Source organism: Citrus clementina, unplaced genomic scaffold (assembly GCF_000493195.1).
Source record: "Citrus clementina cultivar Clemenules unplaced genomic scaffold, Citrus_clementina_v1.0 scaffold_5, whole genome shotgun sequence".
NCBI lineage: Eukaryota > Viridiplantae > Streptophyta > Magnoliopsida > Sapindales > Rutaceae > Citrus > Citrus x clementina.
In genome coordinates, this window is record NW_006262201.1 from 14929268 (window position 1) to 14992108 (window position 62841).

A 62841-nucleotide genomic window follows, 5' to 3' on the forward strand; every position below is an offset into this window, starting at 1 on the left:
ACTAATATTCACTTTCCCTTAAAGTAGGTAGTTAAATTTTTCTAATTGACCAATAGGATTTTACCTTATTATTTATTTTATTATTTAAATTCTAAATTATTACTAATTCAATAACATGACATGTGGGCCACTATAAAATATTTCAACACTATATTTAAGTATGTATAACCCAGGATGGAGGGATTACCTTAATTTTAGCTATGGGAATCCACAAGTAAATCAACCCGTAGCTCAAAGCTGATAAAATTTCTAGTAATTCAAGTAGTCGTACCCTTTACGTAACAGTCAAGCCAAACTTTTAATTCTGGTATGTACTTCGAAGATATTCTTAAGTCTCTTGCCATTAATACTTTACAATTTCAACAAGAGATCAAATAATTCCAATAAAAAGCAAGGGCCAGTACCCAAAGTTTAGTCAATCAGATGGGCCAAATGGCAATCATAATAAGTCAGCTAAAGGCACAAAATTTTGGAAAATTACCTTCTTAAATGATAGTAAATCCAAGAGAAAATGCAAGTGCAATCATTTTGAGAAGTGGTAAAGAGGTTGAGACACCAATAAAAGGCCCCCTTGAATCATCAAAGTAAGAAAAAGAGAAAAATATCGTTGCAAACAGGAACACTTTGAATGATAATGATACTTCTAAGCGTAAGTTTGAACCTCTTTTTTATTATAAACTAGTACGTCATTTTCCTCATGCTTTAGCTGAATCTGGAAAAGATGAGCAAAATAAAGATTTGTACGAGACTTTTCGTAGATGCAAGGTAAATATTCCACTTTTAGATGTTATTAAACAAGTACTTTGTTATATTACAATTTTAAAGGAATTTTTCACTATTAAGAGGAAACAAAAACTTAAAGGATGTCAGAAAGTAAAGTAGGGGAGAATGTTTTTGTAGTTATTGAAAGAAAATTCTCTACGAAGTGCAAAGACCCAGGTATGTTTACTATCCCTTGTACAATAGGTAACAATATAATTGAAAAGGACATGTTAGATTTAGGAGCTTCTATCAATGTCATGCTATATTCTGTATATATTTTCTTTAAAAAATTGACTTTTGAATAAAACTAGTTTCGTAATTCAATTAGTTGGTAGATCTAATGCCTATCTTAAAGGTGTAATTGAGGATATTCTGGTACAATTTAATGAATTGTTTTTCCTTGCCAATTTCAATATACTTGATATAGAAAATGGTGATCAAACTACTCATATCTTGTTAGGAAGACCATTCTTAAAGACATCTAAGACTAAGATAGGTGTTCATAACGGTACACTTACCATAGAATTTGATGGTGAAATTGTTAAGTTTAATATTTATGATGTTATGAATTATCCTGGTGATGATGATCTTGTTTATTCTGATGGTATGATTGACTCCTGAGCATAAAAAGCTTTTGAACTTGATGGAAAAAATGAATTGGAGGTAACGATCAGCAAGCATCTTAAAAAAGAGAATAAAGAGTTAACCTTGAATACTAATTTACGAGCAATCAGGTAGCATTCCTTATATTACATTACTAGTTTCTAATAAGAAAACTTTACCCTTTATTTTACAAGCGCGTATTCCAGATTTAAAGCCCATTCTAGTCACCTAAAGTATGTGTTCCTTGGAGACAGTGACAGATTACCAATGATCATCTCTATTAAACTTAGTGCATCACAAGAAGAAAAGCTTATATAGGTCCTTAAGGAGCATAAGACGACTATCGGTTGGATAATTGCAGATATTAAAGAAATTAGCCCATCTATATGCATGCATCATATCTTTCCTGAAGAAGAAGCAAAACATCCACGTTAACTGCAAATAAGGTTAAACTTGTCCATGATAGATGCAGTGAAGAAGGAGATCCTCAAACTTCTTGAAGTTAGAGTGATTTATCCCATTTTGGACAGCAATTAAGTTAGCCCACTCAAGTGGTTTCTAAAAAGACTGGAATGACTATTGTCAAAAATCAAAATAATAAATTAAATGCTACTCGTACTCCAAGCGAGTCGCGAATTTGTATAGATTATAAAAAAGTAAATGTTGTAACCCACAGGGACCACTTTCATTTACCTTTTAATTGATCAAATGCTTGAAAGGTTCATTGGTCACACTTACTATTGTTTCCTTGATGGTTATTCAAGTTATTTTTATATTGCAATTACTTCGAAGGATCAAGACAAGACAACATTTACGTGCCCATTCGAGACTTTTGCATATGGTCACATGCCCTTTAGTTTTTGCAATGCCCCAACCACTTTCTAAATATGTATGGTTAGCATATTTTAATATTATATTGAGCATTTTATCAAAGTGTTTATGGATGATTTTACAGTTTATGGAGACTTATTTGATAATTGTTTGCATAAATTTACACTTATTCTTCAAAATTACATAGAAACTATCCTTGTGTTAAATTCTAAAAAATGTCATTTTATGGTTGAGCGAGGTACAGTTTTAGGTTATATTGTCTCATCTAGGGGAATTGAGGTAGATAAAGCTAAAGTTGATGTTATTCAATCTTTATCTTACTCTTCTACTGTGCGGGGAGTTCGTTCTTTTCTTGGACATGCAAGTTTTTATTAAAGATTAATCAAAGACTTCTCCAAAATAACATTACCCTTATGCAAATTACTATAAAAAGATGTGGCTTTTGAGTTCGATGAGGCTGTAAAAAAACGTTTGATAAGTTGAAGGAATTATTGACTTCCACACTAGTTATCCAACCCCCTAACTGGAACATTCCTTTTGAGATAAGCAAGTGATTATATAGTAATACTGTTTTGGCTTAAAGAATTAGAAAAACTTCTCATGCCATTTATTATGCTTTGAAGACTTTGAATGATGCCCAAAGAAATTATTCGCTATTGAAAAAAAAACTTTTCGCTATTGTTTTTGCTTTAAAAAAATTTGGATCTTATTTGCTAGGTACTAAAGTCATTATTACTTAGATTATGCAACTCTTCGTTATTTGATGACAAAAAAAAAAAGCAAAACTAAGACAAATAAGATTAATACTTCTTTTAAGTGAATTTGATTTGGAGATCAAAGACAAAAGAGGGATAAAAAATCATGTTGTAGATCATTTGAGTCATTTAGTTCATGTGGATGATGTACTCCTCTTGAGAGAAACCTTCCCTAACCAGCAATTGTTCTTCGCGAGTGCAATATTACCTTGCTATGCAAATATTGTAAATTATTTAGTTACTAATCTATTACCTCCTATTTTGTCTAAGGCTTAAAGAGATAAGATCAAGGGTGATGCTAAATACTATGTATAGGATGACATATACTTATGGAAATATTATGTGGATCAAGTGAACGAAGGCGCATTCTTGAAAAAAAAATTATTTATATTCTCATATGTTTCATTCTTATACATGCAAAGGTCACTTTGGAGCTAAGCGTACAATAAGAAAAGTGCTAGAATGCGGTCTATATTGGCCGTCTTTATTCCAAGATTCATTTCTTTTTTTTTGTAAATCATGTGATCATTGTCAAAGATAGGTAATATATCCTAATGGAATGAGATGCCACAAACCCCCCATACAATTTTGTGAATTTTTTTATGTTTGGGGCATCAATTTCATAAGACCGTTCCTTGTATCTTCCAATTATGTTTATATTTTGCTTGTTGTTGATTATATATCAAAATCAATGGAGCTAAAGCCACTAGGACTAGTGATTTTAAAGTTATTTAAGATTTTAACAGGTCTAAAATCTTCTCCAAGTTTGGAATTCCAAGAGCTCTAATAAGTGATTGTTGTGCAAATTTTATTGTAATCGCAAGCGCACAAATCTATTGTAGAATAAATTTTATGGTGACAAATGTCAATCTCACAAGGAGGTAGATATAATTATGTATAGGGTTAATTTTCTAAGTGTACATGTAAGTTGGTTGGAAGTGATTTTTTTCATCTTAAGATATAAAATAAAATGACAACAATGAATTAAAGATGAAAACAATGTAAATGAAACGTTTGAGTCTCTGGATTCACACTCAACATTCACCATGGGCTTAATATTTTTTTTTTTATTTCTGATTAATTCATGAGGGGGGTATTTCCTCTTCGCATAATCATCACTCTAATAAATATGGTTTTAAACGCTCAGTGTGCCAGAGGTAATGATCTTCCACTAAGTGTGGTGTCAAGGACACGTTATATCAGACGATAATAATCCTTCTGTCAACAATGTGGCAAGACCATCCACTAAATAGCTTAGATAGACTCTCTGTCGAAACTGAGTCAAGACGACCCACAAAATACTAGAGGGGAATATCTCTCTAATAAATATGGTATTAAGTGCTCATTGTGTCGGACAGTAACAATCTTTCATAAGAGAATCGATATACCGTGCAAAATCTAGCCATGATACACTGTCTATCAACAATGAGTTAAAACAACCACATAAATTAGAGAGAAAAAGAAAATAAACTTACTTAATTAATCCCATGGATCATGTTGAGATTTTATCTTCAACCCAAGCTTGAAACTAAACTAACCACTCATAATTGAACTAGGGGTAAAATGATAATTTTATTAAAATACGTAAGAAAAAATACAAGACAGAAAATGGAGCTCAAAAATGAATTTAGAGGTGTCAAATTAGGGGGAGCCCCCTATTTATAGATAAATCATAGCCATCGAATGAAAACAATTCGGACGCTTAGGATTGCGCCACGTGACAAGTTTTGATTAGTTGGAACACATCATCAGTCAACACCACATCAGCATTTCAGTCCAATAGAATGCTACCACGTCATCAATCAATGCTACATCAGTATTTTAGTCCAATAGCAAATATCATCGGTCAATGCCACATTATCAAGAAGGCCACATCATTAGTCCAATAAGATGCTGCCATGTCATTAGTTAATGTCATATTATCATACCGTATATGTAAAGAGTGTCGTACTTATAAATAGTGTCATATATGTGAACAATACCATATACGTGAATAGTACCAAATATCCTTTTATGCTACTCCTAAAGTTTTCAATTGTTCCAAGTTAAAAAATGTCATTTGTTTCGCTATCTAACTTTTCTTTAGTCCTGACATGGCCAAAATATCCCTGAAATACATAAAATACCTAAGTTATAATAAAACACACGTAATAAAAGTTTAGAGGATTTAAAGACGTAAAAGTGAAAATATTAGTAAGACTTGGAGCATAAAATAACAATTTTACCCTGTATAAATATGCATTCTCCAGTACTCAACAGTGATCAAAGCACTCACTTTTGCAATCGCACTATAGAAACTTTACTTAAAAAGTACCATGTGACCTACAAGGTGGCCACTACCTATCATCCGTAAACTAGTTGACAAGTGGAAGTGTCAAATCAAGAGATTAAATTTATCATTGGAAAGATAGTCAAAGTAGAAACGATTGGAGTTTATGTCTGGATTACTTCTTGTAGACATATAGGACAGCATATAAGACACCTATTGGTATGTCTTTATCGATTTGGTGTTTAGGAAACCTTGCCACCTTTCAGTTGAATTAGAAAACAAAGCTTATTGGGCCATTAAGAGTTTCAATATAAATATAAATGCAAGTGGAGAACATAGGAAGTTGCAACTACAAGACTTAGAGGAAATTCGCAATGACGCTTATGATAGTGCAAGAATTTACAAGGAAAGGACAAAGGCTTTTCAAGACAAGATGATCACTAGGAAGGAGTTTAAAGTTGGTCAGAAAGTTCTCTACCATTCACAGCTTCGTCTGTTTCTGGGTAAGTTGCATTCTCGTTAGATTGGACATTTTGTTGTTACTAATGTTTTTCCTCATTGTGTAGTTGAAATTTAAAGCTTAGAGATTTTCAAATGTTCAAGGTAAATGGCCATAGACTTAAACCTTTCTATAAAGGTTTCCAAGTAAGAATGTGGCACAATTGGCCCTTCAGGATTTAATTTATATTGATTGAAAAAGGGGAGCATTGAGTCAAGCTAACGACACTAAACAAAGGTGCTGCTTGGGAAGGAACCCAAGGAAAGTTTTATTTTTTCTTCTTGCTTGTGCATTTATATTTTTGCCTTTTCCTTGCATTTCACCTTCCATTTGGGACAATATAAGTTTTAAGTAAGGGGAGAAGTGATTTAAGTTGTGTCTTAAAAACACAAGTTGTGTTTTGAAAAAAAAAAAAAAGGCATTTTGCATTTTGTTTTTGTGGTTTTCAACGATTTTGGTTATGTGTGTCCTGAGCAAGATTTAATAAAGCTTACAAATTTTAAACATTCCTGAATAAGTGATATTCCAACTAAGAGTTAACTAGTCTAGCTATTTTCCTTGAGAATGATGCGGACTAAACTTAGTAGGCAAAAGCTGGTGAGATTTTGAGCCTTTTGACTAACACATCCATTTCAGTCTTACTAATTTCTTTCATATGAGATATTCTTCCATGGATTTGTTTCTCTAGAACTTGCCTTGATTCTCTTTAAGGGTTATATTGGCACATGCATGCATGAACTTGATTAAGGCCCTCTTCGTTATGAACTACATAAACCAAATAGCCTACTTAGTAATTAATTATTTCCTCTATTTAAACCCTTTTGAGCTTTATTGGCTTTTATCATTTGATTGTAAACCCATGTTACAAACTTTAAACTTGAAAAATAATGTCTTTAGCTAAGTCATGGAGCTTGTGGAATATTGTTCACCATTATAATATGCATAGGAGTGCAAAAAATAAGTGTGGGGGTGCATGGATTTGTAGTATAGCTATGATTGGTGAAAGGGAACATGTTTTCATTCTCAATTCGTAAGATCTATTGTTGATGTATTTTTAAGTTAGAAAAAGAAGAAGAAGAAGAAGAAGAAGAAGGAAATAAATAATGGACGAAATTGCTTTCCATGTTTATAATTCCTCCTAAAATTCTAAGAAAGGGGTTTGTTTATACATGATATATATATAAGGTGGAAGTTGCTGAAAAAGAATTGATCCTTAATGCAAACAAAAAGTGTTCCTCTAAAAGATCTCTTTTTTAGTGCAGGACTTTTACATGGTTTAAATGCTTTTAAGCCAAATTGAAGAAGTTGTTAAATGGAACGATTGGTTTAAATTTCTTGTACATTTGAGCTTGAATTGATTCACTTTTACTCTATGAGTTTGATGGCTTTTGAGCTATATTCCTAAATATTACACACCTTAATTCTAAGTCCCGTTACAGCCATTGGAAAGCCCTTATGATTCATGTTATGCATGTGATCCCAACGATGGAGAATGAGAAGATATGTAAAGCTTATGGTAGATCGTTTCCATGAAGAATGAATTTGGGCGAAACACATGAGAGTAGAGTATTTATTTTCGTAAGGGTCTGCATATTTAGTTTATTCCATTTTCAAATGAAAATGCTTACTAAATAATTATAAGTTGTTTATGAATGTTTATTCATGATGTGTTACGAGTTCTGAAGAGCATTGTTGTTCTTTGTGATGATATGGCAACCTTGGTGTTATTAAGAAAACGAATTTGAGTTTTGCCCGAGGATGAGCAAAAGTTAAGTACGGGGGAATTTGATGAGAATACAAAAAGTCGTATTTTTCTCCTTTAATGCTTAGTCATTAATATTGATTTGGTGCCTAAATGTACTCATTATTCTTATATTTTGGTGTAGATGCAAATAGAGGCATTAAGTGCGAAATTAAGCTAATTGGGCAATTCTGGAGCCTTAATATCACTTCGTAAATTGGGTATAATTCTCTCATCCGAGCTCCAATTGAGATGATTCAAGATGCTATGGAAAGACATGAAAAAGATCTATAACTTTATGTTTTGAGTTTTGAGAGATATTGGTTTCATCAAGGTCGAAATCGAGCTTAAAATTAACTTACTTGCACTATTAATATTTTGGAACATTCTTTATCCTACACTTTAAATATACGGTTTTGATGTGATTTATTTTGGAAGATTCAAGATATGATACATGAAAAAGATCCAACTGAAATCACTATTTTTCTATTTATATTAAGGTTTTTTTTTAATTAACTAGTTAGGTTTGGATATTATTATTTTAGGATAATATTTAGGATACCTTTATTTAGGAGATTTTGTAGGCTAGGGAAATTAACGTGTGTAAAGAGGAGAGAAATCATTAGATTTGGCTCTCATTCTCTCTTTCGACTCTCTTCTCCAGCTTTTCCCTTGAGTTTTTAGCATGACCCTGCGTGGCTAAACTTTTATAATTGGTCAAAGGAAACGGAAGCCTCAGAATTAATAAAATTGCAAGATCTAGTTTGTTTTTATCGTTTAATTTATGCTTTGAGTAGTGAATATTCTTATGCACTTATTTTCATGATTAATGCGTTTAATTATTAGGAGACCTACTAATTTATCATTAGTTGCAATCTATTGCTAGGTTAGATATCAAATATGTAATTGTTTGATTATTCTGACTTATAAAGTGGTTAAGATCTAATGATTTGTTGTGTCAGAATTTATTAGATCTTAAGAAAAATAGTCGGCCAATTTAAATGCAACCGCTTGTGCTTGTGTTGTCTAATGATGAAGGTGAACGTGGAAAGATTAGGGATAGCTGAAACAAAAGTTTTTTAATAATGAAGTTGAATGAATTATGTCTGAGATAACAGAAGTAGGTTTTTAGCCCTTTTATATAATAACTTTGAATATCGCAAATTTATTAAAATAAATAAATTCAAAATATTATTTTATAAAAAAATTCTCCTATTTGAAAATAAAAAGTTTAAACGAACAACACCTAAATTCAATTTCTACAGAAAAAGATAAAAATTCTAAAATAAATAAGAAAAATAAGAAAATATCTTAAAACTGAAAAATGACCAACAAATAAATGAACTTTAAGGCTTGAGCTCGAATCAGAATGGTGCAAGCGGTTTTGAATTTGATTCATTTCATTGCAAGTTTTGCCCTTCAGAAGGTACCCTGCTTGTGACACGCACTCATTCTACATCAATCCCCCTCACTTAGAAAAGAACTCATCCTCGAGTTTGGATCATACAACACCTCATCATTTGGATGATATTTGAACATAATAGCCACATTAAATGTGTGAGAGATATTCCAGTTATCTGGTAGCGGGAGCACATAAGCATTATCATTAATCTTCCGTGCTACTTGAAATGGTTCATATTGCACTTCTCCATAGATGCGCCATCACTGAAACTCCCTCCTAAAAGACCTTCTTGCGTCGATGCTTGTCTGCCTAAGCCTTGTATTCTACACTGGCAGCCTCTAAATGAGCTCATACCTCGGCTTGAAACTACAATGCTTTTCTACCACATTATCTGCTGCTTTAATCCCTCCTATTGCCGTGGGCACGATAGCCAAGTTACTAACCTAACGTAGGGAACAAGTGTAAACAATCTCAAAACGGTCTTGCCAATAGATCGATTCACCATGCTGTTGTAAGCAAACTCAACTTAAGCCAAGGCAGATTCCCAGTTTTGTTGCTTGTCACCACAAACACAGTTTCAACATGTTGCCCAAAATATGATTGACCACCTCCGTTTGGCCATCTGTCCATAGATGAAAGACACAACTAAATTGCAATTGTGTGCCAAACTCGTCCCAAAGATGTTGACATAAATTCAGTATTTTTTTCTTTTTAGTTCCTACATTTCTATTAATTTTTTTTGCATTTTTAACTGATTTAAACACAGATAGTAGGTATTCAACTGCATAAGACATGCCACAATTTAACCTCGAGAATAAGAAAATTTGAAATTAAAATTATCCTTAACATAGGCCTTGGGTCAAACAAAATCTTAAGCAATGGCAATTGCTGGAAAAGTAGTCAGGAAGCAGGCTCAACCTGGTAACACTATATCATATTGATTTTTAGGGCTTAGGATATCTACTTCACAACAATTGCTTCTTGTTTGATCCGCCATGTCTTTTCTACACCTTCTGCCTCCAAATAGTCTCCCTCACTAGGCAAAAGCCACTGGAAGAAAGGAGCAAAATTAATTAATTAAATCACCAATTATCTTTATCTGCTCAACTAAAAAAGAATTATGACCTTAAAAACATGCAAATTTGGTACAATGGACTAACACAAAATTACAGCACCTTAAAAAGAAGAAATTTATATCAACTACCCCATTCAATATGTTCTCTTTATCTAAGAAGCAAGTTCAATATGATTCTTTAACAAAAATGTATATTCTGAAAATACAATCCTGTAAATTTTCACCTTATCTTCTTAAAATAGAATTCAAAAAAAGTTTATGCAGACGAAAAGTTAAATAGGAAACCAAATTACTTTCTCAACTTTGGCTGCAGCTTTTGTAGATTTTCCATATAATTCTTCTTTGAGAACAAGTTGACCTTCAATTTTTTGTCTTTTAAAATCTGCAGAAATGAAGAGTTTACAACTGAATAAATATCATAAATGATCATCTCTGACTAGAAATCTGATAAGCGAAGAAAGTCTCAACGTGTGCCCATCAAGAATTGCAAGTTCACTGTCTAAAAGGAATGAGTCAAGAATGCATGGAGCCGTTGAGGATTTAGTGGATTTAGTGGAGTGGTCACCTTAGTCACGTGCAAGTTAAGGCTTACTCAAGTTCTGTTAGCAAGTATTTTGTTATTTTAATGGGTGCCGGCTTTATCTGGATTCAGGTACTGATTTTCAGTAGTTGTGGCATTATTTTAGGAGGAGTCTGTTAGTCCTTTATGTTGGGAAAATATGCACTTTAAAAGCATATGTGTTTATTTAATTGTAATAAATAATTTTTCTGATTAATAAAATAAATGAGGTATTTTATTCAAATATCTTAATTGCATTAATATTTGTATTAAAGTCCATTTAATCATATTATATGTATTTATGTGATCACCATGTGGATTCACAGAAGACATAAATACAAGTTATCTTATGATTAAGTAAATTTAGTTCGCAGTTGATAAATAAAATTGGGCACTTTATTTAGGTATAGACTATAATAAATTCATTGAATGATTTGTCTTAATCATGTATGAATTTATTGATGTAGTGCGTCTACATTGAACAGAATCACATATGAGATTTAATTAACTTTGTAATAACTGTCAAACTTATTAAATCTCATAGGCGTTGATTTTACTGTAATCTTAATCTTGAGTTAATTATGATTTCATGATTGTAATTGTTATTCCATTTGAGTTACCAATGGGCACGACACATCCTTGTGGTCAAGATTACCCGGTATCTTGGTGGGAGCAATTATGAGTATTGGAGTTATGGATTAACAATATAGAATTTGTACAACACATCTCTTGATGGGTTTTCGGCACTTGATCATAGAATTCTCTGGCCAGAGTGTGTCAACATATTTAGTATGTTGAAAATGATCATTAGAGAAAACCAGTAAGGATCAAGGAATAAGATGTCATTAAATTGATTGGACAGTTGAGATATCAATTTAATTAACGATGTGGTACAAAGGATTGTACAGTAAAGAAATTAATGTGGCTTGGGACGAATTATTATTCGAGCATACAATTATGGAAGTCAGTTCCAATCTTTTAGTGGAGTAGATTTGGAATTAAATAATTGGGCTAGTTTAATTACAGGCCTAATTATTGTAGCCACTATTGTATGTTCCCAAATGATCCCCGGGTTAGCTCATTTAATTGACTGCACCACTACTGGACTAATAAGTAAGATAACTAGCTATTTTGGTCAAAAGCCTAAATATATCATTTAGTGGGAGGCTCCATTTAATTAGCTTTTGTATAAGGGGCCTTATGTTATTTTACAAGGTGGGTCCCCTATTGAAAAAGAAAATAACGTGAAGTTTTATTTAAGGCATTCTTGGAGCCTAGGGTTTTCACTAAAGGGAGATATATAAGGCTTATTTTCTCAAAAGAAAAAGGGGAAGCCACTTTATACAGATCAGAGAAAAAGATTTTTTTCTCCATTGTTGAGAGAAAAATTTTCTCGTGCTAGTTGCTTTGGTAGTGATAAAGGCGCCCACACGTCAAGTGCAGATCGAACCCGAGTCATAACCAGGAAGATCATTGGAGACAGTTCGTGATCTAACAAGCATGGTGGTGACAGATCGTAATCTAACAGTAGTGGTGGTGGCGGATCGTGATCTAGGAGCCTAAATCACTTCAGCGGAAAAAGCCAACTCGGATTTTCAAGGTACGATTTCTGGATTACGTATTCCTATATATTATATGAGAACGGTCCTTAAAAGGTTTTATAAAATTTTAAAAACCTGATTTTTCCCAACACTTTATGTATTTAAACTCAAGTATTATGCAGAATAAAGGGAGAGTGAATTCAATAACAAATTCTTGTGGCTGATTCTCGCCCTAAGTAGAATCCTATTTACATACCAAATACAACAGCTCTGACTGGGACCTATCAAAATCTCAATCAGCAATACCATACTCCAAATTAGCACCCTCTCCTCTTGGATATTTCTTCACCTTTGTATCTAAGGGCCTGTTTGGTATTGTTTTTGAATCTGTATTTTCAGAGAATAAAAACGAAAATGAAAATGGTGTTTTACAGTTGTTGTATTTCGAATTTAAATATGCGTCTGGTATCATTTTCTGTATCCTATATTTTAAAACTGAAAACAGTAATATGCGTTTGGTAGACACAGTTGAAAATGATAAAAACAGAGAATATGTGTTTGGTAATGCTTTTTTCAAAAACAGTTTTTACTAATCATTTACATTATATTTATAGTCATAAAATAATTATTTAGCTAATACACACAAATACAACAAAATAATTTAACCAAATTTAATATAAAAAAATTACATGATAATAAAGTTTAAGAATTAACATTAATTAAAAAAAAATTGACATTGTCATTGTTTTTACACCATATAATTAAGATATATATTACAACACATGATTTAAACAAAATAATTGTAAAAAAACTACATGATACACATTATGCATTACATATGTAATCATGCCACATAAAAGCTGAAATTACATCTCTTGTAGCATTCATCTCTGCGACACTTGCTGGAGATAAATCAATATTAGTAAGTGGCCTACTAGTGTCTCCTTCATCGTTGGTAACCAAATCTTGCACATCAAAGTCCCCAAATAACCTATCACTTGCATTTTCTCGTCGAATAAAATTATGCAAAGTGCAACATGCAATTGGAATTAGACGTTGCTTACGTAAACTATAATTATGCATGTCCCTTAAAATTGAAAATCGCACTTTTAAAACACCATATAATCAGCATAAAGGTTGCATTGCTATGACTTTTTGCATTAATATTGATAACTAAAAGCCTTAACTTGCTTTTTGAACTTGGTTATTTGTTACTCAATGCAGACAGCTTACAACTTGAAGATTTGGGAATCATTTACCACGGAAATACCCACCCAGGTATTTGGTATGCTAGTGTAGTGTTTTTGGGAACAATTTAGTCATCAAGATGTTTGGTTATGGTGTAGCTAATACCAAAATTTGTAGAAGTATCTAAATAAAAACAAATTGTGCGCTTTATTTTGCTAATATTTTTTGTTCTAGTAATTTCATAGAATTTATATTGGTACAGAGATAGCTATGTCTCAAGCCTATAGTAATTGCGATTTTCTAAATGGCTCAGCGTCTTTCCTTGGTCTGAGGAACAAACATAGGGATGAAACAAAAATCTGGCATCAGAATCCATATGCTGGCAATTTTTAACATTGCTTTTTTGGGTTTTAGCTATCATAGTTTAGAGTACTTTTGCACGCTTAATTAAGTCAATAACAGTGGAAACTTTTCCAATCAGCATAAAGGAATTCCCACAAGAAATTGTTTGTTTTAATAAATTTAATCTCTAAAATAAATGAGGAAAAATTTCAGCTCATAAATAAACAATTTGTCACTACATATGAACAACCTCAGAAATTTCCAAAATTAAAAATCACTCAAATCATACCGGCAAGTGACAGATCCGGGAGAGCAACAATGGTTGGGCAAGTGCAGATCCGAGTGAGCAACAACGAAGTAGCAGTAGATGAAGATTCGAGAGAGCAAGTGCAGATCCGAGAGAGCAAAGACGAAGTAGCAGCAGCAGTTACGGCGGAGAAAGAGCAGCGTCAGTGGCTAGCACACCAAGAGCGACCAAGAGAGAGATTTGCTGCAACTGGATTGAGAAAATTAAGGGGAAAGAGGGAGCTGCAGTGAACTGGATTGAGAGTGAGGGCTGCAGTGAAGAGAAAAGTGAGGGCTGCAGTGAAGAGAAAAGTGAGGGCTGCAGAGGGTCACGATTTTTTGTTGTTTTTTAATTCATTTTTAGGTTTAGTTTGTAATATTTGGAGAACATATTTAACTTGTTTTCAGTTGTATAGTTATAATAATAAATTCAGATTTTGTGTTTTGTAATTTGTTTTGTGAAACAAATCCACCAAACATGTTTTATGTGTGTATTATAAAAATGAAAACGAAAACGAAAACATAGCTTGCAAAACGGTACCAAACGGGGCCTAACTCATCTGAGATCTCCTGAAGATTAAACATATATCACGTCACTTTCTAACTTTTAAATAGAAATTTGGAAAAATATATTCGGAAAGTATTTAAACCAATTGTTGAAACATGTTCAATAGGAGGCCAAATATCTCCACCTTCGCCGTTCTCTTCTTTTGCACCCATCCCAGATGTGCAATCACTAGAATTTTGAAAAAAAAAATTCCAATTTAACGTAATACAACAATACTAACATTTCATTTCCTTAAAAAGCACGCAGATAAACAATCATAATATTATCAATTAGCACATTAGAAAAGGGCTAACAATAAAATATACCGCTATTGGCACATTAATAAACAGACACAAGTTTTATAACCTAAAATTAAAATTTCAAAACACATTGAAAAATGCAAAAGTAATTAATTAATGGAATTTGCAGTCAATCAAATGGTTAATTTAGGACACAACAGAAAAAATTATGAATTAAAAAATTTTTTAACTTTAATAGATGCCACGTCAACAACACCAACACCAATCACCAATCAATAAGCACCGCTTAGAGAGTTAACGGCAACGCAGCGCAGTCGTGCAGTGGAGGCAAGGCGAGCTTCGTGCGGGCGTGCGGTGAGGATCTTACTGCAGCGAGCAACAACAAAGTGGTGAGGCCTAGCTTCCAGCCGCAGCGAGCTTCAAACAGCAGTGACGACGATGAGTTCAAAATTTTAGAGAGACGAAGAAGAAGAGTGCCGAGCTTTAAGGGCTGTTTTCCCTAACTGAACTGAAAGGGTTTTAGTTTTGAAGGAGGGGCGATCTGTAAATTGCAATTTGTTGACTTGTTGTGGATCTATGTAGAATGTGTTCTAATATTTGTATATAATCGTAAATAGGAACAAAATGGGGCGATTTCAATGTTAATTACCGAATTTACAATTTCGGAACTTGCTTCATACAAATTAACAAATTAAATGTTTATTTTCAAACTTATTAAAGTTCAGGGATCTATATCCGATCTAAAATGTCGTATTTTTATTTCTACTTTTAAGTTAAGTTTAACAATATTGATATTTAATTCGAAATTCTATCTATCATTATTATTGAAAGTAAAATTTTCTAGAAATCAAACCAAAATTAGGCAGCCAGATAGAAAAATATTTGGTAAATTTGGTTTAACGAAATTTCGGATTAAATATCATTTTTCTAAATTTAAAATTATAGTGTATTTATTATAAGAATATACAATAAAAAGAAAATAACGGTACAACACTTCACAAAGTGGAGAATTGGAGATGCACAAATTACATAACATCCAAAGTGATATGAACAGTTGGCACACATAACCCGAGTTCGAATCAATTGGGTCTGCCCGCTGGCGGTCGGAGGTTTCAAACGATGGAAGCGGTTGCGGAGGGGCTATGGGGGCTAGCGGATTACCACGAGAACAAAGGAGAAATTGGAAAGGCCGTGAAATGCCTCGAAGCCATTTGCCAGAGCCATGTCTCCTTCTTACCCATCATTGAGGTCAAGACTCGTCTTCGCATATCCACTCTTCTCCTTAAACATACCCACAACGTGAATCACGCTAAGTCCCATCTCGAGCGTTCCCAGTTGCTCCTCAAGGCCATCCCATCTTGCTTTGAGTTGAAGTGCAGAACTTTCAGCTTGCTCAGCCAGTGTTACCATCTTGTGGGTGCCATTCCTCCGCAAAAGCTCATTCTTTACAAGGCTCTTGACCTCACTTCTTCAGCTTCACAAGAGTATGATTCATTAACAACTCATTTCTTTCTTTTTTTAAATTCCTTTTTAGTTTAATATGTCTAATTTCTTTTCAGTGTTGCTGTCAAGTTATGGTCTTGCAACTTCAACTCCCAGTTAGCAAATGCTTTTATTATTGAAGGAGACTATCAGAGTTCTATCTCTGCTTTACAATCCGGTTATGTTTGTGCCACTGAAATTTCTTATCCCGACTTGCAGGTTTCTTTCTGGTAAAAACTTAATTTGTACAAACAAAATTTGATCGTCTTATCTCTCTAGTAATTGATTGCTTTCGCTTATCAGATGTTCTTTGCCACTGCCATTCTTCATGTGCACCTTATGCAATGGGATGATGAGAATTCAGTTTTGAGATCTATTAATCAATGTGACAGGGTCTGGGAGTCTATTGATCCAAATCGAGTAAGTCAGCAGTTCATTGCCCCATGCTTAAGCATAGTCATGGATTGATTACCTTATTACTGTATACTTGAACTTATAACATCTGCAGAGAGGACAATGCCTTGGTTTGCTGTTTTACAATGAGCTGTTGCACATATTCTACCGACTTCGCATCTGTGATTACAAGAATGCAGCGCATCATGTTGATAATTTGGATGCTGCTATGAAGGCTGACAAGCAGAAAATGCAGGAAATTCAGCAGTTGTCAAGTGAACTTGATGCCTTGAATCAGAGTCTTTCCCGCCCTGACCTCCCTTCCAGGGAGAGGTCAGCCCTCGCTGGAAGACAGGCAAAGCTTCAACAGCGGCTTAGAAGTCTGGAAGATTCAAGCTTAACTGGAAAAGAATTTCTTGAGCCTTCGTATTTTGGAAATGCTAGACAGGCGTGGGGTGATAAACTTGTGCTGGCACCATCTCCTATGGATGGGGAATGGCTGCCAAAAAGTGCTGTATATGCGCTGGTGGACCTTATGGTAGTCATACTTGGGCGCCCAAAAGGACTTTTTAAGGAATGTATGCAGCGGATTCAATCTGGAATGCAGACTATCCAAGGTTAATTTTTTGGACTAAGATTGTTCCTTTTCTATCTTTCCCCTTTCAGGTTACCATAGGTTGATGCTGGTTGCATCACCGTAGTTTCCTTAAATTTTAGTATCTTCCCTGACTCAGCTATTTAACTTGCATAGATACTTAGGCTGCATTTGAGATTGAGGTACTGTAGCTTTTAAGCTGCAGTTACTGTAGAAAAAAAGTTGTAACTATGAAACAAAAGTTAATAATATATAGTAAATGTAAATTTTAAATAATAATTTTGACAAACTTATTAAAGATATAATAGATTTTCCATTATATAAGTGAAAAATCATATCAACATATTTTTCAAGCTACAACTGTTAGTGTTTACCAAACACTTTACTGCTATAGCATAGTTACAGCTGTCCAACCTCAATCCCAAACTCACCCTCAGTGATTTGGTAATAGTTTTGGATATGAAAAGTTTCAACTCCTTGCTTGGGATACATCAAACTATAGCTTTGTCAATTTTCTAATATAGCAGATGATATGTCTTTGTTTAGCCTGCATCTCCTTAATCATCTTGATGTATTAGGAGTTTCCTACTGTAAATAAGTTAGCATTCGCAGTTTAGAATTAGTTGAATTCTCTGCCAAGGTCCCTGATTGGTTATGCTTGTTGCAGATGCGCTTTTGAAGCTTGGAATTACTGATGGTGTTAGAGGTATTAGACTTGCTTTTTGATGATGCGTTAATGATATTGCATCGATCTTTCTTTTACTTTCTAAGATCATTTCTTTTTGAAAGTTTTCTGGAATTTTTGTTGAGCAGAAGTAGATTTGCAACACTCAGCTATCTGGATGGCTGGTGTGTATTTAATGCTACTGATGCAGTTCCTTGAGAACAAAGTGGCTGTGGAGCTCACACGGTCGGGATTTGTTGAAGCACAAGAGGTAGTTTGTGTGGCACAATCATCGCCACACTCAATCTTGTGTCGTTGTTTCTCTTTCTTTTGGGATGACTTGCACCTCCTTAATTATTATTATTATTTTTGTGGATAACCTTTACGTAGACTTCTTGTTCTTGATCCAATCTTCATTATCCATAGTAGTCAAGTAAAATCATCTATATGCTGGGGACCAAATGGACGGAAGCTGGAGATGTAAAACACATTTATGCATTCTGGAAACTTCCCTCTGTCAAACAGTTGATGATTTCATATCTTCTGACTACTATGGTCTTCTGTTGTAGGACCAATATCTACTCCTAGGAAGGAACTTAAATCCCACCCAAATTTGATAACTCAACTTAGGAAAACGAATACTAACTCAAACATTTATAAGTTACTAAGTTATCAAATTCCTCCCTAAGGAACCAATAGACAAAAGATTTGGAAACAAAGGAAAAATTCAGATAGAACGAGGAGAAAAATCAGAAGAATATATGAGAAAGTCAATATCTTCATTCAATATTTCACTAATTCATTACTCAAAGTCTTATTGAAAAGTGAAAGGCACTATTATTGGTTCCCATAATCCCAAACAGAATAGGAAAAGAAGTCTACAAGCAATATGAAAATGGAAATCTCACTTGAACACAAATAAGTAAAACCAAATCTGCTCAAGTAAATAACCTATACAGACAAAATAAATGACAACTGAAATAAGGGAAAATAAAAAGAAGTCCTATGTAAGCATTGCTAATCCTATATAATTCCTGTATTAATATACTGCACAAATTAATAAGAAAATTGAGTTCTTTATTCTGCCACATCTAGTCTATGAAGATCCTCTGTAATATTTAATCCTTCATTAGATCCAAACTCGCTTTTCAGTACTTTTTCTTATGTCATAGACTTATCTCTACGTTTTCCATCTGACATCCTTTCTGTTTGATTACTAATGCTATTGGTTTAAATAGATTTTTCCCCATTGTTGGTTCCTTCATCTTCTTGCACACCCATCTTATCTATTGTCTATTCAAAAATTTGAAGTTACTAATTAGTATTTCTGTGTTTGCAGGCATTGGTGCAGATGAAAAATTGGTTCATTCGATTTCCAACTATTTTGCAGGCGTGTGAGAGCATGATTGAGATGCTAAGGGGACAGTATGCTCATTCTGTTGGCTGTTATAGTGAAGCGGCTTTTCATTATGTTGAAGCAGCAAAGGTTAATTGTTTAATCTGTGACTCTTAGCTTGGAAAATATTCTATATTACTTGTAAGTTCTGTTTAGTATTTTACTTGAAAAATAGGTTTGCACAGAATTAATCATTCTGTCATTGAGATTGTTCTTTTATAGAGATTTACAGCACACATAAAATCATTAAATCAGGAAACTAAATCACTGATTTAAGGAAAGAATAATTTCTAGGTAGATTTTCCTAAAATACATAGATTTGCACCTAAATAGCTACGTTACAGCTAATGACTAATTTACAGCTAATATATAATTACAGCACATATTTTTTCTAATTATCTAACACTCCCCCTCAAGCTGGTTTGAAGATATCCTCCATAGCCAGCTTGCCAACTAGAAAATTGAACTGTTTTGTGTGTAGTCCTTTGGTAAAGACATCAGCCACTTGTTCTCCAGTAGGAATGTGCTCCATATGAACCAATCCATTATCTATCTTCTCCTTGATGAAATGCTTGTGAACCTCCACATGTTTTGTGCTGTCATGAAGGACTGGATTGTGTGCTATTGAGATTGCTGCCTTGTTGTCACAGTACAACTTCATAGGAGATGATTTTGTCGCTTTTAACTCTTGCAACAGCCTCCTAATCCACATGATCTCACAAATACCATGGGCTACAGCTCTAAATTCAGCCTCAGCACTGCTCCTAGCGACCACATTCTGTTTCTTGCTTCTCCATGTAACCAAGTTACCACCTACAAATGAACAGTATCTAGAAGTGGATCTTCGGTCTACTATGCTTCCAGCCCACAGAAGTCCTTTGCCCGGTGTCCCTTTTAGATACCTTAAAATTCTGTAGACAGCTTCAAAGTGTGCCGGTCCTGGGGCATGCATAAACTGGCTAACCATACTAACAGAGAAGGATATATTTGGGCGTGTATGGGATAGATAAATCAATCTCCCAACAAGTCTCTGATAATGCTCCATATTCTTCACATTCTCAGCTTCTGCTGGTTGCAATTTCACATTAGGTTCTATAGGGGTTTCAGCAGGTTTACACCCTAGCATACCTGTCTCGTTTAACAAGTCGATAACATACTTCTTCTGATTTGCAAAAATGCCTTCTCTAGATCTAGCAAACTCCATCCCAAGAAAGTATTTTAATGCCCCGAGATCTTTAATCTCAAACTCCTCAGCCAGTTTCTTTTTTAACTTTGCTAGCTCATCACAATCATCCCCAGTTAACACGATATCATCCACGTATACTATCAAGATAGCTATTTTACCATCATTTGAATGCTTGTAAAACATTGTATGATCAACTTGACTTTGAATAAATGCATAGCGCTTTATCACCTTGCCAAAGCGCTCAAACCAAGCTCTTGGTGACTGTTTAAGTCCATACAAGGACTTCTTCAATCTGCACACTCTACCATTTCCACACCTTTCTTCAAAGCATTCATCTCTTCAAACACAGCTAACCTCCAATTTGAATCACCAAGTGCTTCCTGAATATTTCTAGGCACAACAAGTTTTGAAATGTTTGTAGTGAAAGCTCTATAATTGTCAGAAAGGTTTTGATAGGAAATATATTTGGCAATAGGATGTTTGGTACAGGTTCGGGTTCCTTTTCTAAGGGCAATGGGGAGGTCAAGATCAAGATTCTGTTCAAGGATAACAGGGGCTAGTTCCAAAATAGATTCAGGTGCAGAGTTCTCTTCCCTAGAATCTTATCGTAATGGTAAGTTTAAGTCAGTAATAGGAAAGGAAGAGGAAGGAACAAAAGAAGGATTACCTGAGGCATTTGGATGACCATTGCTTAGGGCTTCCGGTTGACCACGTGCTAGGATAATGACCATTGTTTCTATTTTTTTCCATTCGTAGTATTTCTTTTTCTGTCAGACCAATGTCAGATTCGGTTTCTTTAGGCCTAGTTTCCAAGGTTTCTTTTTCAAAAAAGGTATCAAGTAGTGTGCTAAGTAAGGGTTCAGCAATTTCCCAAAAATTTGGTTCAACTATCTTCTTCCCCCGAAGTAAATTTTTGGTAAAGTATGATGTATTTTCCATGAAATAAACATCCATAGTGACAAAAAAGCGTTTTGTAAGGGGATTAAAGCATTTGTAACCTTTTTTATTGGGTGCATACCCTATAAAAACACATTTTTCAGCTCTTGGATCTAATTTAGACCTTAGCCTCTTTGGAGTGTGCACATATGTTGTGCAGCCAAATATTTTCAAAGGTAAGTCAGAATTGATTCTAGATTCTGGGAATACCTTTTTTAAGCAATCCAACGGGGTGATATATTATAAAACTTTGGTAGGCATCCTGTTAATAAGATACGAAGCTGTCTGTATAGCATCACCCCATAGATACTTTGGAACATTCATATAAAATATCATGGCTCTAGCTACTTCTAACAAGTGCTTGTTCTTACGCTCAGCAATGCCATTTTGTTCAGGTGTGTCGGAACAAGAGGATTGGTGTAAAATTCCTTGTTCATTTAAAAAAGTTTCCAAAACTTTATTAAAATACTCTGTTCTAGTGTCAGATCTCAAAATATTAATTTTTGTTTGAAACTGAGTTTCAATCATCCTATAAAATTCTTTAAAAATCTGTTCTACATCGGATTTTTCTCTCATTAAGTAAACCCAACACAGACGTGTATGATCGTCAATAAAGGTCATAAACCTTTTTTTTCCAGAAATTGTGGTCACTTTTGAAGGACCCCAAACATCACTGTGGAATAAATAAAACGATCTTGAAGCATGATAAGGTTTTGGAATATAAGATTTTCTTTGACTTTTTGCCATTAAACAACTCTCACATTGAAATGATGAAGGATCAATCCCTTTAAATAGCACTGGAAATAAATGTTTTAAATAAGGAAAACTTGGGTGGCCTAAACGACAATGCCAAACCAGTATTTGATCACGAGCAGATAAAGAACTAATACTACTTAGCCCTTGAACTATTTTATTACTAAGAAATTTATCCTCGAAATAATAGAGACCATTAATCATCCTAGCATTGCCAATCGTCTTCCCCGAGCTCTGGTCCTGAAAAATGCAATAGGATTCATAGAAAATAACAGAACAGTTAGAGTCTCTAGATAGTTTGCTAACTGACAAGAGATTACAAGCAAGTTTAGGAACATAGAGAACAGATATAAGATCTACTCTCTCAGAAAATTTTATAAGGTCTTTTCCTACAATTGGTGAGAAATTACCATCGGCTATCCTAACCTTTTTATTTTCGGGGCATGGTGAAAAAGTCTCAAACAAATGTAAGGAATTGGTCATATGGTCGGATGCTCCTGAATCTATTATCCATGGAGCAAATTTAAATTGACAAGATAGAGCATAGAATTTATTACCTGTGTGTGCCACAGAAACACTAGGAACATTGGGTACCGAATTAAATTTTAACAGTGCAAGAAGATGCTCCATCTGCTCTTTGGTGAAGGGGCTGGTCTCAACCTCATTGGCAGTAGGGTTGGCTCGGCCAGCTTTCCCATGAATTTTCCAGCAGGTCTCATAGGTATGGCGAGGCTTATTACAAAAATCACACCAAACTTGCTGCTTTTCATCAGATTTGCGTTTCAAAATAGGAGCCTTGCTTCCAGTCATGGAGACTAGGGCAGAACCTTCAGCAACCCCAGTTCCCTTCTTGCCAAGCATCACATTCCTCCGACTCTCCTCTCTTATGACCTCTGAAAAAACGTCACCAATTGAAGGTAGGGGCTGTCTTCCAATAATTCTCCCCCTCACCTCATCAAACTCGACATTCAGTCCAGCCAAAAACTTAAAAATGCGGCCATCCTCTACAGTCTTTTTGTGATGTTGTTGAGCATCCTCAGGAGATTTCCACTCATAGGTGTTGAAAAGGTCAAGGTCTTGCCAAATCCGCTTTAAGGAATTAAAATATTTTGTGACGTTGTGCTCCCCTTGTCGCATCTCTCCGAGTTTGAGGATCAACTCAAAAATCTGTGATTGATTTCCGAGATCAGAATACATCTGATTTACATTCTCCCAAAGCTCTTGTGCCGTTGGATAGCACATATAATTAGAGCTAATATCTTCTTCCATTGAATTCACAAGCCACGTCATCACCATGGAATTCTTTGCATCCCATGTAACATAGGCCGGATCATCCACTGCAGGAGCCTTCTTTTCACCCGTCAAATAGCCCATTTTTCCACGCCCTCTAATATACATCCTAACTAACTGAGACCATCTCAGAAAATTGTCACCATTCAACGAATTGTGGTGATTTGTACAGAATGAGATTCTGAGGAGGTAGCACTGATTTTTGAAACATCCGTGCCACTAGGATTGTTCATGGAGGATTGAGGGACAGTACTAGAATTGGATGAAGAGTCAAACATGGTTTTAGGGTGCAGGGATCAAAAGGAAGAAAAAAGGAATTCCGGCAAGATATTCTTCCTGCTCTGATACCAACTTGAAAAATAGGTTTGCACAGAATTAATCATTCTGTCATTGAGATTGTTCTTTTATAGAGATTTACAGCACATATAAAATCATTAAATCAGCAAACTAAATCACTGATTTAAGGAAAGAATAATTTCTAGGTAGATTTTCCTAAAATACATAGATTTGCACCTAAATAGCTATGTTACAACTAATGACTAATTTACAGCTAATATATAATTACAGCACATATTTTTTTTAATTTTCTAACAATTTTTAATAATTCTGAGTGATTGATGTGGGGAAAAATTCTTATGGTGCACATGGCTGCGCATACTTTGTTTTTATGTGGACTTAACAAATGCCATTTATCTGTCTACATATATATATATCAATTTTCATTTAAAAAATAATATTTTTTATTAGTTTGAAATTGAAAAGAAAATGCTTGTTACTTGCTCAGATAACAGAGAGCAAATCAATGCAAGCAATGTGCCATGCTTATGCTGCTGTTTCTTACTTCTGTATTGGTGATGCTGAATCATCTTCACAGGTTCAAATTTCTTCTGCTTACAGGTTTTTTACATTTGTATCCATATAGTGAGTTAGTAATTTAGTATATGGTAATACCAATTTTGTTGAGCAGTTTATATTGTATCACTGAAAAGTGTTTTATGCAGGCAATTGATTTGATTGGACCAGTTTACCAAATGAAGGATACCATTAATGGAGTTCGAGAGGAAGCAAGTCTCCATTTTGCGTATGGCCTTTTATTGATGAGGCAGCAAGATTTTCAAGAAGCAAGGTAGATTTTTTGAATTCTTGTTACCTTCTGCTGCAATTGGATCATTATGGTAAAAACTAGAGAGAAGTTTACATTTCATGTTGAAATAATTCAATCCATTTTGTTCTCCATGGCCATTTGCAAAGGACTTCATTTACCATACCATATTCTAACATGGTCTGTAGTCCATTGAAGACACCTGTTGTGTTTCTATCCTTTTGCCTTTTTGTCCCGGGTATGAATTTGTGCCCATATATGACATGGTTGGCGGAATAAAATGGATTCTTATGAATCTAACCTTTAAATTTTATGTAAATTACAATGGTATTATCTTATATTTTTCCAAATCCATGTTGATATACTAGACACCATTAATTGAAGAATGAATCTAAAAAAAAAAAATATTCTAATCTTGCTTTCTTTCTCTATTAAGTATGCTGAAACAATAAATCTGATGCAGAAATCGACTTGCCAAAGGCTTGCAGATTGCTCATAATCATATGGGAAACCTTCAACTTGTTTCACAGTATTTGACAATCCTTGGAAACTTGGCACTTGCTCTGCATGACACTGTACAAGCCAGAGAGATCTTAAGATCCTCTCTTACACTGGCAAAGAAGCTTTATGATATTCCGACTCAGATCTGGGCACTCTCTGTTTTGACAGGTATATCTGGTTCCCAATAACCTTTCGCATTCTTCACAATGGAAATATAGTTGGTCTCTGTGCTCACTAATATTCTAGTATATTTTGCCATTCATATGTTATAGATTGTATTATAATGATACAATCACATTTTTTTAAGGGGAAGAACTCTTAGCAACTATTGCTTCCTCATGTACTTGGTTGTTGGTTTTTGAAGCAAAACAATATTACACAAATATTGATAATAATTACTATTTGGAAATTCTGTTTGTTCTTCTGATAAAAGTTCTGTATAATCTGTTTAATGACTTTTTTTATTTATTTATTTTACTAAGCTGCATTTGACTAGTTGATTCAGCCATGCATTTATTGGAGTTCAATTTCTAATTTGCTTCAAATGGACCGGTATTTCTCCAAATGATGAAAATGGATTAGAGCATTATCCATTACTGTTATTGAAGAAAAATGTCTTGTTATAAGATCGTTTGGCTGTCATTTGTTTTCCCTTTGACAATTTTCATTATGTAATCCCTTGTGTAATTACCATTAAATTTAGAAACTAGAACTCCTTCTAAGTCATCACCCACTCGTTGAAGTCCTTGTCACATCTTTGTTTCATTCATCCAGTTCTTTTAGAATTATCAGATTGGTAAGCTTTTCTCATCCAAGCTACACAACATTTTGGCTTGTAGCTCTTTATCAACAGTTAGGTGAGAGAGGAAATGAAATGGAGAATGATGAATATCGAAGAAAAAAGCTGGATGAGCTGCAAAAGAGGCTTGCTGATGCATATTCTTCTATTCATCACATTGAATTAGTAAGGGCTCTTTGTTTTATACTTATTTATATGTTTATTATATTTTTGGCTATATGGTCAGAACCAGGTAGACATAATTAAGCCTTCTAATCAATTGTTCATCTTGTATATTTCTCTGAGCAGATTAGCAAAGTGAAACTTGAAGTTCAACAATTTCATGAGTGACATCAAGCGTGCAATGGCAAACCAATCTATGAGTGTCAATCTTGACATTCCAGAGTCTATTGGTCTATCAACACCATTACCAGTACAGTCATCATCAAGGCTTATTGATTTAGATGGTGGAAGGCGCGGGAAGAGAAAAATCTAGTTTCTTCTGTTTCCTATTTTTTTAATTTATTTAGTTATTCCAAAGTTCTGTAAATTTCCTTGAGGTTTTAGGTAACCAGAGGTCTTGTATAAGGCTTATGGAACTTCAACCGTAGATTGTAGGAAGTGAAATTCGAACAAGATATGACACCCTTCGCGCTATGTTTGTTGTATAGTATTTGAGTTGGTGTTTCCCCATTTTGCTATGTGAAGTCATTTTGTGTTTCTATTTTCTTTCTAGCACGCTTTTGGCACAGACTTCATGATAGTGAGATTGTTAAGTGGTTATAGCTGCTGAGGCTATTTATTGTAAGCAATTCGGTAATTCTTTGATTTTCATTATCATGTTATGTTATTTCAATATGTGCTAGTGCTGCAGTAAAGTCTCAAAAATTGTTCCTTGATCTCCTTTCCCTTTCTTTCCTTAGCCACGGGGGCGGTGATGTGATCGAGAGTCGGTTGCAAGTTTTTCTCATTTGGAACTGTGAGCACATGCCAATTCTGTCAAATAATTAAGACCGTGGCTGAAAATGGGAAGGTTACTCATGTGTAACCAATGGAAGGGGAAAAGCAAGAGTTAGTGATGTAACATATGGTGATTTGGATCAAAACTTTTAGTGCAATAACTCTAATACTTTACAAGTTCAGGTTCTAGTTTATCATTTGCTTTCTTCTTTTTGGGCAGTACAAATGTCTTGCTTTTTCTTTTTGGTGGTCAAGCTGCGCCTTCTTGAGTCAGTCCTGCAATTTCTTTGAGAGGCTTCCACATGAACTTCCTCCTGTATATGCATTTACTTGTTAACAGACATCCGGTCATGTTAAGTTGGACCAAATGCAGAACAAAAACTCTTACCAACAGACTTACCAGTTTCCACACTCTGCAATGACTCTGACTTTTGGCCGGAGTGTAGGAAGCAAAGCAAGGAACTGCAACTCTGACTTTGACAGAACCTGTGCAAAGGTATGATTAACATTTAACAGTTGACGAAACTAAAATGGTATGCTTCTTATTTGTTGTGTGTGTGTGTGTGTTCTTTTTATCATAATGGCTAAAGGAACTTCGATGAATCCTTATGGCAATGTACCTTGGCTTCAATTATCCAGACTACAAGCCCTTTTGCACTTGGGGGCAATGCAGCAAGCCTGTAATCGACTTCAGGTGGGAAATACCACCTAGCTATTGGTTGCTTTCCTACATGAGCCTAAATTAGACAGAAACAGCTGTATGAAAATATGAGCAGAGCTGCCATATGCTTTTGAGTTTTGATGATTGTCATATTTACTTATGCAATACATGCATTGTGCACGGTCAACTTACAGGGCAAACAGGGTAAACTTTAGTGAGAGTAGTTTCAGGATCACCAAGGCCGCGAGCACTAAGGTCAAGGAAGTAGTAGCCCAGGTATCTGAGACGATTAAGATAACGGCCCTCATATCCACCCTCATGTGGTGTATAAATGGCAATGGCTTTGTGCTTCTCCACATCTGAAAGCCAACGCCCCAGATCAGGTTTTAGCAGATCCCCTCCAATGAAGTCCCCTATTTCAATGCCACTATTACCACTACAATTGGTCACTCCAACTCTTTTAGATGCCTTACCATTTCTCCTTCTCAATCCTTGCATCATCATCCAGTTTCGTGTTGGTTGCTGCTTCTGTTGGATTTTGATGGAGGCAGGTGTCCCATAGTGCAAGCAAGGTGCTGCAGCCATCTATTTCTTTTAGCTTAATTGAAGCTTGTGTTGCTTTAGAAAAAATGAATGTCATGACAAAGCAAGAAAAGAAAGAAAGTAAACCAAAGCCAAAGCCACGTTGTATGGTTGAGAAACAAGATAAGAAACAAAATCTCATTGGCTAATACTTGGGCCTGGGTTTGGAAAAAGCGGCCCAAGCCCATATATTGATAATAAGTCGAGGCCCTTCAAGGCCGGGCCTGGGCTTCTCTATTAATTATAAAATAATTTTTAATAAAAAATATTTAAATTAAATATAATTATCCTATACATAATAAAATGATAGTCTAATACACAAAATATTACTACCATAACATAATAAATCACAAATACTAATATAAAAACACATATTAGTTTAATATTTTGAGTTTTTTTCTTTTTTATTTAAATTTAATTTATTTTTTAATCATAAATTAAAAAGCTCAGGCTTCCTATGAGTACTTTTTTTTTATGACTTATGTAAGCACTATAAGTACTTATTTAATTTAATAAGCTCTTTTCAAATTTTTCGTTGTCGTTAGATTATTTTTTAATAGAGCTTTTGAAGATTAAATTAGTTATTTTGCCTCTATTAGTAAACACTCAAATTTTGAGCTTTATGAGTAGAGGTTGTAAAACTTTTTTAAAATGTTAAAATATCTAAATATCCTTTACTTATTTCATAATCTTATTTCATTTCTTTCATAGCATAATTTTAAATAACTTGCCTATTAAAATAATTTTATAATTTTTAATAAAAGTTCTCATTGACAACCAAACAATTAAAATTTTTATGGTAAAAGCTTTATTAACAAAAACTGTATTTAAATAAACTCTATTTGAAAAGGCATACCAAACGAATCCTTAAACTTTAAAGATTATTTTGCGTATTCCTGACACTACATAGATACATGTATCAATTTCTTAAATTGCACTTATTTCTTTTATCAATATTTATACATTAGATTTGATATGATCCATTACTTAATTATTAATGTAGTGCATACTTTACCTCTATATCACTTGCACGAAGTATAATTAATTCAAAATAATAATTCTGTAACTACCTCTAGAAAGTTATAACCTCATCATAGTAATTAAATTAGTTTAATCTAATATTATGACTATAAAGAGGTTTTACTATGGACAATTAAAAAAATAACATGCAATAACAATTAACATTTTCATAATTTGATGCTTTATTTCATTTACAATCATTCTTGCTCATTTTCTTTCAATTATATCAAATTACTTAAAGATTTTATGTTCTCAATCAATAAAATTAAAAAGGTTTTCAAAAACAATTTTTGTACGGTACAATTTTAATAATTTGTATTATAAACTTATTTGTTATATCGTTATCAGTTTCTTATTAAATATATATATTGATAAGAATTTTGATGTCACATTGTTTGATATGTGATTTTTTACCTTTTTATATGCAATAACATTCATATATACATTGATAATAATTTTACAAATTACATCAAAGTAATAAAAAGTTCTGAATCCTCCCTTGGTTTCCATCCCTCTCAAGATAAATACCAATTTATTTCAATTATCAATACTTTTTTACATGATATTTAGATATAGAAAGAAAATAAATTGACATTTTATTTATCTAAACAAATTGACATTTTATTTAGATAAATAAAATGTCATTTTATTTAGATAAATAAAATGTCATTTTATTTAGATAAATAAAATGTCAATTTGTTTAGATAAATAAAATGTCAATTTATTTATCATTTTGAATGTCAATTTAGGAATTTAGAACTCGTTCGATTTCATCCCCTACTCCCTTATAGTACATTTACTAATAAATAATTAGAATGGGTTAGAATTGGAATTGAGAATATGAATCAGAATAAATTGTTTACTTTAGCTATAAAAATCATAATTAGAATGAGGTAAATTGTTACAAGTTATTAAAAAGTCGTTAATTAACTATTGTTGTAATTATCATTTTGTATTTTAATAACTGTGATTATTATTATTCAAAAAATTATTATTAATAATTATTATTGTTATTAGCATTAATATTAATTAGTTATAATTTTTTTTATCACTAACATACTATATATTAGTACTACTACCGCTAATACTACTATTACCAATATTACTACTAATACTACTACTACTAATAATAATAATAATAATAACACAACAACAATAATAACAATAATCCATTTCAAAAATAAATTAATAATAATGAAAATCATCATCAACGACAACAACAAAATTATCATAATCTTTGACATCATCATCATCATCATTAGGTCAAATCTGGTTATAGTTGGCGATGCGATGGCTGTTGTTGCAATTGGTTTGATGTGATGACCGCTACTACTTTGATTTTCATCATTTTTTATATTTTTATTATTATTATTATTTAAATCAGGGATAAAATAGAAATTAGGGAATTTGGTTGGGGGCAAAAAAATAATTCTTGGGGATGGGATTTTGACTCCAACCCCTCCTTTGTGAATTAGAACTCTAAGAATGATTCCAAATTTGTCGACTCTGCATAATTTCCATTACAATTTCATGCTTAATTTTTATGAGAAAATCCGTCATTAATTTTGACTCTAGAATTTTCATTATGACTACTGATAAATAAGACCATGTTTGGGATTGAGGTGTTGTATCTTAATTGTTGGACTCTGCGTAATTTCCGTTACAATTTCAAGTTTAATTTTTATATTTGAGATTAAGGTGTTGTAACTTTTAAACTACAGCTGCTGTAGAAAAAAAGTTGTAACTATGAAACAAAAGTTAATAATTTGTAATAAATATAAATTTTAAATAATAATTTTGACAAAATTATTAAAGATATAATAGATTTTTTATGATGCAAGTGAAAATAAAATTATTAAAGATATAATAGATTTTTTATGATGCAAGTGAAAAATCATTTCAACATATCTTTCGAGATACAACAGCTAGTGTATACTAAAAACTTTAATATTGTAGCTTTTAAAAAGTTACAACTGTCCAACATTAATCTAAAACGCACATTAATGTCACGGGTTGCTCATATTTGTCACTAACGGAGGCTAATTCCATGTGCACGGGTACGTTTAGAAAAAGTTCGCCTTGGAGTGGAGTGCGCTTAGAAGTGGGTTGCGCTTAGCACTAAGGGTGGGATGCACTTAGAAGTGAGATGCATTTAGAAGTGGGCCGCCAACACAACTAGCCAACCGTGCGAATTCTAGAGTTTTCTACAATTGTAAATATCCTAGAGTTTTATAGAATTGAGTATTTAATGAAATACTAACTAGGCAACTCAAGAGGGGGGTGAATTGGGATTTTAAAAATTATCCTAGGCAAACCACACAACAATTTAATCTAATGCCTTAATAAATTCGAAAACAATAAATTCAATCAAGCACAATATTAAAAGAGTAAGGGAAGAGAAAACGAACACAAGGATTTTTACGTGGTTCAGCTATCCCCGCCTACGTCCACGCCTCCAAGCACACCGGGCTTGAGGATTTCACTAAGCTAGCCTCCCAAGGCTTCAAACGCTTACAATTGACTTCCAATGTGTCAATGGACCTTTACAACAAGAGATTATCCCAAATCTCTTAACCCAAGTGTATCCCAACACTTACAATCTTTTAACTTGATTTTACAAAAAAGATTACAAATGAATCTCTCTCACACAATGTGTTTGATCACAAGTGAAAGCTCAATGTGTGAATGAATGAGATGAATACAAAGATTTAAAGCTCAATGAAAGTTGTATTCTCTATATTTTGTTCAATGATGATCGTTTTAAATCTACTTGTTTGAATTGGATTGAGCTTATTTATAGTTGGAGCTGAAAAACTAGCCGTTATAGACTGTCTGCTCGAAAACGGTTCGCCGTTAACCATTAACAATTAACCGTTTAGGCCGGTCAAAGTTACCGTTGGGCCAATTTTCAAATAAACGGTTAGCCGTTTAGGCTTACCCTTTCGCCGTTAATTTCCAGAGACCTACAAAATAAATTTGGTTTAACCGTTCTTACTAAACGGTTCAAGGTTAGCAATCTGGAAATAATCGGTTAACCGTTTTCAGTAAACGGTTCACCATTAGTTTCCAGAATCATCATTTTAACAATACTTTGCAGAACATACTTTCTGGAAATTATCGGTTAGCCGTTTTTAAATAAACGGTTAGCCGTTTGCTACAGTGATTGCTACAGTGCACTATTTTCTAAAATTATAGTTTGACCCCAGAACTTTACAAAACTGTACTATAGCCCAAAACGTTATGAAACTTTACAAATATGTCCAATTTCAGAATTTCTAAGTAATGCTTTGTTAATCCCAAAACTTTCTGAAATTATGTTATAGCCCAAAATGCTATGACACTTTTCAAATAAGTCCTTCACCAAAATTTCAAGCAATACTTGTTTATTTCAAAGTTTTCAAAATGCTTTCAATTAAACCATAAACTTTGAAAAACAATCAATTTCATAAAATCATTTTTCCATTAAATACGAAATATTTATAATGTGAAAATAATGATTTATTTAAAAAGAATAAAAACAATCAATTTCATAAAATCATTTTTCCATTAAATACAAAACATTTATAATGTGAAAATAATGATTTATTTAAAAAGAATATTAAATAATTTGAGCTTAAAAGATTAATCATTATTAATCTTGTTTGTTATCATTAAAATCAATATTATGGAAACATATATGTTAACATTTAAGTCCCAGAGATATTTGTAGAAGTTGCTAGGAAACTTTAAGAACCTAGCACTCAAGCCTATAAATAGGGGTGAGCCCCCTCATTTGCTCAACAACCACACCACACACACACAAACACTCCAACACACACAAACACTCTAGCACACACACAAGTTCTCTATCTTTCTTGTAATTTATTCTTTAGTGTGTAATAAAATATATTTTGATCATATTGCTCTCTTCTCTTTAACATTTTCTCAAAGCATTCTCGCTTAGCTAGTTGAGAAGTTCAAAAAGGCTTACTTAGCGACTTGTGTGCTGGAAGTTGTCTAAGTGCTGCACAGGTTGCTGAGCAACGAAACTCATCACGTGACAAGTGGTATCAGGGCTAAGGTTTGCACCCACGCAAGCTAGCTCAACGAGCAATGGCCAACCCTCCCAACACTACACAAAAAGGGTGTAGTCGGCGTGGAGTCCCTTGAGCAAACTCGTGGCCGTGAGGAGGGACGCGCACAGGCTAAGTCCCGCGGTAAGTCCAAGGCTGTTTCCGTAGCGCCTTAGAGCCTCGCGTCGCCACGCTTGAAACTTCGATGTCCGCTGTACATGACACTCTTGATGCTTTGGAGCTAAGAGTCGATGGTCTCAAGGGTGAGTATGGTGAGTTCATGGTAGCCACTAAGGCCCTCATGCAAGACGAAGCTAACTCTCTCCGAGGGGAGTTTTGGGCATTATATAATGAGCTACTCAGTTTGCGTAGCTTCGTGCAAAGTGAGCTACAAACGGTTTGTGCAAAGGTCGATGAAGTCCGCTCGGACTAGGCTTGACACAATGCAAACACACATGTAGCCCGGCTTCCACAAGCATGAGTGATGCACACCGTATTAATGTGTCAAAGTCCGACACCTACGATGCTGCACACAACGCAACCGTCATAGACAACTTCCTCTTTGGGCTAGAGCAATACTTCGATGCCATGGGTGTTCATGATAAGGCATCGAAGGTAAGCACCGCGCCTACATTCTTACGAGGCGCGCTATAACTATGGTGGCGGCAGAAGCATTGTGAGATGGGTAAGGACATTTGCGCCATCAACATGTGGGCTGAGTTCCAATGGAAACTACGTAAGCATTTTGCCCCAAGCAATGCAGAGAAGAAAGTGCAAGCATGCCTTTGTCAACTCAAATAAATGGGCAGCGTCCGCGACTACATCAACGACTTCACTACCCTTAATAATTGAGATCTTTGACATGCTCGATAAAGACTCTCTCTTCTACTTCCAAGATGGCCTCAAGGATTAGGCTAAGAAGAAACTTGATAGGCATGACGTACAAACTCTCGATGGCACCATCGCCATTGTAAAATCATTTGTCAACTATTCCGCCTAACCCAAGGACAAGAGGTTTAACCAAGGAAAAGGTGGAGGAGAGGGCCAAAAGGACAAAGGCCACACTCGGAAGGATTGAGGACAGAAAAAGCCTTCAAGTGGCAAGAGCGGGCAAGGTAAATCAGAGAAACAACAACTGCCCAAGCCTTGAAGCTTATGGTTCATATGCAATGACCCTCATTGGGTACTATCTGGAGAATAAGTCGCTTAATGTTTTAGCAGCCCAACTAAAGGGCAACTCCACACCTTCGACGTAAGAACCCCAATAGAGCATGGGTACCCTCCAACTCCTTGCACACCCAAGAGTCACCCACCAGCACTTACGAAAAAAAAGTTCATGTACGTGAGTGCATTCATCAATGGTCAAGTTGTTCGTGCCTTGCTTGACACCAGAGCGACACACAACTTCAGTTTTTAAGATGAGGCCAAACGCCTAGGCCTCAAGATGACCAAGGAATGAGGCATTATGAAGGCGGTAAACTCATCAGCCAAGCCCATTGGAGGCACCGCACAAGGCGTGCACGTAACTCTTGGAACATGGAGCAGAAAGCTCGATTTCTCCATTATGTCCATGAATGACTTCAAGATGGTCCTCAACATGAAGTTCTTCAACCAAGTTCATGCCTTGCCGCTACCAGCCACAAACACCTTAAGCATCATCAATAGGAGTATGACGTGCATGGTTCCCGCCGAACAAAATGCTTGTTTGCTCAAGGAGAGGTAGAGTTCTTCAGTTATAAAATTGCGGACAGAAAATTGATGATAAAGAACTCGAAGGTGAAGGTCATCCTTGAATGGGAACCTCCCATCAAAGTATCCGAACTCCGGTCCTTCCACGGATTAGTGAATTATTACTGCCGCTTCATCAAAGGATATATTCGGCAAAAGCGGCACCCTTGATTGGCGTACTAAAAAAGAATCGAGCATTGCATTGGTCCGAAGAGTACCAACACGCATTCAAAAAGTTGAAGAAGGCAATCTCTGAGGAACCGATCCTCGTTGTTCCGGACCATACCAATCCCTTTGAAGTCCAAACAGATGCCTCTGACTTTGCCATTGATGGAGTCTTTATGCAAGAAAGCCACCCAATAGCATTTGAGAGTCGAAAACTTAATGACACAGAACTCTGCTACACCGTGCAAGAGAAAAAGATGACCGCCATCATTTGTTGCCTATATGTGTGGCGACACTACTTGCTTGTCTTACACTTTGTGATCTTAACGAATAATGTAGGTAGGAGTTACTTCTAAACGCAAAAGAAGTTGAGCCCCAAGCAAGCAAGGTGACAAGATTTCCTTGCGGAATTCGATTATTGACTCGAGTACAAGCCTGGAAAAGCCAACATCATTGCGGACGCTCTAAGTCGCAAAGCAAAGTTAGCAACACTTAGCATGAGCCAAGCGAAGTCTAACCTTGTCGCATGTATCAAAGAAGGTCTCCAACAAGATCCACTAGCAAAAGACTTGTTAGGAAAGGTTCTCGAAGGCAAGAGAATGCGATTTTGGCAAGAAGAAGGCATTCCCCTCACCAAATGAAATCGACATTTCGTGCCTAAGTGGGGAAATCTATGGAAAGAAGTGATCAAGGAGTGCTAGAATTCGAAGTGGCCTGGCCACCCAGGAGTAGAGCACATGACCACACTCGTCCAAGCCTCATACTTTTGACCACACATGAGAGACGACATCGAGGCCTATTTGCGGACTTATCTTGTGTGCCAACAAGACAAGACGGATCACCAACTTCTGGTAAGATTATTGGAGCCCCTGCCAATAACATCAAGGCCATGAGAGAGTGACTATGGATTTTCTTGACCTTACCCAAGTTTGAAGGGTGAGGAAGCATCATGGTCGTGGTTGAGTGCTATAGTAAGTGCGCGACTTTCATTGCCTTACCTATCGATTGCAAAGTGGACAAAGCCACCCGCTTATTCATCAAACACATCGTGAAGTTATGGGGAGTTCTGAAGAGCATCGTGAGCAATTGAGACTCATGATTCACCAACCAATTTTGGAAGGAACTCTTCAAGATGTTGGGAACCGATCTGAAGTTCTCGACAAGCATCCACCCTCAAGCTGATGGACAGACCGAGTGCATCAATAGCCTCCTCGAGATGTATCTTAGGCATTATGTAATCGTTCACTAGCGAGATTAGGTCAAGCTGTTAGATGTTGCCAATTCTCATATAATCTTCAACGAAGCGAGGCTACAAGTAAGAGTTCGTTTGAGATCATCATGATATTCCAACCTATGACGCCCAACGACATAGCCTCGACATATGGAGGAAAAAGCACATCAGCCCACAAGCTCGCTCGCGAATGGCACAAGGAAGCGAATATTATGTGAGCCTACCTCAACAAAGCCACAGCAAGATAAAGAAATGGGCTGATTCAAGGAGATGACACGTCAAATACAAGGAAGGCGATCGAGTGATGGTGAAGCTCCTACCCCAACAATTCAAGACTTTGAGGAAAGTCCACAAAGGGTTAGTGAAGCGATATGAAGGGCCTTTCGAAGTAGTACGACGTGTCGGCAAAGTCTTGTACCAACTCTAACTTTTGCTAAGATTTAAGATTCATTCGGTCTTCCACGTGAGTATTCTCAAGTCATACCATGCAGATGTAGAAAAAAGCAACCCATGGAGAGTCAAGACATGCCCCAACCGCTATTGTTATCACATTCGATAAGGACATGGAATACATCCTCGCTGATCGAATCATTCGATGAAGGGGCATACTGGCGTACAACGAGTACTTGGTGAAATGGAGGAATCTCCCCGAGAGTGAAGCAATATGGGAATGTGAAGACGACTTATGAAAATTCGCAGAACATGTCCAAAGGTATAAGCACGAGAACGGGACGAGGACGCCGCGAGCATAGGTGGGGGAGGATTGTCACGAGCCGTTCAAAATTGCCACCAATGGAGGCTAATTCCGCGCACACGGGTACGTTTAACAAAAGTCAGCCTCGGAGTGGAGCGCGCTTAGCACTAAAAGCAGGATGCGCTTAAAAGCGAGATACACTTAGAAATGGGTCACTAATACAACTAACCAGTCGTGGTGTGCTTAGCAATCATCCAAGCCCCGCTCGAATTCTAGAGTTTTCTACAATTATAAATATCTTAGAGTTTTCTAGAATTAAGCATTTAAGTCCAAGAGATATTTGTGGAAGTTGCTAGGAAACTTCAAGAATCTAGCACCCAAGCCTACAAATAGGGGTGAGCCCCCTTTATTTGCTCAACAACCACACCACACACACAAACACTCCAGCACTCACACAAGTTCTCTAACTTTCTTGTAAAGCTCTCTTGTAATTTATTCTTTAGTATGTAATAAAATATATTTTGGCCATATTGCTCTCTTCTCTCTAGTATTTTCGCAAAGTATTCTCGCTTGGCTAGTTGAGAAGTTCAAAAATAGCGACTTATGTACTAGAAATCACATAAGTGCCACACGCATTGCTGGGCAACAAAACTCATCTCGTGACACTAAGCACCCTTAGTTTAATATCATTAACTTAAATATCACTAACCTTTTTAATAGAAAGCATGTAGGCCACGTCTATTAGTAAAAGTCCAGAACCAAGCAAAGAATGAACATAGCCAACGATATGTACAAATGCTTGCAATAGGGAAAAAAATAAAAAAATAAAAATTCAAGAGCTAATAAAAAATAATAATTAATAGAGTGCGGCTATTTATACTTTAAAAATTGTTTTGAACATTCTATTATTTTATAAATTCATATATTAGTTTTAAAAAATTAAGTTTGACTTTATATAACAAAAAGATCCTTACTCAAACTATTTAAATTAATTATCTTTATATACTTAAAATACCTATAAAGCTATTCAATACATTTAATTTCAAGAGATTTAACAAAATTTTTATAACAATATAATATAATCAAGTCGAGTTAAACAAATTATTTTAAAAAATTAGTTATTATTTTTTGTTTATTTATATTTAATATTAGATTATGCACTCAAAATAATTATTTAAGAAAATAACAATAAAAAATATTTCATAAATACGAGAAATTAAAAAAAAAAGAATGAGAAGAAGAAGACGGAGAAGAAAAACAAGATGTCAAAAGCAAAAAAAAAATGCTTTACAGTAATTTTGTTTATTTTATTTTTAAAAAAATAAATATAATGATTGCAAATTTTATTTCATTTATGAAAATATAAAAAAATAAAAATATTAGTTTTATCATTATTCATGTAAATATCGGTTAAGATATTGGAAAAAAAATTTTAAGTTTTTAAAGAATATTGATATAGTTATAAACTCTTGTACAAATTTATTTTGTACAAATTGATGTGGTATTAATTTATTAGTTGAATTAAATATCTCTTAACCCACATGATTTATTTGTTATTTTATATTTTATTCAACCAATGAATTAATGACATTTGTACAAAATAAATTTGTACAAGAGTTTGTGGTTATATCATCACTATTAAAATATGAATAATGAGTGTGTTTCATAGTTGTCCAAAATAGTTGTCCAAAATAATTATGTAGTGTTAATTTATAATAAATTGTTTTTAATAATAATTTAAATGATAAATATTTTTATAATAAATATTTTGTTAAAATTTAAGAGTTTCGAATAATTTTTAGGGCGAAAATATCGGTATCATAATTAATAATCAATACTATTATTCTTGAGGCAGCATTGGCAAGCAGTGAACAAAAACCAGGACCAGGAGTTATGGTCTCTCTTTGAATTTGAAGTATTAGGGTTTATGAACTCGATTGGCAATTGGATTCTTACGATTAGATTGGGGGTTCACAGAATAGAGAGATAAAAAAAAAAAATGATTGGCGGTGCCTCTACTTGGAGGTGCTTGAGAGTTCGTCAGCTGACCCGCATTTTGTCTTACAATCATCATCATCATGAATTCAGCACCTTCAATTTTGGGAACAAGTTCAATTCAGTTTCATTATCAAGCAGAAGCAGAGGAAGAACATACCCATGGAATCGCTTTTCTCCCATCACCTCTTTCCTTTCAGATTCTGCCTCTTCAAGAAGCATTTTGTTCTCAACATCAACTTCTACCAAAGATAAAAAGGATTTCCTGAATAAACCAGTTACTAAAAGCAATGCCCCAGAGCAGCAAATTGCTGACATGAAGATATTTCGAACTCTTGCCAGTTATTTGTGGATGAAAGACAACTTTGAGTTCCGTTTGAGGGTCATTACTGCTTTGGGTTTTCTTGTTGCTGCTAAGGTTTTGAATGTTCAAGTTCCGTTCCTTTTCAAGCTTGCTGTTGATTGGCTAACAACTGCAACCACCACTGCCACAGCTCTTGCGGCTAATTCCACCTTCTTAGCTCTTTTTGGCACCCCAGCTGCCGTTTTAATTGGCTATGGAATTGCCCGTACTACTGCTTCTGCTTTCAACGGTACAATTCCCCACACATATCATGTAATTTGCTAATACTATTGTGGTTTACCTTTTTACCCTTCATTTTGCTTTCTTGCATTTCGCATTTTAGTAATTAAACGTCCCTTTGTTGTGCCAGAATTACGGACTGCTGTGTTCTCCAAAGTAGCATTGCGAACTATCCGATCCGTATCTAGGAAGGTAATTCCCATGTCATGTTTTTCCAAAATGCCACTTGAACTCATACATTCATAGTTTCAAAATCTTATATATACGGATACTGGTATGACCATCATATGCTATAAATCCTGGTTTCTTACATGCTAGTTTTTTACTCTTTGCAGGTCTTTTCACATTTGCATGAACTTGACCTTCGGTATCATCTTAGGTGGTGCTTTGCTTCAAGAAACTTTCTTGTGCTGCATGCTTGAAAGTTTTCATTTTATAATTCTGTATTACATTTGTCTCATGGTAACAAACTTAAATCAGCACACATAGTATAATCTAGTGCCTGTGTGTTGTATGACATTTTCACTCTTCCCTAAAAAACTAACATAAACTGTAGACTTTTCATTCTTGCATGAAGAGGAATATGCCTCTCATCCCTATTTAAAGTTATTGACTGTTCTTGTGACAACATAAAATAGTGATAGTTCATGAATAAAATGTATGCTTGGTGGGATTCTTGAATGCTCTATCGAAGTTATAGGCTGGGTGCTGTAATTGGATCAGTGGGTTGTGGACAATACTGAGATAGATCCCTGATCGAGCCTTATTCAAAGTTTTTACATGTATATTTGATTCAAAGATTCCTATTTGACTGTTTGGATGTTGATAAGCATATAACAGAGGATCTAAATAAAATTTCATGATCCATGCAGATTCAAAAGGACTTTCAAATCTGCACTCAACAAACAGTGTATTAGGAAAATATGATACAACTGTAGGCATAAATCTTTAAAATTATGATGAACATTTTTTTTAATTACTATGCTGTTGTAGTGTATACTTTTTTTTTTAAAATTATTATGCCGTAGTCATATAACAGCCTTGTTCTGATTTAAGTTTTTTTCAAAGCACCCAATTGTACTCATTTGATTCTGTCATTGTCATGTGTCAGTCGAGAAACGGGGGCTTTAAATAGAATAATCGATCGTGGCAGCCGGGCAATAAACTTTATTCTCTCGTCAATGGTTTTCAATGTTGTACCCACTATTTTAGAGGTATGACTGTCTTTAACTACTGGTGAGCAACTTTGAAAATATTACTGGTCCTATGTACTTCTGCATCCAGTTGTCTAACATAGATGGTATTCAGTGTGTGGCGTATCTTCAAACTTTTATCTCAATCTGTTGAGTTCATATGTTGTTCAAGATTTTGTACTATTTCTGATTTAACATGTATCCTTCCAGATATCTATGGTATCAGGCATACTGGCATACAAGTTTGGAGCACCTTTTGCATGGATAACTTCACTTTCTGTGGTGGCATATGTTGTTTTTACCTTGTCAGTGACACAGGTAATATACCTCCTGCCAATTTCTTATCAATATGTTTCAAGTTCTTTAAAAAGACAATAGCTGTACTTCCATTCATCATTTCTTTCAGTTTAGCAGTCACATGCTTTGTTCCTCCTAATTTGGCTGCTTGGGGAGAAGGTGGATAAGAACAACTGTCTGTTTAATATAATGGTCTTCATCATCTTCATGTAAGCTTCTGTTCATCTTTTGCAGTGGCGGACCAAGTTTAGGAAGGCCATGAATAAAGCTGACAATGATGCAAGTACAAGGGCAATTGATTCACTAATCAATTATGAGGTGATGTTAATGTGTATAAGTTGAAAGGTTTTTTTAGGGCTTCAATTAATTGCTTTCTTTTTAAATCTATTGCAGACTGTTAAATATTTCAACAATGAAGCTTTTGAAGCTGAACAATATGATGAGTTTTTAAGGAGTAAGTTGAAGCTCGAGCTTAAATACTTTTTATGGACATTTCTTGTTCACTCAATCTTATAAATCCAACTGGTCTTCTTTTGATTTTCCCTTTGTAATAATTAAATGTAATAAGCGTAATTTTCGTTGTCATATTTGTGTTTGTGGTTGTGGTTGAATTTGTTCCATATGAGAGGACCTTCACCTATTAGTACAAGCTTTGGGTCAAGCAGTTAATTAGCGTGGTATCATAGTAGGTTTGATCAAGCAGTCCTGTGTTCGAATCCCCGATCACATTAAAGAAAAATAATTTTTGCATTTTGCCCCAAAAAACAATTGTGTTTTTGTTTGGCCAAGTGGTCTTGTGCTATACTATGAAGTTTGTGGTTGTTGTGTTTGATCCTTGTTTGTTGCATGTAAGAGGGAGTGTTAACAATCAGCATATTGTTTGGGTTAGGCAGGTAACTAACAGTTAAACTAGTTCTTTGTCTAACCTGAACTAAACAAGCTTGTCAGACTAATGATAGGCAGGTTACATTTTTGACCTCTATTATGAATTATTTTTCATTATAGATCGGGTAGGATATTAGAAACCGGTAGAAGTCATTTTTTTCAATTAAACAAAGAGTCTAACAATTTAAATTGGACTTGATGTCAGATTACCAATCTGATCAGTAATGAGTAAAAGCAAACACCAAATTTATGATTTGTTTTGTTCAGATAGCTGCAACAAAATCTGACTAGAGGATTCTGGTTGCAGAGTATGCACTGAGATCTGACCTGTGAGTGCTTAAGCTGGAAATAATCGAGTAATGCTACACTTAAATAGTGTGGTTACAGACTATGTATCCCAAGTGATATGGCATCTAAAATGTCATAGATTGATAGGTATTGCAAGATTAGCACACTTATGATGGATGATAAAGTCGACTAACACTTAAGATACAAACTATGTTACAAACTATATAATTGTAGTATTAATGAAAATAATTTGCCTAGGCTTGCAAATTCGCTAAAACTAATTAGTCCTTTCTTAACCTCCTCCAGCAAACATTTGTTGAGAACAGTAGGTAATCAAATTCATCTTCAAGCGTCTAAGGAATGAATTTGGTGGGAAACTCAAAGAATTATGTAGGGTGATAGTAGAAAAGAAGAGAGAGAGCAAGAGAATCCTGAACCTTAAGGGCTTTAGAAGCATTCTCGAATGGAAGAGAAGATTGACCCTCTTTTTCCCTCTTTTTCTCTCCCTTTCTCTCCTTTCCATTCCTCTCCTTTCCTCTCATTCTTCCAACCAAACATGGGCTAAGGATTTGAGAAGCATTCTTGAATGGAAGAGAAGATTTCCATACTTTAATACGATTGTTTTCCAGCTATCCAGCTTCTTCTAAAGCGAATAAATGCAAACCTATAAACCACTTTCTAATTATTGGTCTCCCGCAGTTATGAAATCCCTAATTGACTTGGATCCTGGTAAAAGCTATGATGATCCAAACCTGCCTAAAATTTTAATGTAAACCTCCTAAATCTGGCTTATTCCATTATGGGTCTAATTACCAGAACACTGATGTCTCTATTTCCTTCTTTGTTTCTCTCGCACTGCAAATTGAAAAGCAGTTGTAGTTGTAATGACACATCCGTGATCAACAAAAGTCCTGAAAGTTGATTTTTTGGCTGTTAAATTTTCAAATGTACAAACTGAATACATGTGCATTCATATGATATTAAATTGTTCAATTTGTACCACTTATATTTTGCTGTATATCCTCTTCATTATATTGTGTTCCAGCCTTGACTTGTCTTTTCACTTCTTGTTAACTCCATTGTGAATTTCAGGGTTTGGTTGAAGATGAATTGTGATGCTGTTGTTTTGGGTTTTATATATTCTAGAGATGATATGCATTTAAAAATTTTTAAAAGAGAAAAGTTACTTAACATGTTGGTAGGACTTGTCTGCAATATTGTTCTATTGAGTACACCAGGGTCTTTACCACTTGAAAAGTTGGGGAAAAAAATGGTAAAAGTTTTAGGAACTTTATTGCCCTCCTTACTTTTACCTTTGTTCTAATTTTTAATGCTGCTTCTGCTCTTATGATGCTACCTTTCAGGATACGAAGATGCTGCCTTGAAAACACAAAGAAGTCTTGCTTTTTTGAATTTTGGTCAAAATGTGATTTTTAGTGCAGCTTTGTCTACAGCTATGGTTTTGTGCTCACATGGGATTTTGAGTGGCGAGATGACAGTCGGTGATCTGGTATATTCCTTCTTTGTATACTCTGAATGCAATTGATTGTTTCACTCATTAATTATAAATCTGGAACACAGGTTATGGTAAATGGGCTTCTCTTCCAGTTATCGCTTCCTTTAAATTTCCTTGGCAGTGTTTATCGTGAGACTGTGCAGAGTCTTGTTGACATGAAGTCAATGTTTCAGTTACTGGAGGTACTTTTGAGGAATTTTCTATACTTGCATTTAAGCATTTGTAGGTTCTTGATCATCTGTTACAAAATTTTATTTTTCATCTCTCAGGTTTGTAGTTGATATCAGAGCGTCTTTCGTTGTCCTTGGCGATAGACCCAGGATCTAGAGAACAGAGATGTTCATAAGTGTCTAGCAAAGTCATGAATTTGTTTTGACTGCATTGGTTTCCCTTCATTTTCGTTTATTATTTGTTTCCCTACGATATTTTGGGCTGTTGAGAGAGCAACGTCTATAGGTTGTAGTCATTTTGGATCCATCTAAATTTGATGAAAGAAAAGAGAAAGAGAAAGAAAAACTGCGTCCTCTGTTAGTTGATAAATTCATTTATAATAATGGAGCTAGCATAGTGCTGAATTTCTTGTGTTCAAAGCTTTATTTATTTTTTGGGATTGGATGTACTGACTTGAAATATCCAAGTAAATAGTCGAAATATGTTAGGGGAAATTTGACAACCCTAATCCAAAGTTGAAATCAAAACTTAAAAACTCTTAACAGGAAAGTTGAAACATTCTATACAAAAGTCTTGTGTATATTTAACATAATTTTTCTTCCAATTTATTCTACAGGAGAAGGCTGATATTCAGGACAGAGATAATGCGATGCCTCTGAATTTGAAAGGGGGGAGCATCCAGTTTGACAATGTGCACTTTAGGTAATTAATGTTCTCTTTCTTATCCTTTTACTTTCAAATTCCATAAGGGTAGCATCTGTCATTTGAGCCACTGGCCCATTGAATTGGTCTTTAAGCATTATAATTAGGCTGATTCCAAATCTATGTCTTGCAAGAAATGGCCATTGTGATTAGTTACTGGTTGCAATATTTATCTTGTCAAAACTCATCATGGCCACACTGTTGAGGCCATATTTAAAAGAGTTTCTTTACAATGCTTTAGACAGTGCCCCTTCCAATATAGTCATCTGATCTTCTCCATCTTAAGTTACATTTGATTGGAAAGAGTAATTTTAGCCATTTACATTATTATTATTACAATAATTGTAGAGCCACAAATTAGTGTTTACAAACTGATGTGGCATGAAGAGATTGATTGAAAAGTGATAACAGTTATTTTTTTCAATTATGTGGACCCATGATGGTTTTATTCAACCAGTCTTCTCATGCCACATCCAGTTTGTACACATTTGTTTGTACAAGGTGGTTGTGGCTTTATCATTACTCTTATTATTATTATTTTGTGGAGAAGAAACTTAGTGCATCAAAGAAGAAAGATTAGCCACTAAGGCTTTGGATAGCAGTGGGCTTGTGCCCTCAACAAAACATTTCCTCTCCCACAAATGTGGGTGGAGGTAGATTTCTCCCCAAATATTTGCGGGATTAGAATTCCAAGCTGGTCTCGGTATATTTCTGCCCATTAGATGATACAGCTCTGGTGGTTTCTATCAATAGTTTTCACTCCATTTGGAGCTTATTTGGGGTCATAAATATGAGTTTACTGATATGCAATCCAACTTCTTGTTTTGGACTGTTATTGCCAGTACTCTACCTGAAGTTCATTGAAATTTTGTTAGGGATTAATTTTGATTTAGTTCATGTTTATGTAGTATTAATTTTTTTTTGGGGGGGGGGGGGGGGGGGGGGGAACAATTAGTTTATCTGGTACTTCTAAACTTTGGCGCTCATTTTCCAACTTGCTCAATCTTTCTTGATCATGAATTGGTGATGCATCCTATTTTTCATTCTTGCAACAGTTATCTGACTGAAAGGAAGATTTTAGATGGGGTATCTTTTGTTGTACCAGCTGGAAAAAGTGTGGCTATTGTTGGAACTAGTGGCAGTGGTAAGGTTCTCCTGTTATCTTTTTTCATTTTTAATCAAATTCCTTACATGCTTAGATGGTTTGTACGGTCATGTTGACTATGAGGCCAGTGGTTTTTGTATGCCTTCAGCTTTTCCTTTAATCCATCACCTTCGAGTGGCTTTTTCTTCTTTAATGTTAATGGTTTCTTTTATAATGCTTGAAGGTCACAATCTATGATCTTAGTTTTTAGACTGAGAACATGGTCTTATTGGTGCAAATTGAAGTTTATATCGCTTTATTTTAATTTTATTTTTTTTTATAACCTTTAACCAAATGAAGCTCATTTTTCAGTCATTAGATTTCCTTTACTTAAATTCTCTTTGCAGCGTCTCTGAATTTTGTTTTTATCTGAATTGCTAACCCCTGCAGGCAAGTCCACCATTCTTAGATTGCTCTTCAGGTCTTTTGACACCCATTCTGGCAGTGTAAGAATCAATACTTTGTTTCTGTAGATATGTCCCAATAAATGTTCCAGTTGGTGTGAAAAATCTATTTATTGTGTGAAAAATCTATTAATATTCATTGATTTATTTTATTTTATTTTTTATAATTATTATTTAAGCTCCAGGTTACTCTTGTGAATCAAATTTTTAGCTCTTAATAATAAGTAAAATTTTTGCGTGGATTTGCTTGCTGGTAAAAGGAATTTCACCATCTATCTGGTTTTTGCATTTCTTGTCTGTGTTCATTCTCTATTTTGTCCTTATAAAATGTTTAAAATTATTAATTTGCCTCCATTCTCTCCCACCTTCTCAGATATCTAACCAACAATTGTTGAAAAGTCATAAAAATTTAGTTCTTCCTATTTTGAAGATAAAACTTTTACATTTAGCCTGTTGTGATATAAAACGTGACTTGGAAGCGATTTCTTGTTTGACACTTTGACAGATAAGGATTGATGGTCAGGATATATGTGAAGTGACACTGGAAAGCTTACGGAAGTCTATTGGTGTCGTACCACAAGATACAGTAAGTATATCTTGTAAATCTAATGTTAACTTCTTTGCGTGTATATGCCTATTCCTCTGTTAATGAAACCCATTGGTCTTCCTGTGGAATACCTTGCAAGTTTTAATGTTGATGATGTGAGCAGCTTCTATTTTAATGGCAGGTGCTTTTTAATGATACAATATTTCACAACATTCGTTATGGTCGTCTTTCAGCAACAGAAGAAGAGGTGTGGTGGTGAACTCTTTGTGTCATTTCTATTTTTGCCTTTTCACTTTGTAATATATGCACCACTAGCATTAGTTCTTGCCTAAGTCATCTTTTCATTCAGGTTTATGATGCCGCCCGCCGTGCAGCAATTCATGACACGATTATGAACTTCCCTGCTAAATATTCTACTGTGGTAGGGGAACGAGGACTGAAGGTGAGAATCATACTGGTATAAACCAAGCAATAGTGTCATAGAATGTGTTTGTACTTCCAAGGCTTTGGGTCAGTGGGCCTTACTTTGACTGGCCCCTCCCTCTCTGGCAGGGGCGGAGCCTGCTCTACATACAAAAGAAATTTGAAAGGAGACCTCTGTTTGTGTCTGTAAGCCAGTCAAATTAGCGTTTGCTCCTTTTTTCCATTTTGTTGAATTCTAAATTCATAATGAGTCTTAGGTTTTTTTCACCCGTTTTATTTAATGTGGCCGTTTCATAGCTCCAAAGTCTTAAATAATTGGGATTTTTAAACCAGATCATTTTTAACATGCTTGAGTTTTTGGCAAAAATTTCTAGATTGAAGGGAAATAATCTTTCTATGGATGCTTTTGACTAGACTCTTGAACTTTTGATGATCGCGTGACTTTCCTTTCCAGTTAAGTGGTGGTGAGAAGCAGCGTGTGGCCCTAGCCCGTGCATTCTTAAAAGCACCTCCTATTTTGTAAGTGTTTATTCTCTTACATTTGACTTCGTTTGTGTGCATGTATTGCATCATGCATATAAGTACTGGTTTGTGATTTGTAATTGGACACTATTTGGAGAAGTCCTGTCCCAGTATACACAAGCTGTTTCTTAACTCTTTTAAAAGGGATTAATAAAAAAAATTAAGGGGGGCTTCTTTAGTTACCAGTAGGTGTGTGTTGGAGATACAAGGTTGTAAATTGTTATAATAAACGAATATGTTACAAATGATTTATTTTATATTAACATTTATAACGTACAATAATAATATTGGAAGATTATTTGGTTAAACTAGCTATTATCCTAGTTAATATGTTAGATAATATGATTTTTATGATTCCACTAGTTTATTTTCTTTAAATGCTATCTTTTTTTAATCATTTCATTTTACATGATATTAATATATTCTGAGGATGTAAAATTAATTTTTCCAACACTGATTACGAGCTTGAAGGGACTTTTACGAATCTTAGGACTAGTATTTTTGTTGTCAAACTTCTGTTTATGCTTTGTACTTAGGGCGCAAGTTCTGATTCTTATATGGTTTCTCTTTGCCGAAATATATTACCTGTTACTTTCTTGATATGGGTTCATATATTGCATTTCTCAATGGTTTGCTGCATGATGGACTAAAAAGTATGGAATTTTAGAATAGTGAACCCCAGTTTAGATAACAGCCCGAAAAACTTCAGGTGAATTGATACTAAATTACAAGATTTTGTGGTTTCATTTCCTTTCTGTGAAGATACTGATCATTGGAAAAATTTAATTTCCACAGTGCCTGTAAATTCCTTTGGTATTGCTTGGTTGCTTTCACTGTTCAGACTTCTGTGTCTCTTACATGTCTGATGAGTGCCAGTCTATTTTTTATTCCCCTTAATCATGTTGCTATCTCTCAGCTACAGCTACATTCTTTTGGCATATTTTATGTCATTGTGACCTAATTGGTATCAAATGTCTGACCATGTTCTTTTCTTTCAAATCTCTTGTATTTTTGTTTCATTGAGTTGAACGGTATCCGTTTGAACTGGTTGTCATTGGTAACTCATCCATATTTCCCTAGAATACTGTGAAGGATATATTTTCATTGTAGCTGTCTAGGGTGTAGTGCCTATCCTACTTCTGTGTGTGACTAATTGTTCTGTCCCTGTACTTATGATGGGATCTCGATTTAGGATGATTGTGCATTAATAGATCGTGTCGCATTTTTGAAGTACTCTATTCAACGCCTTAAACCCGCTTTCTTTTCAATTGTTCTGGAAAAGAGAACAAATTCCTGTTGTCAATCTCTGACTCTAGGTTCACTGAGGTTTCTTTTAATATCTGACTTTGAGTCCATAAAGTTGACGACCTTTGCAAGCTATGATTAGTCTTTTATACTACTGGTCATTGAGATTAAGGTCCTGTTTGAGATTGAGGTACTATAGCTTTTAAGCTATAGCTGCTGTAGAAAAAAAGTCGTAACTATAAAACAAAAGTTAATAATATGTAGTAAATATAAATTTTAAAAAATAATTTTGAAAAAATTATTAAAGATATAATAGATTTTCTATCATACAAGTGAAAAATCATAACAATATAGCCAAGTTACACCAGTTAATGTTTACCAAACATGTAGCTAGCCTAACCTCAATCTCAAATGCACCCTAATAAGATGATGAAGCATTTTAGGGGCAAGCAATGCTTGATTTTTAGAAGATTTATAGGAACTGCAACCTTAAGGAGAAAACCATCATCTGATTCTCTTCCCGCATTTCTGTTTGCCTCATGCAGTTAATGACTTGTTATTTCATATGGTTTTATCAGGTTATGTGATGAAGCTACAAGTGCACTTGACAGCACAACTGAAGCTGAGATATTAAATGCATTGAAGTCACTGGCAAATAATAGAACTTCAATTTTCATAGCTCACAGGCTCACAACTGCAATGCAGTGCGATGAGGTAAGCATTCTTTACCAACAAAGCTATTTTTCCAATTCATGGGGCTGAAATTGGACGATGTCAAGTTACCAACATTTTTTTGTGTTGTGCCTCCAATGGTTATATATATATATGTATGTATGTATGTATGTATGTATGTTCTAATCTAGGATCTTGGACTTTGTTAAAGTCCGGGAAAGCTATTAAACCATGAGGTTTAACAATGTAATGATCGTGAAAAGTATTAAACAGCATGGTTTTATAGTGTGATGGCATTATGCTAGGATCCTGGATCAGATCAGCAATACACACAGACACATCTATATTTATGTGTGTGTGTGTGTATACCCATACACATACATATGCATATTATGCTGTATTAACTAGCAACGTTGGATTAGCTGAAGTTTTTAAGTTCATGTAGCTTAGTGCTGTTCTTCTCACTCTTTACACAATTTCAAATATGGTTTTCAGATTATAGTTCTGGAAAATGGGAAGGTAATTGAACAGGGTTCCCATGATGATCTGTTGACAAAAGCAGGGAGATATGCTCAGCTATGGGGACAGCAAAATAATACCGCGGATGCCATTGATGCAGCCGTCAAATTAGGAGCATAAAACTAAAGTTAGTGACATACATACAAGTAAAATTGCTCGAGCATACTTTTGTATCCGTGCAAAATCTGTAGATGTAACCTTTTCAATTTTGTAATCTTTGTAATTTTTTTGTTTTGACTATATATACAATGGGTGATATAGAGGTAAATCTGTTATGGTTTAATTCATTGTGCTGAAATGCACTAAATGAGAATGATGTAATTGTAGCAATAAGTGGAAATAAGTATTTGTGCGATTAAAATCAAGTTCATTGTTTCATAATACTTGGATTGTGAAGAGACATTGTATTACTAAGCTTTTATGCCTGTGAGCGGCCGCTATGGTCAATGGTCAATAGCCAATAGCCTAAAAGTTGGGTAATTTTCAAAATCTCCCCTATGGTTTGGCATATTCTCACTTTATTAGAATGTATTCACATATTCTCAAAAACCTTCCTTGACGTTTGTATTTACATTCTCTGACCGTTTGTTGACTGCCAAATAAACCAAATACCCTTGAGTTTAAAAAGCATAACTTTTATATTGAAATTAATGTACTGTTGGTTAATAGCATGATACTTGTTCTGGCCCCTCAGGATATAAACAAAATGAAAATTCCAAATACACCTTGTCGTTTTCCACTGAATAAGAGAAAAAATTTGAAATTAAATTTTGAAATTCAACTTCAACTGCAGCTGGCTGCTGCTAATATAAAGCATTCATCTTTCCTCATCAGTACCAAACCATCCGTGCAAATATTATTTCATCCCGATATCAACCATTTACAGACATTTTCAACAAAGATCAAGGGACTCCATAACGCATAAATTTTTATCATTTATCAACAAATGAGGACTCTGCAACATCAATGGCATGCGGATGAAGAACTTTGCTCTTGCACTCTTTCTGCTCATCACTGGGGTCACTGTTAGCTACAATTCCAGCGCCAACTTGCAGACGAGAGATCCATTCCCTTTGCTTGTCCTCAACTTTGTATAAATATATAGTTTCATAGCGTGTTGCATTTTGGAAGACTATAGTTTTAAGAGCAAGGGCAATGTCCATATCACCAGTTTAAAAAAATGCCTCCAAATCATCATTACAGGGCCCATGCCTTTTGACTTCCAGCTCATCAATTAACTCTCTAGCTTTCACCTTAATTACATCAGAACGGATAATGGGAACTGGAATAACTTGCCCAAATAAATGGTTCAGACTTTTTTTTCTTTCCTATAAGATTGAACAATCACAAGAAAATGAAGAATATCTAAGAATTTAGACGACTGAATAATCAAAACACGCATGTGATGCTATAGGTATAACTTGGGTGCTCCACTACAGGTCCCAACAAGTAGTGTTGCACACAAAGCATCCCAGCTAGTTAAATGACCAAGCAACTCTCTAGTAACCTACAAAGATAAACAGATGTTTTGATAATTGAGAAAATAAGAACATTTCCATTATGAATTAGTTAAAACGACATGGAAATTGCATGAACTTTCTGTTCTTGAAACTTACAAAACAAGCAAATATCAACAAATTTCAGAATTCATATCCAAAAGCAACATCCTTAGTTCCAATTTGTGTGGTTTTAAGTAAATGTTTGCTCAGATATGGAATATAGGTGCAAGGTAACATATATTCCAGAAATAATTTGTGATTACGAATACATGCTGTTGGGTTTATGTGCATAACATGAGAACAATGCTCAATATTCATGAGCTTTTCAACCTTCACAAAACCAGTTTTCAAGAATTGTACCTCAAAATCAAATTTATGGCCACAAGACCAAGATGGACAAGTTCGTGAAACACGAAAAAGAAAGGTTCGACAAATAAAATCAAGAATCAACATTTCCAACATCATTCTTCCCCAAGTAAATAAGCATAATATGCTCTGCACATTGCTTTTCATCATTCAAAATCTCCTTTTCAAACACTAAACCTTCTTGAGGCGTCTTGCATTTTCTAACATGCCAAGGGGCTGAGTAGTAATCTTTCTCTGAAAACAATGATAAAAGGATCATCTGCATTCATCATTGCAATGCAAACAAAAATTCTGATAGCATAAATTAATAAATTCAGGATCAACTTGCAGTGGCACACAGCATGGGAAACAAATCTTAAATAGTCAGTATGTATTCCTAAAATCAAAACTTCAAGGGGAAAGAAAAGCATCCCAAAATTCCTTCAAGCATTACTAGCCTTCTTCAAGCTATCTTCAACGTGCATTTTCATCTATAATTTAACTACAACTATCACGAATCCATGGATAAAAATTAGAAGCAGCAGCCAAAAATAGTTAAAAGATTTTCAAGACCCATTTTCAATCAATCACAAGACAGCAACTTAGCTCTATGTTCAACAGGCATTTGCAATGTACTCATTTAACTACAATTACTACTAATCGATGGAAAAAATCGGAAGAAACAACAACAATCTCAAACAATTTTCAAGACCCGTTTTTCAAGTTTTCACCAAGACTTCCAATTTCAGCTAATAAAGCTAACATGCATTGAGAAAATCCGATTCATATCTCATTCAAGGCTCGAAAATAGTTTGGCCGGTCGCCGAGGAAACCCACTGGTTAGTGCTTTCACCTTATAGTCATGAATTGTTCATCGACGATATTGGAGTCGTCGGCTTCGTCGTCATGGTCACTAATTTGTGGCCAAAGTACTTGTCCGAGCATTAACAGAGAAAATGAAATGGTATTGAGTCTTGCTTGCTTCGGATTTGATGGAGGAAAAGCTGAAGTTTTTTTTTTTTTTAGGTTAATGTCCGTTAGGTAAAAGCTTGCTTCAGCTTATAACAAGTGGAAATATTAAATTTGTTTGAATTTCTTTTTGGGAGAATTGTGTGGGATGTATCCCATTCCCATCAAAATACTCAATATATACCTAAAATTATAATACTCTTAAATTTTATACATATATATTCTAAAAAACTAGAGAAAATATAAAAATAACCACAACTAAATCTTCATAAAACTAAACTTAACTCCTCGAAATCGGGTAAATGGTCGAGAATACTCGACTTCAACCAAACCATACATAATTAGTAATTCAGCATAAATTCTCGACTTTTTCATGTTAGTCGGATAAATAGTCGAGAATACTCTACTTCAATTGAAATAAAAAATTATTTGAAAAATTCTCGATTTTTTCAAGTAAGTCGAATAAAGAGTCGAGAATACCTGACTTTAATTTAACCTTACCCAATATTCATTCAGTAAAAATTCTTGACTTTTCATTGAAGTTCGGTAATTGGTTAAAATACTTGACTTAAATTGAAATGAACATTTTCTTTTTAATTAAGTCAGGTAAAAATTCGAGTATACTCGACTTTGGTTGTGTTATTATGTAGAAGTCATGAGAGGAAGTAAACGTAAATAGATGATTTTTTTAGATTATTTTTGACTTTTTACACTTTTATGAGGTATATGTATGTAATGGGGTATAGATTTGACATTTAAGAACAAATGGGGTATATTTAAATAAAAAAAAAAAACCCTCTCTTTTTCATAGTGTGTTCATGCCTTCATTACCCAATTTATACGAAACAGAATACAAATGTCAAAGAAGGTCTTTGGGAAGGAAAAATATCCTCTTCTGAGTTTTTCAAGATTTTTTACTATGTATTTTTTAGTGATAGTGTATGAATAAGATTCAACTTATTTTATTTTTTATTTATTAACTACCAATCATCAATTGAGTTATTTGCTCAGAACATGATCAGATCATGAAAAAATCCTCATCCCTTTAGGAATATGTGAATACATCCTATCTAATTAAGAAGACCCCAAATCTCGAAGGAGGTTTCTAAAAATTTTCCCTTAAAAATAGAAGACACAAATATAATGGTAAGAAATAGGAATGATTATTTATTTATTTATTTATTTTCATTCGGGAGTGAGAACTAATAGCCCGTTTAGGAGCGTGGTGAGGTAGATGGACTGCCAAAACCTAACTACTAAGGTGTTTGGTAACACTTGTAGCTGAGCTTTAGTAGCTTAGCAAATTTTTTTTTCCAACTTCTACTCAACAGCTACAGCTTTTACTCCACAACAACTGCAACTTAAAAGCTACAGCACCTCACACCTAAACACATCCTAAGATTGAAGCTTGTGGAGATTGAAGTCCATTTAATTTGAAAATGGGAAATGGGAATTCCGTGCGAATGTGTGAATGAGAATTTTATTCTTTAGATTGATAGTTTTATCCTCATTACCTTTGAAATTTTATTTTATTCTTTTTATAAAATCAAAAATAATTGTAATAATAGTAATTATAATAATAATAATAATAAGTATAATTATACTTTAAATTTGAATTGTTGTGGTTAGGGCTAGGTAAAATCAGGTTCGGATGGGATTCGGATCAACCTGATCAGGTTTCGGGTTGGTTGGATTAGACAAAAAATTGAGTTTAATTCAGTTCAAATCAGGTTTGGTTAACAATTGCTAATTAATAATTTAACGTATGTTATATAATATGTTACACATTACGATTATTTGTACTTGAACTATATAGTAAATACCATTGATTATGGGAGGTTGGAAGTGGAAGCCTCAAAAATCAAACTCAAATAAAAAATTCGAGTTGTTGTTTGCTGGATTCGGATGGAGCTTGGAGGAGGAACTTGGTGATGCTGTGTATGGAGGCATGGAGATAGCAAATCGATAGGTGGTAGCAGCAGATCTGGTTGAGGTCCTTGCGGAGCAACAAATCGGCTGGCAGTTGGCGTCGGCGGTGACTGTGGCGAGCATGTGTTGCTTGTCGGCTGTGTGTGTATTTCTACTTGTGTAACTTGTGTTGAGTGTTGACTTGAAGGTGAGGCAGTGACCCGTGAGGCGTGAGGGAGGGAAGGGAGGTTGCTGTGTGTGACTATGTGCGTTGAGTGTGTGGTCTACCGGTTTTGTGCCTCTGTCTCTATGGTGTGTGTCGTATACATGTGTGGTGTGTGAGGTTGTGTAGTGAGTGGTTTGTGGTGTTACTAGTGCGTGCTGGATACATGTGTCAGTGTGTGTTTTTCACTTTCTTTCTTTAAGCCAACCCAATTGGGTTGTTGGATGACGATCCGATCGGGTTGGCAATATTTGATCCGATCGGATATTATTGTCAATCTGTTCTGATCCAAACCCGATTTTTTTCGAATCGGATCGGATCAGTTATTTTGCCCACTCCTAGTTGTGGTTGGAAAAAAACACATTCAAGTGCAATCAGAATCAATTAAGTTCGGATAGGATGAATATTTTGGTTTAATTTGGAGCAAAAGAATTTGATAAAACTCGTATGAGTTTGGAAAAAAGGGACAAGAAAAAAAAAACCAACACACTGTGGGATATATCTATGACCAAACAAATTCAATAAATAATATGGAGTGAAAAGTCATTCAATTCAAAACTCTATATCTATGTCTAATGATCAATAATTTTAATTTTCATATCAATATTTGATTATCATTATTAGCGCCATAATCTTGATCATGATGCAATGCCATTTGAATACAATATTGAACAAAAAAATTCAAAATAAACCATATACGATACATAGAATAATTTTATATATGAACTTACTACATAAATCAAACAGTTTGGATTTCAACTTGATGCTTGGGAATTTGTTATGAACTCACAAGGTAGAACTCACTCTTAAAAATCAACTTGAAGGAGGAGGGTGCCTTAGAATTTATATACACTAACTAGTCCCATACCTAGTTGATGTGAGATCTTAACATTCCATCCTTCTTGAGAAGCGACACCTACAGTGGTTCACACACCTCGAGTAGTGATACCTTTAAGGTCTTGAAGCTAGGATCACGATGGTAAGAGCCTTCGCACTCCAAAGATATATCTCACTCTTGAAAACTAACTAGCAATAGGAGGATGTCTTAGAGTTAATAAACCACCAACTAGTCCCATACCTCGTCGGAGTGGGATCCCAACAAACTTTTAATATGTCGCTAAGCTATGCTAATCACTCAAACAAGCAAAAAATCATGTGCTTATCATAAAGGCTAAAGAACATTTGCTAAGTTGGCTATTCAACTGGGTGTCAACGTTAAAGGCTAGATGGTTGTGTGTTGGCTGGGTTTGTGGGTTGATGAGGCTCAATATCAGGGAGTTTAGGTTTCGATTACTTTCATTGCTCTTTGCTTCTATATATATATATATATTTTCATTTAAGAGCAATCCAACAAATTATTCAGATCAATCTGGCTGATTCGATGTGAGGTAACTCCAATTCAATATTAAGCAATATATGCAAACAAATCAGATTTATGCAAATTCAATCTGATGTCGAATACAAATTGATTTTTTTTTTCTATTTTTATAAGAGTTTTAACCCATAAACAGAAAGGGTAAGTTCATAGACCTCATAAAAGTTTAAGTTATGTAACCAGCCCAAATTTAAACCTGATACTAACCAAAGGAGTGTCATTATCCAATCCAGAGGGTAGAAAACAAAACAAAAGTACATAAAAAAAAAAAGATGACGATCACAACGATATTTAACTTTAATGATCTAGTCCACGACTTTTTTCATTGAGTTTGAAGAAATACAGAAGAAATATCTAATTTTAAGCTAAGCCTTTGATGAATTGTGATCTAACGACTAAGATTTTTTTTTAATATTTATGTAGCATGGTTCTAACTAATGCTGGGACATATTGATGGAAAAAGGGATAAGGATATTTATAATACTCTTTTTAGTCTAAAAATACCTAGAATAATGAAGTAAACTAGAATTCATGTTGATTCTAAGAATACCCATGAATCTAGGTATTAAGACTTATTGATTATGTAGGATACCAAGAAATAATAAAAGCTCAAAACTCAAGCAAAGTCTAAAACTGAAATTCAATAATAAATAACTCAATTAATTCTAAAGTTACAAGAGACATATTTATAGTGACTAAACCTAAGATTCTTACCTAAACAAGGAATATAACTTAAATAAGAAATGCCAAAATAATAAAACTCTAAATATACAACTAAATACATTAATTAAAATATTCATAGGATTTATAAATTTCAAAGTAATTAGGAATTCTTGAACTTCTTACTCTTCATTAAATATTATCTCAAAGAAGAGGTTTGCGAGACTTGCCCTAAATAAAAGAGTAATGATATATACTCAAACACGTAAATAAACAAATTTTAGTACATAAAAAAAATCTTATTACATTAGACTCTAAATAATATGGCTATGTCTATCTCATATACTTTTATTGATTGACTTAAAAATTACTATGTATATTAATATCTTTTGTTTTATGTGCACTTTTGCTGAAATAACATGGTCATAATATGGATGCATAACTAAAATATGAGTAATTTTTCAATAAACGATCCCTTACATTATTAAAATAATGAATAAGTTAAAAGACAATAAAAATAATCACTTCAATGTAGTGTATTTGGTCTTGTAATGTATTAAAATTTTTGTTTTTCTTTTTTTTTTTAACATATTCCTTACCATGTTAAAGTGTTGATACCAAAATTTGGATTAGCGATAGAGTTAAGAACGTTTTATTTGGGGAACAGGCTGTGAAAGGCTTAATATCCTCGGGATTGTCATTGTTGAGAGTGAAAAGCTCAATGGTCAACAATCCTACAAAACAATATCCATCTGGGGTTTCCAAGGATATTATCAGCATAGACCCTTCGATACTTAAGTCAGAGATCGAGAGTGGCATGATAACAAGTAAACAATTAGAAAGAAAAGAGAAAAAAGAAAAGGCTTGGAGGATATTGTACCCCTCTCCAATATGCATATTTCTCTATGTTTATCATGTATATCCTTACCTTTTAATAATGACCTCCTTATCTAAGAGATAGAATCAAAAGTATAATTAAGTTAGGCAAACTTATCTCTTATCTTGTAAGATTCAAGTTTGATGAGGACTAGAATACGTATTATTTTATCTTATTTAGATTAATACATGTTATTGGATTTAGATCCTTGGGTTCGAGAGTCCATTTATTTATGTCATCAAGTTGATTTTATTAAAAATATGGATATAACAGGAGCCCTTCACGAGTTTAAGGTGAATGTTGTAAATTGATATAGTTATAATATGTTACATTTTCTTATTATCCATGTTGTATGACGTGAACAACATCCCAAGTGTTGTAAGGAAATCTTGAATGACATGAGTTAATCTTAAATGTCATGAGGAAAAATTGAATGGCATGAGATAAATATCAATGACTTGAGCAAATCTCTAATGTCATAAGAATAACTTGAATGATATGAAGAGTATTCAAATTTCATGAGGCCAACTTGAATGACATGAGAAAATCTCCAATGTCATAAGGATATCTTAAATGACATGAGGAAATTTTGAAATTATGAAGATAACTTGAATGACATGACAAGAGCTCGAAGGTCAAAATATCGACCTTAAAATTTAAATAATGCCTTGATCAGGGCCATGATCAAGATGAAAATAATGCCACATTAAGGGCTTGTAAATAATGCCACAATAAAGGCTTAAAAATGATAAATAATGTTAAGGAATCTTGAATGTCATGAGGAAATCTCAAATGACATGTGGAAAATTCAAATGTTATAAGGTCATAAGGCTGAGGCCAAATTAAGTGTCTTGAGATCGAGACCCAAAAGCATGAGGCCAATCCATATGTTATAAAATCGAGGCCTATGAGCAAGAAGTCGAGTTATATGCGATGAGATCGAGGCCCAGAGTATAAGATCAAGATATGTATTACGAGATTAAGGCTTATGAGTATGAGGTTGAGGTTATGTATAATGAGATAGAAGCCTATGAATATAAGGCTGAGACCTTGAATATGAGGCTAAGGTTCGTATTTACAAGATTGAGGCCAATGAGTATGAGGCTGAGATATGTATTACAAGATTGAGGCCTATGAATATGAGGCTGAGATATGTATTACGAGATTGAGGCCTATGAGTATGAGACTGAGGTTTGTATTACCAGATTAAGGCCTAAAAGTATGAGACTGAGATAATATTACATGATTGAGGCCTCATCGGCCACTAGTGGCTAGAAAACAAGCAGTTGTGGTTGGGATAGAAGCTATAGGTCGTGAGAGAAGTTAAACAATAGTTGCAGTGCATGTCGATGCACCATCATAGTCGTTAGATCGAGATCTACAATTGCAGTTGCTTTAGTAGGTGATCACAACTCCCATAGTTTCTAAGCGGTATCAATTGTTAAGAAAACTTACGGGGAAGTAAAATCCAAGTGACGACAGCTCATGATTCTAGTAAATCGCACAAGTTTGATGTTGTCATTCTACAACATTTGTAGCTTGTTTGAGCATTTCTGATCGGTTTTTGGAAACGGTGGTGGTGGAGTTTGCTCGTTGATTGCTAAAGATGCTAATAAGGACCACAAAATTCAAATCGACGGTGGGATGGTTGCCATGAACAGTGGCTAGAATTTGTGTTCGGCTTTGGTTGTTTACCTGACCCATTTCCTTTGCCCTTTTTTCTTTATATTATTGATTTATTTTACTGTGTTTTGTTGCTATGCTGGCTTATATTTGTTGAGCTTTTTAGGCTTTTTGGCAATACCCCCATAGACTGCGCAAACTGTTGATTTCAAATTTAGATGAATGTTAAGATTTGAGAAAGAGTCATTTTACTTAGGAAACAGTAATGGGAGAGCTTAATATCCTCGAGATTGCCATTGTTGAGAGTGAAAAGCTCAGTACTCGAAATCCTACAAAACAACAACCCTTCAATTCTTAAGTTGGGGTCACCTCCAATACTTAAGTCAGAGATTGAGAGTGACACGATAAGAAATAAATAATTAGAGAGAGAAAAGAATTAGAGAAAAGGCTTGGAGGGTATTGTACCCCCTCCTCCAATATGTTTATTTCCTTATGTCTATTGTGTATATCTCGAGTGATGACCTCTTTATATAAGAGTGAATTAAAAGTATAATTAGGTTAGGAAACTTATCTCTTATTTTGTAGGATTAAGGTTTAACGAGAATAAGGACATCTATTGTTTTATCCTATTTAGTTTAATGTTGTTATTGAATTTGAGTATTTAGGCTTGAGTGCCATTCGTTTATGTCAAGGGATCGCATTGGGTAAAATATATGGCTATAACATAAAAGTAAAGAAACTCATTACAATATAGTGCTTTGGTTTTGAAGTTTATAGTCGACATCTCTTTGCTAATAAATTATCAACAAACATTAAGGAAATATGTAGATATCTTTATTTTAATTATATATAAACGTCCTCTTTGTGTTTCCTTATAAGTTAACAATGATTCAATTCAAATTGCGATAATTTCTTAACGAAAATCTACAAATTGATCCATCCATTTAAAATTTCAAAGAATTGAATCTAGTCCATTTTATTCAGCCATAACAAAAAGACATAGCTTTCAATCTCTTTTTTTCTTTTTTTCTTTTCTGATTAATTGATAGCACTGTTTTATAAAGCGTGGATCGTGTTCGTGTGAGCTGAAGACAAAAAACATTGTTTTAATTAATTATAATAAATTTGCATAATATTATGTCAAATCAGCACTTTCGGTAGGTAAAAAGCATACGAAATGGCCATATTTTCCGGGGACAAACAGACATGGGGCAGCTCTGACGGCAGTGCAATGCCGATTATTTTGATGGAAAATGTAGAAAAAATGCTTGGCATCAATGTTAGACTCCAACTTTATGTTGGTATTTGCATTACACACAAAGACATTAGCACATGATATGCTGCCTTTGAAATTAGTTTCTTACATTAGATTCCGTTGGAAGTCTGAAACCCTTTTATTAATTCTTTGTTTCTTTTTCTTTCTCTCTTTTTTTTTTTTAAATTTTTGTTTACTAAAGAGAAAGGAGATTAATGACATTTTACTCCTTAATTCCTAGATATTGTCTTTAGTGATCTTTTTATCATTTAAGGTTACAATAAATTTTAAATTAATTATTTCACTTTCGACGGCGAAGCCATGTCTGTTGGCTATAAATTTTATGAAAAAAAAATGGGAAAATCTTATTTACTATCATAAATTTTATGAAGAAAAATCACATATAATTCTTACGACTCCCTCATTCAATATCTAAAAAATAGAGAAATTATCATTAATTACCCTTCTTTTTCAAGTCCCAGTAAACCAATTCTCTTCCCAATAAAAACCTCAAACTTCAAACTGTTTGTACCACTTAAAAAGAGAGTTGTCATATATGCAATATTATTATACTGGTAAGTCAATTTATTGTCTTTCCTTGTTCTGGATTTCATTTCATATGTGGTATAGGCTCGTTTCTCCAACTGTATGTATATTTTCATTTACTATTGATCGAACCCTTTTCCAACACCCCCCCCCCCACCAAAAAGAAAAAGAAAAAGAAGCACCAAATTAAATGTATTCTATTGTATTTGAATCTTTAATCTTTTTTTAGGATAACAGATTAACCAACGAGATTATCATTTACAGATAAAGTAACTATTGTCATTAATAACAATTTTTTTTTCCTAAATTCTTCAAATCTTTTTTGAATTGTCCAAACCTCCAAGTTTATACCTAATTTAATGAGGAAAAAATTGTATATAGACCAATTCAAAAAAAAATTATGGGTTTGTACCTTTGCCTCTATCTAGTGCTGAGAGACCGTCCCAATGCTAAATATGTTTGGATTTCCTTGATTCCCACGAGATCAGATATCAATTTTTCAGTATTAACTTATGAGATTGGATGTTATATAATTTGAAGAATTTCTGGAAATATGATGGAATGATCGACTAGCCGAGTCTTTTTGGAGTTTTAGTTTGGAGGCTTTGGGTTTGGCGTAATCAAAATGTACATACTGTCGTATCAAACAGCACTGGTAATATTGTAATGAATATTAAGATTCGTATAGAGAAGATTCAGAATTTTATCATAATTCTATTTAATCTTGGTGCCACGAAGATTGAAAATTATTTTGGGTAAGTGGCCTCGACTAGCCTTGGTTCAAGCTCAACATGGATAGAACCTATAAAAGTTCAAGGCAGTCTAGTGCGAGTGGTTTGATTAGAAATTATTGTGGCAAGTGAATAACTGGTTTTAGCATGAATATTGGAGTAGGTTCAATACTAGAGTAGATTGATGGGGCCTATATCAGGGTTTATGCTTGGCTTGGGACAATGGAATTCAGTAGCTTCATGTTGATGTTAACAGCCTTTGTATTACTCAGTTGGTGGCTAATCACAATGTTATGCTCAATGAGTCTGTCTCTCTTACCTAGGGGATCAAAGATTTATTGAATAGAAACTTGCAAGCTAATAATAAGCATGCTTACAGAAAAACCAAATTTGCAACACACTTTCTTGTTAATTCTACACTTTCTTTACTTGTTGGGTTGCTTATTTTCATTTCACCTCCTAATGGGGCTGAATTATGGCTCCTCATGCTTGTATTAGGGTTTTACACCCTCGTTTTATTTTACCTTAGTTTTGGCTAGACATGTTTATTTACCAAAAAAAAAATAATATAAAAAAAAGACATTATTGAAGGGAAAATATTATCATTTCACCCAAAAAAAAAGAAATTGATTATCTAAGAATTCTATAAATTAAAACCACTTGATTAGTGTGCTAAAAGATCATATTCACCTTTCAACAATATATATATATTAACTTCAAGAATTAATAGAGTATCAAAAACAATATCAAAGAAGGAAAAAAATGCTATTCTCCCTCAAAACAATGAAAGTTTTTAAGGCAATCATATAATTATTATATATATTATAAGAAGGAATTTCAAAATATGAATAGATTAAACATTCGTATTACGCTTAAAGTTCAGATGATTTAGTGAG

At 34.3% G+C, this 62841-nt stretch overlaps 3 protein-coding genes across 5 annotated transcripts; 2 read left to right on the forward strand and 1 right to left on the reverse strand.

The window, feature by feature from the left end:
- Positions 1–15661: 15661 nt before the first annotated feature.
- Positions 15662–26426, forward strand: LOC18040379 (sister chromatid cohesion protein SCC4). The gene is given in 13 exon segments (XM_006431970.2): positions 15662–16143; positions 16219–16360; positions 16445–16561; positions 16650–17151; positions 17797–17835; positions 17943–18064; positions 19133–19279; positions 24139–24228; positions 24356–24480; positions 24920–25125; positions 25797–25921; positions 26045–26082; positions 26084–26426. Coding segments are annotated over 13 exon segments (2166 nt in total). The 5' UTR covers positions 15662–15778; the 3' UTR covers positions 26232–26426.
- A 246-nt stretch (positions 26427–26672) lies between these two features.
- On the reverse strand, positions 26673–28010 carry LOC18040405 (NAD(P)H-quinone oxidoreductase subunit N, chloroplastic). The gene is made up of 4 exons (XM_006431973.2): positions 27549–28010; positions 27316–27432; positions 27096–27181; positions 26673–27009 (listed from the first exon to the last, which is right to left on the reverse strand). The coding sequence occupies exons 1-4, from the start codon at positions 27939–27941 to the stop codon at positions 26946–26948; spliced, it is 660 nt and encodes a 219-aa protein (XP_006432036.1). The 5' UTR covers positions 27942–28010; the 3' UTR covers positions 26673–26945.
- A 10649-nt stretch (positions 28011–38659) lies between these two features.
- Positions 38660–50299, forward strand: LOC18040406 (ABC transporter B family member 25, mitochondrial). 3 transcript variants are annotated; one of them, XM_006431974.2, is made up of 18 exons: positions 38660–39416; positions 39537–39598; positions 39742–39785; positions 40518–40620; positions 40810–40917; positions 41131–41214; positions 41290–41350; positions 43434–43579; positions 43651–43767; positions 44373–44458; positions 45514–45602; positions 45993–46048; positions 46512–46592; positions 46735–46800; positions 46903–46995; positions 47431–47495; positions 49322–49457; positions 49911–50299. In XM_006431974.2, exons 1-18 carry the CDS (start codon positions 38828–38830, stop codon positions 50052–50054), a joined length of 2130 nt encoding a protein of 709 aa, XP_006432037.1. In that variant the 5' UTR covers positions 38660–38827; the 3' UTR covers positions 50055–50299. The 3 variants fall into 3 exon arrangements, with proteins under 3 accessions (XP_006432037.1, XP_024039831.1, XP_024039832.1); XM_024184063.1 differs by lacking the exons at positions 39742–39785; positions 40518–40620; XM_024184064.1 differs by lacking the exons at positions 47431–47495; positions 49322–49457; positions 49911–50299 and adding an exon at positions 47351–47423.
- Positions 50300–62841: the final 12542 nt, after the last annotated feature.

What these genes read in the sequence shown, in the direction of transcription:
- LOC18040405 (XM_006431973.2), bottom strand. Translation starts at nt 27,941, where the DNA reads ATGGCTGCAGCACCTTGCTTGCACTATGGGACACCTGCCTCCATCAAA. An exon ending in TCTGGATAATTGAAGCCAAG is followed by an intron (nt 27,182 to 27,315) that starts GTACATTGCCAT and finishes ACCTTTGCACAG; the next exon opens with GTTCTGTCAAAGTCAGAGTT. An exon ending in ATTGCAGAGTGTGGAAACTG is followed by an intron (nt 27,010 to 27,095) that starts GTAAGTCTGTTG and finishes ATGCATATACAG; the next exon opens with GAGGAAGTTCATGTGGAAGC.
- LOC18040406 (XM_006431974.2), top strand. Translation starts at nt 38,828, where the DNA reads ATGATTGGCGGTGCCTCTACTTGGAGGTGCTTGAGAGTTCGTCAGCTG. An exon ending in TTTGACAATGTGCACTTTAG is followed by an intron (nt 44,459 to 45,513) that starts GTAATTAATGTT and finishes TTCTTGCAACAG; the next exon opens with TTATCTGACTGAAAGGAAGA. An exon ending in TTAAAAGCACCTCCTATTTT is followed by an intron (nt 47,496 to 49,321) that starts GTAAGTGTTTAT and finishes TGGTTTTATCAG; the next exon opens with GTTATGTGATGAAGCTACAA.